This window comes from Dipodomys merriami, unplaced genomic scaffold (genome assembly GCF_024711535.1).
Source record: "Dipodomys merriami isolate MVZ:Mamm:240054 unplaced genomic scaffold, mDipMer1.0.p SCAF_345, whole genome shotgun sequence".
In the NCBI taxonomy this organism is placed as follows: Eukaryota; Metazoa; Chordata; class Mammalia; order Rodentia; family Heteromyidae; genus Dipodomys; species Dipodomys merriami.
In genome coordinates, this window is record NW_027204993.1 from 452,708 (window position 1) to 524,796 (window position 72,089).

A 72,089-nucleotide genomic window follows, 5' to 3' on the forward strand; every position below is an offset into this window, starting at 1 on the left:
TTGCTCTTTCAGCACTCTGCTGGCTGAGTAGAGGTGACAGTCTCACAGGAACCTTTTTCTGCCCGGGCTGGCTTTGAACCAGTTTCAGATCAATGAGTCTTATAAAAGGCCATTTTACTCCAATTAAAAGCAACAAGGAGGTCACCATAGAAGTAGCTTTTAAGCATGCTCTTACCTAAAACTTATTAAGAGTCAAAGTTACAAAGTTACATCTGACAAACTTTTAAGAATCCTCTGTGCTTTGCTCTGGACTTTGCTGGAAACTTAAAAAACAACCTATAAGAGCAAACTGGAATAGCAATCATTTTGATAATCCTAATTTTTTCTCTGTGCACATTGAGGCCAATGTTAAGAACAATTTCATTTTGAAACTAGGTACCTTTGTTGGGCTTTATTTTCCCAGAGCTTGCTTGTCTAGCAAGGCAATTCACTAATTAGTCTTTTGAATCCCTTCTGTTGGAGGAGGGCTGGGGCAGGGGGCCAATTTAAACTGGCCAGATTTTTTCTCCAATTTCAGACAAGAGCACTTTACAAATTGTTACATTGTCAGGACTAGCTGAAAAAGTCCAAACCAGGCACACAGCCTTCTACACCCTCCCTGCTGGCAGCCTCCACAAGGAGAAAATGCAGCCTGAGGCTAGAAGGGAACCAAACTAGCCCAGTAACCTTCCATGCCTCACAGGAAGGTGGGCATAGCAGGTCTGTGACAGAGCCCCGCTGGAACTTTTATTCCCCCAGAGATGTTCAATTAAATAACAAAAACACAGATAAACACAAAAACCAAGAATCCACATTTAAAACTGGTACCAATTCTAAAACAGAACTAGACAAGAACTGAAGGCTGAGTTGGGGACTAATGCGCCCCAATTTATCCCTACCGGAACTCTGTGCTGCTCCCACTCAGCAAGCTGAATCCAGAGTCTGCTGAGTGAGCCTGCCACACTCACCCAGAAAACATAAAACAAACACACACTAAAGTAAACAAGACAAACAAGGGGCCACAAAGACAAAATCAGGTCTCAGTGAATGGGGCCACATCTCACCACCATTCACTTACCAGGGTGCTCAACCCCCCCACTCACCTCCGGAGGATTTTTCTCTTAGATTCCTGCAGACGTTGACCCAGGGGCCTTACAAGGCGGAGGAGAATTCCCAGGCATGTTGGGGCAAGGGACAAAAGTCCCTAGCGGCCGTCCCCTCAGACTGACAGGTTCTCCCCCACTCTCAGACACCCCCCCCCAGCCAAGGCCCAAGGCTGAGATCTAACTGGGGCCACTTGCAGGTGGTCAGTGGCAGTTTCATAATTGACAAACAAGCAAGTTACAAAAGCAAACGAACTAGGACAAGGTCTCGGGTGTCCTAGGAGTGGACTTACTTGTTGTCCCATCTCTATAGAGAATACAAAACACTCATTAAAAATGAGTAACACTAAACAGAGACAGACAAAACCAGACGCCGCGTGGCAACCGAGTGCAGATGAGGAAGGAATTACAGATGGGAGTGGCTGGCCTCGCCTTAACTCCCCAGAACAGAGACACTCGGATCTCCTCCTTCCTCCAGACGACCCTGGAGCAGGACTCCAGGGTGGGACCAGGGTACTTGGCACGTCTGCTTTTCCTTCTGGCCCAAATACAGATTCAGACGACCCTGGAGCAGGGCTCCAGGGCGGGACTAGGGTACTGGGCACGTCTGCTTTTCCCTCTAGTCCAAAGAGATTTGGATCCCAGAATGCCAAACGAAAGTGACAAACACAGAAGACACGAGATACAAGAGCTCTATCTTACCTCCTACTGGTCCTGGAATTTGGGGTCTGGGGAGCCTGGATCCCGGACGAGCCCCCAACTGAAAGAATTCAGACTCACTGGGATGCTTTCTTCAACGGGAGGGCACCCCAAGAACCAAGACTCCAAACCAGCAGATGCAACAAGCAAGAGGATTTTATTAGGCATTTGCGCAAACGGGCTCCCTGTCCAAGGCAGACTGGAAGCCCCAAGCAGCGGTTACAGGCACTTTTAAAGACTTTTTGTCTTTAAAAGTGGTTTGTGGTTTTTCCACAGGATTAGCATAAGACCCCAGGCTCCCCAGGATTGGCTCAGCTCTGCTCGGGAAGTTTTGTAACACTTGTTGAAAATTGATTGGCTCTCTAGGGGGAAGCTTCCCTGGAGGGGAGTCCACATAGTTACAGGCTCATGATTGGTGGACATTTGACCCTAGTTTGCTGGGCTCGCCAGATGGTCTTTATTTTGAGCCCCTTTGCTGAGTTTCTAAACAGGAATTTAGAAGAACTTACTCTTTTATTCTTTATCTATGTTTGCAGACCTTGTCCCTGGGCCGGCCTGCATCTGGACTTTGTAACTTTTTAACTTATTTCTGGGAGGGGAAGAGTCAGTGTTAGTGCAAGCAGGTTTACAGAAGCAGAATTAGCAGTTAGCATATTGTAAAATGGACATAGCCCATATTGTAAAATGGACATAGCCCCAATTTCAATCTTTCAGAGTCACATCTTGCCCGTGAAAACAAACACATTTTCAATGTTAAAGGCTGGAACAAAATCTACCAAGCAAACGGCCCCCATAAACAGGCGGGAGTTGCAATCCTAATATCAGATAAAATAGACTTCAAATTAAAATTCGTGAGAAGAGATAAAGAAGGTTGCTACATACTAATTAAAGGATCTCTCCTTCAGGAGGATATTACAATTCTAAATATCTATTCGCCAAACAATGGAGCACCCAAATTTATCCAAGAAACACTACTTTCCCTCAAATCCCATATAGATCCAAAGACATTAATTGTTGGGGATTTTAACACACCACTCTCCCCACTAGATAGATCAACTCGGCAAAAACTCAACAGAGATACTGAAGATCTAAACAGCTGCATAGATCAACTAGACTTAAGAGACATCTACCGAACATTTCACCCAGCAGCATCAGAATACACGTTTTTCTCAGCAGCACATGGAACGTTTTCTAAAATAGACCGCATTTTAGGCCACAAAGCAAACTTGTCTAAATTCAGAAACATTGAAGTTATACCTTGCATTCTCTCTGACCACAAGGGAATAAAATTAGAACTCAACACCAAAAGCTACCAAAGAAAGTCCGGTATCACATGGAGGCAGAAAAACACACTGTTGAATCATGAGTGGGTCATGGAAGAGATTAGAAAGGAAATTCAGATGTTCATGCTATTCAACAAAAATGAACACACAAATTACCAGCTCCTCTGGGACACAGCAAAGGCAGTAGTCAGAGGCAAGCTTATAGCTCTGAGCTCCTACATCAACAAATTGGAGAGATCTGAAACTAACAATTTAATGACACATCTAAACCTCCTTGAAAAAGAGCAGCAAAATAAACCCCAATCCAGTAGATGGAAAGAAATAATCAACATTAAATCAGAATTAAATGAATTAGAATCCAAAAAAACTATAGAAAGAATCAACAAAACAAAGAGTTGGTTCTTCAAAAAACTTAACAAAATTGACAGACCCTTAGCAAATCTTATCAGAAAAAGAAGAGAACACACCCAAATTAATAAACTCAGAGATGAGAATGGAAACATCACCACGGAAACAACCAAGATTCAGAACATTATAAGGGAATACTTCTCAAAACTTTATGCTAATAAGTTTGAAAACTTGACAGAAATGGACCTTTTCCTAGCAAATATTGACATGCCAAAACTAAACCAAGATGAGTTAAACTATCTTAACAGGCCCATATCAAGCATTGAAATAGAAACAGCAATAAGAGACCTCCCAGCTAAGAAAAGTCCAGGACCAGATGGTTTTACAGCAGAATTTTACAAGGCCTTCAAAGCAGAGCTCACATCAATACTCCACCAACTCTTCAATGAAATAGAAAGAGAAAGCTCACTACCAAACACAGTCTATGAAGCCATCATAACCCTCATCCCAAAACTGGGCAGGGACTCATCAAAGAAAGAGAACTATAGACACATTTCTTTGATGAACATTGATGCAAAACTTCTCAACAAAATTTTGGCCAATCGACTTCAACAATTCATCCAAAAAATTATACACCACGATCAAACAGGATTCATTTCAGGGATGCAAAGCTGGTTCACTATACGCAAATCAATTAATATAATTCTGGGAAGTGATGTGAAGGGTAAACAAATGAGGAGGCTGCAATGCTTGGTAAGAAACATACCCATTATCCTGCCCATGCAATTGTAACCCCTCTGTACAGTATGTTCACAAATTAAATTAAATTAAAAAAAAAACCCCTTCAGCACAACAAAGGAATCAATAGAGTGAATAGATTGCCTACAGAGTTGGACTGCTAAACATCTGGCAAGTGATTAATAAGCAGATATACAGGAAACTCAGAAAACTACTCTTAAGCAATCAACATGTCACATTGACAAATATGGTTAAGGATTGTTCTCAAATCCAGAAGTATAATTGGCTAATAAAAATCCCTGAAAATTCTTGGCATTAAGAAAATGCAAAGCCAAAGGACATTAAATTTTATCACATTCCAGTGACAAGGTCAATCTTCAAGAACACCAATAACAAATTATGGCAAGAATGAAGTGAAAGGGAGCACATACTCATGGCAATATCATTTCATGCAACCACTACAGAATGTATGTGATTTCCTCAAGAAACTATTAATAGATTTATGACATGAACCATTGCCACTTTTTGTGAGACTGAGTTTCACTCTACACATACATGTACAAGTATAAATAAAGCCTCAGTGGAGCTAACATATAGTACCAAGAATTTTAAAATATACAAGTAAAAAATCCACTGGAAACCTCATGAGAAAGGTTTTTTCCTCCTGCTTGTTAAAGTACATATTCAGCTTCATTTATACTGTGATGTGTATGTGTATGAAACACGGCAGCCTTGTGCAGAGTGTGCTCACCACTCTGAAGTAGCTGTGCTATTGAGGTCTCTGCATGGAATTTGGGTCTAACATTATGACAAGTAGAAAACAGACAGATGGTTTCATATTGACTTATACTTGACATAGCAAGAATTTCCTGTATTACCACGTGTCAATGTCTGGTGCGCTGGGGTCCCTGGGTAAAGGTCATGAAATCACCAGGACACAGGGGATGCAGAGTGCAAACAGCAATTGCCACTGGATGCTGTGCTTTATTGTTAGTGGGTATTTAAAGACCAGCAAGCATAATCTTTGCCAAGATTTGGTCAGAAGACATTCACACAAAAATTTCAACAGATACATTTTTACTTAACCTATGAGACAATGTCTAGGTATATTATTATCTAAACTATTTTAGAGCAAGCTCAAACCACTTCTCCAATCTCAGGAAAATGCTTGACCAGCTGTTCATCTATGCTTAAGCAAGCAGAAGAGCCACTTCCTCAGCTCCCAGGAGTCTGTGACATGTGTTTTGAGATAGGGAGAGAGAACATTTTCCCTCTCCAGCCTGGCGTTGCAAGAGCTTTCCTAATCCCAAACACAGTCCTCAGATAATCCTGAGGCTGGAGCCTGCATCATTCTGCCCCCGTAACATAGACCTCGAGTCTTAACAACCTTCACAATCACGTTTTCTCAGAGAAGTACATCATTAAAAATAATAACTTAGCCTGGTGCTGCTGGCTCACGCCTGTAATCCTAGCTGTCCAGGAGACTGAGATTTGAGGATCGTGGTTCAAAGCCACCCCGAGCAGGAAAGACCATGAGAAGCTTATCTCCAATAAACCACTAGAAAACTGGAAGTGGCACTGTGGCTCAAGCTGTAGAGCACTTGCCTTGAGCTGAAAAGTGCCCAAGCCCAGAGTTCAAGCCCACGACCAACAAAAAAAAATCTTGATCCTGTTTAGTAAAAGTTAGCTATGTGAAGATGAAATATCAGAATGTAAATGTAAAACTCAATTTGGGCATTGAACTTGACTTATTGAGGCTATTTAATTGAGGCTATTTTTGATGAACTGATCTGTGAATTTGTCAAAATACATAAGAAGCAATTTTTTCGCAGAGCCTTCAATATGAGGCTGCTGCTTTCACCAGCAGCACTGCTTCCCAGGGAATAGTAAGTAGGTACATTTGCAGAGGACTGTGCACATGGAATTCTCATGGAAACCTGCCTGGATCAAGAAGCAATGTTCTGTGGCTGTTCTGGATCTTGAGTTTGCGAACTGACCCACTGTGTGTGATGTCCTAATAGCTTTTGTTATCCCAGTGGCATACATTTTTTTCTGGCCATTTCACCATGCACCTGATTAGGCATCCTCTGATGCAATCCAGTTGCATCATCCTAAATGGCTTTCATGCAAATAGTTTCTTGTCACAGATGTTGGACCAAATATATCAAAGTTAACTTTATCCCTAGAGACTCACTATTTGTGGTCTTGAAGGAAATCTTAGAAACTGGGTTGAATAAGGGGAATCTGAAACATGTTTTCCATGTTTTCTGTAAACATGTTTTCCAACTTATGTTTTCCTTCTCAATGCAGGGTCTCAGATGCAGAGCCCCATGGAGGAGTTTTACCCTTTCTGCCTGGGGACTTGCAAGAGCTTTCCAAGAACTGGGGGCTATGTATTCATCTCTGTCAATAAAAAGACACATATACATATATACGAAAATACATGAATGTATATATACCTGAAACTGTTGGCCTCACTGCCAGTCAGGGTTTCAGCTTGGCAGATACTTCAGGAATGTCTCTTTTGACTTTCATATTCTTTCTCCTTCAGCTTCTGCTCCTTGTCAGGTGCTTGCCTAGCACGAACTGCTTTTCTACATTGAAGAAGCGAGCACACACGAATGGAGATGTGATGATTGCTGGGTTTTTCCCCCTCTACACTTTAGGAACGGATCTCAGTAGCAGTGATGTTTCTGGACAAGAAGAGAATAAGCCGTAAGTAACTCATCAGTTAATTTTTATTTACGGTTTTGTTGTCAGGATAGGCAACTGCTGAGGGAACTCCTGGTTACTGCTGAGTGTACTGTCTCTTTTCTACCCTGAAAAACCATCCTTACTGCACCAGAAACTGCTCAGTTTCATTATTTCATCTTCTATCTACGGTTGAGTAAATTTCTACATGCTGGTAGAAAATGTATCTGGTTTCTTCCATGTAACTCCTGTTTCCTGGGGAAACAGCATTTCACTTTACTCCTGTATTTATTCCATGCCAGATCTCACTGAAGATGATGAATTGATATTATTACAAACAAATTGAGTCAGTTTCATGGGTTCTGTGCTAAAAGACTAAAGACACATTTCCTTTCCCATAGGCAAATCGTCTCAGACGTTTTGTTTAGGTATCACTTTAATATTGAGGTCTCTGAAACACATTCTTATTGTGGACTGCTGGCTCATGGGGGTAATACTATCTATTCAGGAGGCTGAAAGTTGAGGATCAATGTTTGAAGTCAGCCCAGGCATGGAAACATATGACAGATTTATCTCCATTTAATCAGCCAAACCTGGAAGTGGTGATGTCATTCAAGTGACAGAGTGGTAGTGTTGAGCAAAAAAACTCAAGGACTGTGTCCAGTGTCTGATTTCAGTTCCTTAGAGACATACACACACACACTCTCTCTCTCTCTCTCTCTCTTGCTATCTTTCACTTTAGACAAACAGTGACTTTCAAACTAAGCACTATTTCACTATTTCATGTCACATCGAGGTATTAGAAAACATTATCAAAGGTCCCTTATAGGAGAACTTTATCTATATAAGATGAGAACACCTTTACTTGTGCACATCCATATCATTGGCTATTTGTCTCTATCTGAAGATATCACTAATAAATGGCTGTGAAAGAAAAGGAAAAAGGAAAGAAAAATAATTCTATAACACTCAAAGGAACTCTAGCAGTCTATTTGATACCTACTCCATGAGGAAATGCTATTGCCTCTATCATGTGTACTCCTCTCCAAATCCTGGTATGAGAAATAAAGTCTGAGATACCTGCTCACCCATGGGAGCAGAGATGGCAGCAATAGGAATTACTCTCTTCCTTACTATAGAATATATCTGTCCTTATTTTCTATGCCACTAGTATGTTTCATTATCATTTTTTATTCTGTACTTGTCCTAGGCACTAATGGCCTGTGCACTGTCACTGAGCTTCTTTGTTCAAGCTAGCTACACTTCTGGAACTTTCTGGTTATTAATTAGAGATAAGAGGCTGGCTTCAAAACATGATCCCGAAATCTCAGGCTCCTAAGTGCCTAAGACTGCAGGCATGAGGCACCAATTTTTACCTCATTATTTACCCATGGTTAGCTGATTTTCCTTCTCTTCATTTCCCAAAACATGTTTGGCTACTTTTGCTACTTTGCTAATATAGTTTCATAGCTATCTACAGACATAAAGATAATTACAGTCTGGTTTAGTAAAGTATTATGCATGATATTGACAATAGATAGTAATATTTATTCATGAAGTATTTATTGTAGATAAGTAGACCACTGCCATTAGATATCAGGCTGTGATATCTGATGTTACCATGAAGTTTCTCACTGGTTCATATTGTAGTTCCACCCTGAATATCATAAAATTAGATTATGGTCACTCACTCTATTTTTAACCAATTTTATACCTTCTCTGATGTCCTTTGTCCTTTCCCATATTTATCATTTCTTCTGTTCATTTTCAGCTTCCTGAAAATGCTAGGAATTCAGGAATGAGGCACTGGTATTTGGCTTGCTTTGCACCCTTGATGGGCTTTCTCTAGAACTCTGGAAATCTGAACTCACCACTTCTGTCTTTTTGTTGCTTAAGGGGCGATAAATGTGCCATGGATTTATCTGCCCAAGTTGTCTTTCACTCAGGATCCATGGGTCTCAAACTCCTGATTGGCTAGAATTTCAGGATTGAACAACTAGCACAGGCAATTTTAATTCAGAGCTATCTTCAACCTTTGATTTCTCTACATTATTACCAACAATGCAATTTTAGGGAATTTTTAGAAAAAATACTTTGTTTATGAATATGTACAAACCATATTATGATGGGTTCCATTGTGATAGTTCCATATACATAGTACATTTGAAATATAAAAAATACTTCCTTCTTTTGGTTTTTCTACTAAAGAAATTCAGGAATAATTTTCAGAAACTATTTCTGTGTTCCAGACTATCTCTGTGAAGAAATAGCTTGTTTGTTTTGTACAACGGTAGATCCGGGTACAAATGTGCATGAAGGAAAAATAGAAATATAAATTATCCACATGACTACATTTGAAAAGTCATCACCAAAATGAGAAAGCCTCTAGTTCCCAAGGCATTATGAAAACATAACTGAGACAGTAATAAGCACTGAAAATATGAACTCATTCTATCACAATAGAACACTTTAAGGCACTAATATGCAGGTGCTTGCCTCACAGAATGTTTTTTTCTACTGTATCTTGCAGATATTTAATTAATTAACAAATTAGCATATATGACATAGCTCCTTCTTAACTTCTGCCACAGAGGAGCAACATTTAAATACTATGTATTTCTAACATGTATCTCCAGCTCACACCTCATTACTGAGGTACTATATCTTGATACCATGATTTAAAAATGCATATTCCTTCTGCCCACACTGCCATCTTCCAATTCAACTTAAACTTCTCTGGACCTAAATGTTCAGTTTAATATTTTACATTCCCTCATTGCACACATACATTTTAGCTCAATTGAAACTGCAATTTTTGTCTGGCTTGATGGGTAACTCATTTTATCTTTTAGTTTTACTGTTCTGATTGCTCAAATAGTTTAACTTTTTTTTCAGTAATGGATTTCCCTTTGTAATTTTTAAATTTTAATGTGTCTGCTCATCTGCTTGTTCCTTAACTGCATTTTTCCTACTGGTATTTAAAATTTAGAGTTGTTTTATGCTATGCTATTAATCCTCTGTGATATGAATAGGTACCAGTAATTTCAACCATTCATTTGGATATCCCACTGTTTCATCCATTGTGCTGAAATTTTCAATTTGATGCAACCACAGCTACTTTGTTTTGTAGTGTGGAATATGGGGACTTGTGAATGAAAAGCTTTCTTCCACTCAGTGAAATTTAGAGCTTATTCTTGCTATTATTTTATGAGCAGTTTGACTTCTATTAAAGTTATGTTGTCTCTCAGTTTCTCTATTACTTGTAAAGTTCTAATCCCTTATTAATAAGTGATCAACTTGTGAGTTGAAGAAAAGTACAGATTGAAGAATAGGGTCAAATTTCACCGTTGGACAAATGGACACCCAGTTTTACAGTGCCATGCCTTTCTTAGGGTCCCATTCCCAGGCCAGACATTTTTTGTGAACCTCTCAAATAATCAGGTAACTGTATTTGATTACAACTATTTCTGGGCCTTATATTTCATTGATATATTGCCGGTTTTCAACACAGTAATTTTTCTGCTATTTGTCTCAGTATAAAATAAACATAGTGATACTGCAGTATTGTTCTTGTGCCTTAAGATAGGTCTAGATAATTGACAATTTCCTTTTTCATAAAATTTAGTCTTGACTCTTCTGTTTCTGCGATGGAAATGATAGGAAATGGGATGAAGGTTGTACTAAAACTGTAGATGGTTTTCTGTAGCATGACTTTTTTTTTAACCATACTGATTCAGCTCATCCAGAATCCTGGGAGATATGTGTCTATATGGGTGATTGTGGTTATTTCTGCTATGATTGTTCATGACTTTTACTTCAGTCTTGTCAACCTTTTGTTTTTGTACAAGCTGATTTCGATTCATTGCTTATTGCTACTATTTTTATTCTCTATTTATTTTTCTGTTTGATTTTATTCCTTGTACTAATTTGGGGGTTGGATATCTAGTTCCTTGAGTTGCAGGATAAATTGTTCTTCCACAATATTCTCTCTTGATTTAAGCAGGGTTGTTATATTCTTTTCTTTCATCCATTTTCTATATCCATAGATTTATTGTAAGCTCTTGTTATTTTCATTTGTTCTAAGGATCATTTTATTTCTTATATTTTGTCTTAAAAAACAGTTCACTTGGTGATTTTATTGTTATTAATGGTCCAAATAGAGAGTTTAGTCCATAAAGAGAGTTCATTTGAACTCCCAATTTGCTACCAAGTGAGACAATCTATTTAAAACTGCATTATGATTGAGTGGTTACCATTGAGAAAAATTATTAGGATACTTCAACATACAAAATGAAGAACTCATTGGTTTAAATTTCTGCCAACAGGTCTTGTGAGCTCTTTAAAACTAGTGCTAAGTTGTCATGGTGATAGCAAAAGTTAATAGTGGGTTGGATGGGAATTCTGACCTTGCTCTAGAAAGCAGTTAACAGTTACTCTGCCACAGAATTGAACCTAAATTTTAGAGTTTTATATATACATGTACATACACACATATAGTTTTTAATATTATGAACCTAAAGATGAAGAATCTCTTTGGTCTTTCTGAAAATGGTGACTTGTCTTTTGCTCACCACCTTGAATACTTTGGCACTAATTATTTGAGTATTAGTATTTGTAGTATTTTTTTGGATGAGGATGGAGTTTTCTCTCAGTCTTTGAAGGACTTACTTATTCTAATGTTTCATCATGTAATAAAATACAAGTTTTAATTCTATTTTCTTCCTTTTAAAATCCTGAAATTTTTATACAAGCACTATAAATATGTTTATGATTGAATAATTATTTTCTTTCTTCTACTTACTCTGATCTTGTCTTATATAAAAATAAAAAAACTCATAAAACAAGAAAAAAAAACAGTTCACTTGGGCTGGGAAGCTGGTTCAGTGGTAGAGCGCTTGCCTCGAATTATGAGGCCCTGGGTTCAATTCCTCTACACCACATAAGCAGAAAAACAGCTGGAAGTGGTTCTGTGGCTCAAGTGGTAGGCCACTAGCCTTGAGCTGAAGAGCTGAAGGACAGCGTCCAGGCCAGAGTTCAGCCCCCATGACCAAAAAACATAAAGTTCACTTTATCACACATTAATCTTTAGTTAATTACATTTAATACTTTAATTATTATTTAAGTATTTTATAATTGTTGGAAAATAAAGTCCTTTGGTTTTATGTTTGGGCATATTTTGCTTGTTAAATTCTCTCATTACTATAGTATGACCTGCACGTGTGTTAAATATATTTTCAATAAATTAAAACTTGGCAGTGTTTAATCCTGGCATATCATCTCTTCTGGAGAATGATCTACTGATCATTCAATATTATTCAATAGAGGTTGGCTGAAATATTCTTTTGGTGTATATGGTGCTCATTTTACCAAGGGTGAAATTTAATTCTCATGCCTCCCTAATTTTGCCTGGAAGATGTCTCCATGAAATCTTCAGCTCTTGTTGTATTGAGGACTAACTCACAGTCTGATTTTATAGCTTAGTGCTCTGGTAGTGTAAAATAAACACTTAGGATTATTTCATATTGCTAATTTGATCTCTTTATCATGATGTAAACTTTTTGTCACTTTTTGATTCTTTCATTGAAGTCTATCTTATGTGTTGTGTTATAGATACTGCTGTTTTTTATTTCATTTGCATGGATTGCCTCATTACACTTCTTTTTTTTTCAATTTTTAATTGTTGTAGTAAAGGTGATATACAGAGGGACTACAGTTACCTAAGTCAGTTAATGAGTAAATTTCTTTTTGAATAGTGCCACCTCTTTCCTCATTTTCTCTCAGTACCCTAACATCCCCTCCACAATAAGTTGTATATTTGTTTCAACCAAGTTTCTGTTTAACTGCTGCAATATTTCCCCCTTCAACTACCATGTCTGTGCTCCCCCTTACACTCAGTAAAATAGGGAATCTTACACACAATAACGAAATAAAAAGAGCGACAAAGGAGAAAACAAAGAAACAAAACAAAAAGCAAAATGACAAAAATCTCATTTCCAATTCTATGGAGTGCATTTTAATAAACTTTTTTAAGATCATATAAATATAGCTATTTAGCATATGTGATCATTTCTTAGATTATCCACATTTGGTCTCACCATGTGAGTGTTTAAAATCCTGTAAAATTTGTCATGTCCAAGTGTAAGTTTTTGTCTTTTACCATCCAGTGTGGATATATATATATATATATATATATATATATATACACATATATATACATATATACATGTATATACATATATGTATACATATATATTTATACATATACATACACATATATACATATATATACACATATATATGTACATATATACATACATATATATGTATATAAATACATATATATGTATATAGTGTGTGTGTATATATATATATATAAAATAGACTTATTTTATTTATAACAATGAGGTAAACCATGTAAACTATAGTTTGGGTCTGGCTTACTTCACTTAATATTATCTTTTCAAGTATTTCCATTTCTTTATCTAGTTAGCCATACATTCTTTCACATGAAAAAATATAATGATATTTGGTATATATACACCATACTCTCACATTCTCTTAATACATTCCACCACTGACAGGCATGTAGTTTGAATCCATATCATAGCTATTGTAAACAATGTTTAATAAACCTGATTGGGTTGATAGCTTTCCTGTAACTTCGTTTTTGTTCTACTGGCTGAATGTCTAGGAGTGCAATTCCTGGGTCATAGGGAAGCTTTATGTTTACTCTTTTGAGCAACATTCATACTGCTTCAAGAGTGATTGAACAAGTTTACATTCCCACCAGGAGTGTGGTAGTGCTCCCTTTTTGACACAATTGTTAGTTTTCTTGCTAATGGACATTCTCATAGGGTTGTGGTGGACTCTCGGTAAGTTTTTGATTTGTATTCCTTTTATTCCCAGAAACTTTCAATATCTCTTCATATATTGACTGGCAATTCTTATTTGTTCTTTGGAGAAATCTCTCTTTATGTCTTTAGACCATTGATGAATAGAGTTGTTGTTTCTTTGAGGATTTGTTTATTGAGGGTATTTTTTTTTAATTTTGACCTTTGAGTAGATTTTATGTATGACGTTTTCTAACATCAGACATTAAATCATACATGTTAGAAAGTCTTTCTCCCATTTTCTCAAGTATGTATCTTGATAAGTATGTTCTTGGCCATGCAGAAATATTTTTTGGGCTGAATGCAATTTACCTAGATTTTAACTTGATTTGTTGTGATTCTGGAACTTGACTAAGATGTTTCAATCTGTGATATCCATCACATAACCTTTGTTTCACAATCTCTTCCTGTAATACCTTTAGTGAATCTGGCCTTACATTGAGATCACTGATCCATCTGGAAATGATTCTAGTAGTTTTCTGCTCATGTATACAAAATTCTGCCAGCACCATTCATTGAAGAGGCTTCTTTCTTCCATTTTGTGTTTTGTGTTTCCTTATGAGATAGTAGATAGCTATAGATATGCAGGTTTATTTCTGGGTCTTCTATTCCATTGGTTCTCAGGCCTTTTCATGGGTCACTACCAAATATCTTTTCTTACTAAGGCTTTGTTTCAGAGTTTGAAGATAGATATTGTTATTCCCCTAGTACTGTTCTTGATGTTAAAGACCATTTTTGCTCTTTGTCACGATTTTCTGTCCATAAAAATTTGCATATTTCTTCTATATCTCTCAAGAATGTTGTTGGGATTTCAATGGGCATTGCATTGAATGTGTAGAATAACTGGGCAGTGCTGCCATGTTCACGATGATAATCCTTCCCATTCAGGAGCATCAAAGGTATTCCATTAAGCTTGGCGTCAATGGCTCACACCTGTAATCCTAGCTACTCAGCAGGCTGAGATGTGAGGATCACGAATCAAAGCCAGCCTGGGCAGAAACTCTGTGAGACTCTTATCTCCAATAAACCACTAGAAAATCGGAAGTGGTGCTGTGGCTCAAGCGGTAGAGTGCTTGCCTTGAGCTGAAGAGCGCAGGGACAGTGCCCAAACCCAGAGTTCAAGCCCCACAACCGACGGGGGAAGAAAAAGGTATTCCATTTACTTATAAATGCTTTAATTTTTTCAGACAGTTAAAGTTTTCTTCAGGTTTTGTTCACATCCTTGGTTAAGATAATTCCTGGGTCTTTTCAATTTTTTTGAGTCTATTACAAAAAAGTGGTTTACCTGAATTTAGTCACAAACTTCTCGTTGTTGGCACACCAGAAATCTACTGATTTTAATGGGTTAATTTTGATTCTGTATTTTCGAAAGTTTTGGATTAGTTTGGGGGAAGGAAGCTATAGGTATCTTCCAATACTGGGTTATGCCATCTGTAAACACCTCAATGTAACACAGACATCCTGAAAGTATTGCAGGAGAGAATATGGGAAACACTAGGGCTCTGTGGCAGAAGAGGGGCTTCTTGGGGAAGAAGTTTCTAGTACCAAGTGTTAACTGACAGCCATGAAGGTTTGGCTGACTAATAACTGCCTTGGTCCCCTGAAAAAAATTGCAAATAGGGATTGCAAATAGGGAATTTTTCACCACTGAATGTAATGCTGTCTATAATTTTGTGTGTTCTTTTCCTTTTGTGTTCAGATTTGCTAAGGGTCTCTCAATTTTTTAATTTATTCAAAGAACCAATCTGTTCATTTTTTATGCGTTCTATGGTATTTTCTTCTCTATTTTGTTTACTTCTTGTTTTAATTTATTTGTCGGCCGTAGGGCCTGAACTCTGGGCCTGGGCACTGATGTTCAGCTCTTCAGCTCAAGGCCAGCTCTCCACCACTTGACCCACATGGCCACTACCAGATTTTTCTACTTATGTGGTGCTGAGGAATCAAACCCAGGATCTCATGCATACAAGGCAAGCACTGTACCACAGAGCAACCTTCCCAGGTTTTAATATTATAGTTTCCATTTAGTGGTTTTGAATTGGTCATGTTCCTTTTGCACAAGAAACTTAATGCTTATCATTAAATTATTAATTTGTGATTTCTACAATTTGTTTCTGTAGGCATTTAGAGGTATAGATTTTCTTCTGACTACTGCCTTCATTGTGTCCCAAAGTAGCTGATTTTTTTTTTAGTATTCATATCTGTTGCTTCATAAAAACTAGAATCAACCTTCTAATCTTATCAATAACCTTCTGGTCATTCCGCAATATGTTGTTCAGTCACCAGTTTCAAAGGATTTTCTGTAATAGCTTTGCCTGCTGAATTGTAATTTTCTTCCATTATGATCTGTCAGGATATAGGAAATCATGACTTTTTTTGAATTTGCACAGATGTGCCTTTTGAGTTACAGGATGATCTAGTTTGGAGAATGTTATTTGAGTGGCTGAAAAGAATGTATATTCGGATGCTCCTGGGTTAATTATTTGCTAGCTATATGGTAATTCTATTTTATCAATGCAGTTGTTTAGGTATGATGGTCTTATGCAGAATTTTTGCCTGGATGATCTATCCAGCTACAACAGAGAAATGTTGATGTCACCAGCAATTAATGTGTTTGCATCTATTTTTTAGATAAGTTTTAGATTAATAATTATTTGTTTAATGAAGTTGGGTGTCCAGTATTTAGTGCATGGATATTTGGAATTGTTATATGCTCTTGAGGGAGAGTTGTATTTATTTTTCTGCAGTGCCCTCCTTTGTTTATTACCATTACTTTTAATTTTAAATCTATTTCATCTGATATTAGTATTGCTACGCCACCCTATTTATGGGAGCATTTGCTTGAAATATATTATTCCAGGCATTCAATTAGAAAATGTTCATTTTTGTTGGCATGATGGGTCTCTTGTGGACAGCACATACATGGGTCTTGCTATTTGATCCAACTCCCTAATCTGTTCCAATTATTTGGAGATTTAAGGCCATTAATGCTGAGAATTGAGAAGTGATAGGTAACTCCTGACATGTTATCCACCTGCTTGGTGTTTGTGCCTCATCTTTTCCTATAATGTTTAGCTGGCTCTCTAATAAGGAATATTCTTTCCATCACTATGGCATTCTGATTGATCATCTATATGTATTTCCTTAGCTATTTTTCTATTGCTGGATTGGTGAGGACAATTATTTCAGTTATTCTTGTTATGCAATTTTATATTTGTTCACTAGTTATGAAGGAATATTTTGCTGGATACACTGTTTTTGGTTGGTAGATGTTTGCCTATAAACTGTGGCATACATCATTTCAGGCATTCTTCCTTTCACTATCTCATGTGAGAAAGTTGTATTTATTCTGACAGCTTTTCCTTCATAAATAATCAATTATTCCTCTCTAATATCTTCCAGTACCCTTTCCATGGGCAATAGCATGCTCTTTTCTGGTCTGGACTGTTTGGGCTTCTAATACTCTTTGTTACTGAATGTGTCTTTATTTTTGCGTGCTCAGAAGTTTTTCTAATAAAATTCCATTAGATATATTTTCTATCTTTTTTATTGCTTGCTCTCCTCCTTCATGAATATGTAATCATAAAGTAGGGCTTTTGGTTGATTCCTAAATTTCTTTTTTTTTAGTTGCTTTTTTTTATTGTGAATATACTCTACAGAGGGGTTACAATTACATGGACAATGTAATGAATGCATTTCTTATCAAGCATTGTTGCCTCCTCCTTTGTTTCCCCTCACCATTCCTTCCCATCCCCCCGTTCCAACCCCGCCCCCTCCCACCCGGCTCCCATGAGTTCTTGCATGCTCCTTTACTTTTCTTTCCCCAGTGTCTTATATCTTTTTGCCAGGAGAAGACACTTTCATTTCATCTGTACTATTAGTTTCCTTTTCATCTGCGATATAGATTTACCTTTATCTTTATAGATGCCATGAATTCTTCTAATAATTCTAGTCTCATAATGCTCAGGAATTGTCCTGTGTACATTTTCTTTCTTTTCATATTTTAATCAACCTGTTCTTAAAGCATTTTAGAACTATATTCTAGGTCCTTCATTGTCTGACCCATAGCCTGGACACTTTCTCTAAGAATTAAACTTGCTTTATTTGCCATTTTTCTTGTATATTCATGGATTATTTCTCTCCATTTTGAATCATTTGTATTTTCATGTTGTTTCCATTGTGTCCTTCTTTGAACAATGTACATTGATTTCATTATATTAATTTTTTATGTTCTCACAACAGATTTAACATTGCACATACATATCACAAAAGAGAAAGGAAAGCATTTTTATCCTCTTTACAACTTTATGTTTTTTCCTTTTCTATATCTCAAGATAAATACACTAGCAAATGTATTAAGTATTAGTGTAATTCCTCATGGTGGATTTTGATGGTGGATTTCAATGTAAAGATTTTTCACAATTCTTTACTCATAACCTACATTGGAGGCTCCTTTCCCCATATTCAGTACCTTAGAGTTGGTTGTCTACCTATGTTTTCATTACATAAATAACAGTTAAATTACCTCACCAGTTATTAAGCTTTTGTTGTGGTTGATATTGCATGAAGAACTGTTGATTTCGTTGGGTATGTGAGCAAAGCTTTCTATGCAATCTTGATTAAATAATGCTTTCCTTCTGAAAGATGCTATTAAGTTGAAGAATTGTTAGTTAGCTCAACCTGCAATATAAGCACTTAACAGCAGCTGGGCGACTGAACCAGAAGGCTTTTCACACAGGTCTCCACCTGTTTCACCATATTTACCCAAGGTGAAGGCAACAGAATATTTTGTGTCTCATCACAACTTACTCCATGCCTAATGGAAAAATTTTGCATGTATATGGTAGTGGAGATAAAGCAAGCTCTTGGCTTAACTAAGTTTCTGAATGTAATTCATGACAAATTCCTTTCATATATTTACATAACCCTATATTCAAGCACAAGACATTGTATTCATATTCCATCCTAATTGGGCATAATATTTTCCCATACTTATTAGCAGAAACGCAAGCATTCCTTCCATAAAAGCCATAATTTTGAAATACTCCTGCTGAATTTCTATGCTCATTATGCAGGTTTTCCTTCAAGAACTACAAGTGTGTTTTGGCCTTGGCTTTTGCTATAGAAGAGATCAACAAAAACCCTGATCTTTTACATAACTTAACTCTGGGATTTAGTATCTATGATGTTCAATATGGATCAAGGACATCATTTAAAAATCCCTTCGTTTGCCTTTTTGGGAAATATGACTTTCCAAACTATAATTGTATGAGAGACAATCAGTCTATAGCAGTACTTACAGGACCTTCAGGAGCATTATCTTCACAGATTGGGACACTGCTGGACCTCTATAGTTTTCCACAGGTGAGAGTGTGAGGGGTGGGAGATATTAAGAATGCCTAATTTAGTGCCATCTCAGGTGTTAGAAGAGGACAAAAGGAAGAGACTTGATTTATTGAGGGGAAGGTAAATAACAAAATGCTTAAATAAGGATACAAGTTGATCCATTGCAACAATGAGAAGTATAAGACACTTTGGTGAAAATGAACTTTACAACTTAGGCAGAGAGGAAGGTGGACGGGAGGAGTGTGGGAGGTGGAGACGGAAAGGATGGTAAGGGGAAAACAGAGGAGGAGGTAACAATGCTCAATTGGAAATGTACTCATTACCTTACTCATGTAACTGTACCCCCTATGTACAGTATTTATTTACAATAAAAAGCATATTTTAAAATGTAGAGTAAAAAAAGAGTATGTCCTCAAAGATAATGTGATATTTCTAGTCCTGTTGGTTTCAAAAAGGGGATGAAAACATTATAGACAAAAGGTATTATTTTGGAATTTTAAACCTTATAATTGATGTCGATTCTTTAAGAAATTAGGAAATGGAAAATGACTTTAAAATGTCAAGATATGTTGAGCATGATGCTGATGGACCACATCTCTAATCCTAGTGACTCAGAAATCATTTCTAATTAATTAGAAAAAATAATGCAGTAATGTGTGGTTCAAGTGGTAGAGTGCTACTTTGGGGGGGAAAGATAAGAACTACATAAGGCCCTGAGTTCCTGGCCCTTCACTAACACACACACACACACACACACACTCACACACACTCACACACATATATGCAGGCTCATGTGTAAGATACAATGAATGCAATATGTCGGACTTAGAAAGAGAAAGGAGTATATGATCTCTCAAATGTAATATTTTGTCTAAATAAGGAAAATGAAATATTAAAAATATCTGAACCACACTCAGATATATAGATATATGCATATATATATATATATATATATATATATATATATGATCAATCTGACTAAATTATGGTACATATCAGGGTAGAATTGAATGATGTAACCGCTCAGAGAAAGAGACTGTACATAAAAATACCAGGCAACTGAAGCATATCTTCAATGAGGGTAGCTTTTTAGGTGTTCAGGGAATATGGAAGAGGAGAAAGGAGAGATGGGTAGTAGAAAATAATATAATACTCAATGTACATATATGTGAAAATGGAACTAGGAAAGTCAGTAATATGTGGGGTGGATATCAATTACAGGAATTGATGGAAAGAGTGACAACGATTAAGAGATTTTGTAAAAACCAATTAATACATTGTCAAATAATTTAAAATTTTTAAATTTATTTCTTCCAAAATTAAATGAAAAACCTACCTTCCAACTATTGCACACAGTTATATGATATATATATATATATCATGACTGGAATTAGGATGGATGGAAATCTTCTCATTTTTGCAGCATCCTGTTCTCATTCCCTTTAGCTGACCTCTGGGCCTTTCGATCATGCTCTGAGTGACAATAACATGTTTCCTGGTCTCTATCAAATGGCACCAAAGGACACTTCAATAGCCAATGGCATGGTCTTATTATTACTTCACTTCAGCTGGAATTGGGTGGGACTGGTAACCTTACAAGATGAGAATGGTTTGTGGATTCTTCCTGCATTCAAAGAAGAGATGGCCAAGAACAGAGTTTGTCTAGCCTTTGAGATATCATTACCAAATTATTCCATGTCGAATATTTTCAAAATTATGGCACATTATAACCAGATAAATAAATCTTCAGCAAATATCTTCATTGTGTATGCTGATAATGAGTTCCTACGACATTTATTTATATGTGTTGAACAATTTTTAATAAAAGGCAAAGTTTTTATTATGAACTCAGAATGGGATGTAACCATGAGAAAGAGATATTTCATTCTAGGCTCATTCCTTGTACCTCTTGTTTTTTCACACCATCACCCAGATGTTTCTGGATTCACAGATTTTCTCAAATCAGTTAACCCTTGCAAATACCCAGAAGACTTTTTTCTTGCTAGGTTATGGTTTCTCTCTTTTAATTGCTCAGATTCTGAGTCTGGCTGTGTGAGGTGGGAGAACTGTCCTCACGATGCCTCCTTGGATTGGTTGCCTAGGCATATATTTGACATGAGTATGTCTGGAGACAGTTACAGTGTGTACAATGCTGTGTATGCTGTGGCCCAGGCTCTCCATGATATGCTGCTTTATCAAACAGAAACACAAACAATGGGAAATAGAAATGGGATAGTGTCTTCCCCTGCACAGGTAAGGCCTTCTGTGTTGTACATCACACATTAGGAAGAAAGTTACTTTTTAGAGAGGTTCTTACTCTATGAAATTAAATAATTTTGGGATTCTCTCAAACCCCAAGATACTATACTTCTTCAATTGTGTGTGAGATTCTCTAGGAATGTTTTTAAGTACTCTTCAAGAAAAGCAGGATGAAAAAGGACATTTCTAAAAATGCTTTTATTTAAAAATATACCAACATGTTTTTAACCAATATTTTGAAGACTTCAAAATCACCATTGAAATCTGCATTTCTTAAGTAAGTGTAAATGATGACCTCCTGCACATAATTATGCATATTTTTCATAAGAGATCATTTTATTCTATTTTATCTATTAAAATTTTACCAAGCTCATACTACAGATGATCACAAAACTAGTGGATGTAGAAAGCTACAGTAAGCAAATGAAAACTTTCTCACTAATGACTATTTACATGAAATTGGTTTCTCTTGAAGAGAGGCCTTCTATTTCCTTGCTGAGTGACCAGGACTCCGAAAGAATATTTTTATTCTCTGATAGGTTTTCTTCTATGCAACTCACTAGGTACCTCTACTATTCTTGAATTCGGAATAAAAATTTAAGGCAATCAAGAGCCTTTCTTGGTTCAGGTTTTCCTTCTTAACTCTGGGATATATTTCACCATATATTTCTCTTTTAGCTGCATCCTTTTCTGAAGAACATCCAGTTTCACAATCCTGCTGGAGATCAAGTGATTTTAGATGAGAAAAAGAAATTGGGGGCAGAGTATGATATTGTGAACATTTGGAATTTTCCCGAAGGTCTTCAACTTGAGATGAAAGTAGGAAAATTTTCTCCATATACTCTTCATGGTCATCAACTGACTTTATCTGAAGATCTAGTAGAGTGGAACATAGGAAATACAGAGGTTGGTTGGATTTAACAGTAATGATTTTAAGGATATATAAGTAAAGAAATTTCACCCTTAAAATTTATACCTGGTTGTGTGCCAGTATCTTACTCCTATAATACTAGGTATTTAGCAGGCTGAGATATGAATATCATGTTTAAAAAAACAGTGTTACAGGAAATGCTTTGAGACGAATCTCAAATTAACCATCAATATAGCTGAAGTGGTGCTGTGGATTAGGCATTAAAGTGTTCACATTAAGCAACAAAGCTCAGATACCCATCCCAGACTCTCATTGTAAGATTTAGTTCTGGCACACACACACACACACACACACACAAACACACACACACACATACAAACAGACAGACAGACACATGCATGCACGCACACATAAATATATACCCTATGTGCTTACTAAAAACCAAGCAGTGGACATTTAAAATATTTCCCACTTAAGAAATTGGAATGACTGATTGTTGGCTATAAAAGGAATAGAATACATTAACAGTACTTGCTTCTAATTATATCTACCCAGGTAGATGACTACCTCAGATCTAAGATGGTAGTTTTGTTTAAAGCTCAACTGGGTAGAATATTCTATGAGACTTTTTTCCTTTTTATTATAAAAATAGTATACAGAGGGGTTACAGTTACATGAGTAAGGTAATGAATACATTTCCTATCGAGCATTGTTACATTCTACTTTGTTTTTCCCCTACTATCCATTCCTTCTCCACCTTCCCAACTCCCCCATCACCCACCAAGTTGTAAAGTTCATTTTCAACATAGTGTCTTGTACGTTTCATTGTCACAATGGGTCAAATTGTATACCTATTTGAACTTTTTGTTTTTTACCTTCCACTCCCCAAATTAGAAAAATGTACATACAAGACCCAGGTCATCAAAATTATATACAGTGAAAACAGGAGCTATACCATGGGGGAGGAACATAACAAAGAAACCAAAAATCATATAGCACATTATAAATACATTAAAAACAATAGCAAGAAACAAAAAACCACTTGTGTCCCCATCTTTGGGTTCATTTCGCTTAACATCATCTTATATGCTCATATCTCAATTAACAATAAAAAATCTCAAGTGGAGATTTGGCTCAAGTAATAAAATGCTAATCTTCAGCACAAAAACCTCAAGGTCAGTGCCCATACTACGAGTTCAAGTCCCAGGATCATTTCCAAAAAAAGTTAACAGAGTGTTTCTAAAAGTTTATAAGGAATATTAAATTGCATTTTTCTTAGCAAGTTTCTACATTGTGACAAAGTATCAGAGCAACCACGTTATATATTTTAAGGGTTTATTTGCTCCCATTTGTGGAAGTTCCATTCAATGATTACTTGCCTACTGCTTAGGTATCTTTGGTGAGATGAATCAGTGAAAGAGCCTGAGCAAAAAGATTCTCACCTCATGGCCACTGTATAAATGTGACAGTCTTTGTATTCAAATAACCTTAAAACAGAAGGCCTATGCAATATCTTACAGCACACTTTTCAAGCTTCAAAGAAATTTGTTTTTCTTTACTCCTCATCATTCACAAATAGTGGGAAATAACAAATTATGACATGAATTCAAGGAAATTCCATAGCTCTGGACAATAGGACTTACTTTCTCACCATTAATCCACTTTTAAAGGTCTCACACTTCTCAAGAGTTCAATAGGCTAGAAAGAGATCAAGCTGATAGAACATAAGTTGTTTGTGGTGTGATGTGGAATCTATACCAACGTTGAATTAACTGACCAGATTTATGTGCATAAAATGCTACATTTAATAATCCTATTCTTTAAAAAAATGAAATTTTTGGAGTGTCAGGTAAAAGTCTGAGCAGTTACTGACACAGATCTGATTTTCTTCAGCCTCCGCACTCTGTCTGCAGTGAAAGTTGTGTTCCAGGATTCCGGAAAACCCCTCAGGAAGAAAAGGCTGCTTGTTGCTATGATTGTACCCCTTGCTCAGAGAATGAGATAGCTAATGGGACAGGTAAGTTCATGACTTGGGGAGAAATTTATATTCTCTAGTAGTGTCCCCCAAACCATGTAATGCAAAAGTTGTGTATTAGGATTGCAGCACCAATGTCTTCCATTTTGCTCATAAATGAATTGTGACTGTAGAGGTTCTTGCTTCTTGAAAAAGATCACAGGTTGTCAATTATGTATAGAACTAATTTTTTTACTCTCGCATAAGAATGTTTGTTCAAGTAATCACTAATGTAAGTTTAATGCCCATCATATTAAGTGCAAAGCTACTTAAAGGATGAGGTCTCCGGTTTTTTTTTTCAAAATTGACTTCAGAAAATAAAGAAAAAAGAGATCTTGCACATCTTTATTTCCTAGTGCCCAGAAATATTGTTGCTGCACAGCAAGTGATGTGACTGTTTTCTGTATAAGAAGCAATCAAAAGGGTTGTGTACAGCATGACTTTAGAGCTTGAAAGTGTGATTTGATTTTATGGTGCCCCCTGCATTACAAGCTAGTGGGACAGACAATATGACAACTTCAAGGAAGGGATATAGGGCTTTTATTTATATTGTCCAGAGACATGGAGGGAAGTACAAACCCTGTGATGCACACTTTTTGATGAAGTGTTTGAGTGGTGAACACAAGGCTGAGAAGAGCTATGGCAACATGAAGAGGTCTGGAAAAATTTAGGGATAATCGTAATGATAAGGGATAATACGTGTTATAGACACGTAAAGATAAAGTTATTGTGAATGTAGATTAGACATAGAGAGATTGTCTAGCATGCATGAAGTCCTGGGTTCAATTCCACAGTATCACAGAAATAGAAAGAGCCAGAAGGGGCACTGTGGCTCAAGTGACAGAGTGCTAGCCTTGAGCAAAGAAAGCTCAGGGACAGTTTGCAGGCCATCAAAGCAAGTCCTAGGACTGGATAAAAGAAGAGAAAGTGGGAAAGTATATGGGAATATGGTGAAGATATAATATGATACTGAACATATCTGGTAATACTTGGGAATTTTTGTTCTTATGCCAATTAGTATTGACATGTTATAATTTTCTCTATGTAGGGATTTTCTAATTTGCTTTTAAGTACTGTAAAGATTATTTGAATTCCTCACCAGATGTGGAGCATTGTATGAAGTGCGCAGATCATCAGTATGCCAACACAGAGAGAAACCAGTGCCTCCAAAGAGCTGTAAGTTTCCTGGCTTATGGAGAGCCCTTGGGGATTGCCTTGGCCTGCATGGCTCTATGTTTATGTACACTCACAGCAGTTGTTCTTGGAGTCTTTGTGAAACATCAGAACACCCCCATTGTTAAAGCTAATAACCAAGTTCTCAGCTACATCCTGCTCATCTCCCTCTTCTTCTGTTTTCTCTGTTCCTTGCTCTTTATTGGCCATCCAAACACAGCCACCTGCATTCTACAGCAAACCACATTTGGAGTTGTATTCACAGTAGCTGTTTCTGCTGTCTTAGCCAAAACTGCAACTGTGGTTCTGGCCTTCAAGGTCACCTATCCAGGGAGAAGAATGAGGTGGTTACTGCTCTCAGGGGCTCCTAACTTCATCATTCCCATCTGTACTCTGATTCAGGTGACCTTCTGTGTACTTTGACTGGGGACTTCACCTCCCTTCATTGACACAGATGTACACTCTGAACATGGCCACATTATCATCCTGTGTAACAAGGGCTCCCTCACTGCTTTCTACTGTGTCTTAGGATACCTGTTTTTTCTGGCCCTGGCCAGCTTCATTGGGGCTTTCCTGGCCAGGAACCTTCCTGACACGTTCAATGAAGCCAAGTTCCTGACCTTCAGCATGCTGGTGTTCTGTAGTATCTGGTTCACTTTCCTGCCTGTCTACCACAGTGCCAAAGGAAAAGTCATGGTGGCTACAGAGGTTTTCTCCATCTTGGCTTCCAGTGCAGGGCTGCTGGGCTGCATTTTTGCTCCCAAGTGCTACATCATATTGTTAAGGCCAGATAGAAATTTTCTGCATGGATTTCGGGACAACACATGTGCCAGGGGAAATAAACCCTCAGATGAAACTTACATGTATGATTAAATACATAGGAGGCCAAGTAAATCCTACATTTCTTTTTCCATCAGATATTAATTTATATTGTTAGAATCAATTTGATGAATAAGTGAGTCTCACTCATTTCTCATGTGATAGTACAGTCCCAATTTTTAGCCACCTACATTTTAATTTTGTTCCAATATCTTTGGATTTTCATGCTTACACTGCACTTATCCAATCATCTCCACTATTATATTTTAACTGCTACTTGTTTTTGAATTGTGCTTTCTTAATCATTTGCCTAAAAATTTATTTTATGTTGCTAATCCTGAGTCTTGATCTTAAAGCCTGGTTACTCTCGCTTAGTTAGTTACTTAGTTAGTTAGTTTATTCATTCATTCATTTGGTCAAGTCTAGTGCTTTACACTTGAGCCACAGCTCCTCTTTTGGCTCTGTAATGGTTAACTGGAAATGTTATTCTCTTAATGTTCCTTCCCAGGTTACTTTTAAGCCATGATCACTAGATGTTATCCTGTGCAGCTGAATTAATGGACTTTTTTTTTACTTTTAAAGTACATTATCTTCCTACCTGTAACTATTCTTCTTTATCATGACTCATTAATATTTTCCTGTTCCAAAAGTTCCATGTTTTATATACTCAATAGTGTTTATTTTGCTTCATACTTGTATATTTTAACTCACACATCTTTCTTTATCCTTATTCCTCAATTGATTTTGGTGAAATAATCTCCCTCATTCTCTCTGATTTCATTCCCTCTCTCTTCCCTTTCCTTCCTCTCTTCTTTCTCCCCCCTCTCTGCTTTCTCTTTTTTTCTGCTATCTCTATATTGTTTTATAATTTTAAGAATTGGTTTATTAAGCTACAAAATACAACTCAGTTGTATTGTCTTTATGAAGTAACAGCTAAGGAATGTAGAGAATCATAATAGGTTGCTTATCCATGGCTGGATATAATTTTCAAGTTATTATTGTGTAATTCCTTTACAAATATTGTGAAGGCTATCTGAGTTGACCAAGTTGTGGAAAACAGAAGCTGCTAAGAACAATGAGCCACAGAATTCTAAATTCCAAGTTTGTTCCTTGATGATTTCAGTTATAATTATGCAATGATAATTTGATGGCAACATGTTACTCAACAGAAAGCAATAAATGGGGACCAATAATATATCACATATATCATATAATATATATATTATACATGTATCATGTATATATAGCACATTATATATATAATATATAACATATATATATGAGTATGTAACACCTTTTTTCTCACCTAATAATTGAGTGTCAAATCTTTGATTCCTAGTCCATCTTAAATAGTACTTAAATTACTGAGTATCTGTGTATCAGTTTGTACTTGTGAGACAGAGAAAGGTGACAAAGGGAAATGTTGGTCACACTGGCTTGTTGGACATTAATGAAATTTATCTCTGGAACTAGATGGGAGAGAATGAGGGAAGAGATGACTCTATGTGAAAGGAATTGCACTCATTTCTGGATATATGTAAAGGTAAACCACACCTCTAACATAACAATAATGAAATTGTGTGTTGGGGAAGAATTAAAGAAAACAGTGATTGTAAGTCCAAAAAGTTTCCATACCAATTGTAAACCTATACCAAATAGTGTGTTAGACAAAAAATTATCTCTGAATTTTTTCTAGAGTAAGAAACCTTATACACTCGTGATTTTCTGGGTTTTCATTCCTTTATTTTTATTGTAATTTTGTGGTTTGGGCTTGGTTTATTTGAGATGGGTTAGGGACAATGTAACTATGTACACCATGCTCATCTCCAGCCTTAGGAGTGGTAGGATTACAGATGGAGCCCTCCATATCCAGCATGCTTATGTTAAATATATCTAAATACTGTCTTTCAACGAAGTTGCCTCTGGAAGCTACTTACTCTAGTGATGAAACCTATGTTCATAAACAATTTTGGAAGTGTTTTAAAGTCAAATAAATAAAACAACGGAGGAAAACATCTTTTGGATTCCCTATATTCATTTTTAGCCACATAGGTAGTTAGCTTTGATCACATTTTATTCACTAGGATTCATTTTAGATAACAATGACAATTGTTGAAATCCATATTCAACTCCCTGTTTAGCATCATGAGAGCAGTTCCAAAGAATGTGTCATGAATAAAAAGGTCAATTAGAAGAAATTGGTGATGAACAGCTTTGAGGAAATCAGGTATAAAATCTGGATCCATGTAATTTTGCTGGCAATTTGGGGGATAAAATTTACACAAAGGTGTTTCCATAGCTTCCATTACTTCTACAAAGCTCTCTTTCCTTGACTGGCCATTGAAATGCAAAATAATTTGTCCACTTAGTCAAATTATTAGAAAATTCCATTAATTCTAACACTAGCATATCCTTTAAAAAATACTTATAGCTGACTTTTTCTCTTGGTAATCCACTCAAACCTTTCCCAGAAGGTCAGAAAAATGATCAAGTAGGTTTTTCATTAATTTAAGATACAAGGGATCCTTGCGTTATCTAATGGTAGTAATGGATAAATGCATGTTTTAAAGTAGTAAATACTGGCCATAATGACAACTAAAGTACAAGGATTAGCTATGTGATTCAGAGTAGGGGGTTGGAAGAAATGGAGAAAGAGAAAGTAAAGGGGTATTTTTTTTCTTTTTTGCCAGTTTTGGGGCCTGAACTCTGGGCCTAGGTGCTGTCCCTCAGCTCTTCAGCTCAAGGCTAGTGCTTCACCATTTGGGGAACAGTGCCATTTCTTGCCTTTTCTGCTTATGTGGTGCTGAGGAATCGAGCCCAGAGCCTCACGCATGCAAGGAAAGCAATCGACCACTGAGCCACCTCCCGGCCCAAAGGGGTTGTTTTGTTTTCAATTTTTTTCTGACACAATTTCTGGAACAACAGGTTCAGAAAGACAAAGAAAGTCTATTTTCTCTCATATGTGGAAGTTTGATTGAAAATACAAACATTAAGCATGAAATACACAAGAAACAATGTATGTAGTCATGGGCATAGAAAGACATACTGAATAAAGTACGGAGTGCATTTCAGTTATGTGTCATCTATGAATAATGAACATGAGATACTGTTTTAAAAAATGATACTTAAACATGTTCTTCAGAAGAAGATAATGATTAAATGCAGGGCAACGAGGATTGTAGGGTATAGAGGGAGGCAAGTGCAGTCAAAATAATTATGAATGTAATTAGAAATAGAGCCTGGAAACTTGAGGGGATGGTACTTTTTATATGTGGGGATAATGATGGGAATAGTGACACTAATAAAGATGAATTGCGAGAATTTCACATATTGAATTCTACCTCTTTGTACAACTATTGAAAGAAAAATTAAGAGAAAGCTCATCTCCAATTAATTCAGAAAATGCTCAGAGGCCAGGTTCTGAGCTAAAGCACTACATCTGACAAAAAAAAAAGACTCCCACTCAAAAATGATGTAAAGTATGTAAACATTCTTCTGTCTTTCCAGTAATTTTTAAAATGAATACACAACAAGCTTCCACGCCTGTGCTGGTAAGTCAATAAACATAGAAGACAGGAACTTGTACTAGAGATTCCTTGGTTTTACTTTTGTCACATTGCAATTTGAAGTACTCCAGGATCATGGAGTTTTGACTGCAACATTATAAGCTCATATTTTCTCAGCTAATATATCGGGAACACACCATTTTAGCATGTCACTGTTATATTTTTTGTGTCTTAATGCAGTCTGTTGTGGAGCCACTTTGCCAAAGGAGTAACAAGACAGTACTTAAGGAAGAGCACTGAGTAATAGGAAGGGGGTTATTAAAAGCTTTCAGACCCAAGGGGATAGGCGAGTAAGACTAAAACCCAGCACCCTTGACCAGCCAAACTTCTTGATCACTCATTCAAACTCTGGTCTGTTTAAGTAATTGCTTAACTTATGTCATACCCCTTCTTCCTCTGCACCACTTATTGCATTTTTAAAGTAACTTTCCACTTCCTGAGAGCTGTCCAGAACATTATCAAAAATTCTTATACTTCTGTTACAACCTTTCAGATTTTCCAATAAAAATAAATGAAATTAAAGTACCCATAAAAGGCTTCCAAACTGTTCACTAGTGACTTACATCTGTAACCCTAGTAACTCAGGAGACTGGTATCTGAGAATCACAATTTGAAGCTAGTCCAGGGTAAAAAACTCATGAGACTCTTATCTCAATAAACCCTTCAAAACCAGAATTGAAGCTGCAACACAAATTACAGAGCACTAATCTTGAGCACTGAAACTCAGTGATAAGGGTCTGAGTTCAAAACCCTAGGACCAGAAGAGTAAAAATATTCCATCAAAGGAAAATATAACAAAATGTGGCTTCACCATTGAATTGTTCAAAAAAAATTACACATTTGCTAATTCTCTGTAAGTTGTTCCTGAAAAAAGACCTGTAGAAGAATTTCTTAGAGCACATCTTGCAAGGCTAACCTTATCCTGAAACTAAATTCAGAGAAGGAAATAAAAAAAAGAATGAAAACTATATTCAATACCTATAGGAAATGGTAACAAATATCCATATCAAAACACTAAAAGTGGGGTTCCAGAAGATGGCAGAGGAGAAGCTAGAGGCTAAACAAGTTCTTACAAAGAAAGCAGTTTTAGTGTTCCAGTGAACAGCCTTAGGCCAGAGAATTACACCAAGTATGCCATCACAGTACAGAGAGTTTGGCCAGAGAGGGAAAGTCCAGGCAAGGAGACAGATCTGAGCACTTGCTGGTAGCTGCAGCTGTGGCTGCAGTGGCAGCGGTGGTCATAGCCACCATACCTACATCAGAGAGTCTGGGACAAAGGAACCAGACACAGCAGGTGAGCGGATTATGCTCAACACCAGCAAGAACTGACAAGCAGATATATTCATCCTGCACATCGCAGACCAGAGACAACCCAGGAACCAAGATTCTGGCATGAGTAGAACCCTGACATCCATACTCCTTATCAGGGAGCAGAGGAGGGAAAGCCACCCCCACCACCACCAGAGATTTCCATCTTTGATACTGACAAAGGCCCAGGCGAGGAACTAGCTCCAAATAAGGCCTTGGAAGAAAACAAAAGAGTCATTTAGCAGGTCACAGGAACTAACTGACCTGCCAGGCTCAGCTCCATCCAGGGGAAAGTCACCCAGGAAAGGCAGCAGAAGCTCCACCACCGGAGGAGTGACATTCTTCACTGGGTAAACAGCTCCAGAGGCTGCACCTCCCTTCAGCAGCCTACACAATCAATTGAAATTCAGTAAGAGAATGGCTCCTGGCTGGGCTCTGTGAGTGTGTCATAAGCTAGCCCCTCAGAGAAAAGCTAGCTGAAAGGCCTCAACTCTATCCAGAACCTAGCCTCATCACAGTATCTCCAAACTAGAGGAAACAGCCATCTCCCTCTTTTGTGATACTCAAAACAGATCTTCCTCCTACTGAACTAGCCTGGGAGGGTGATCACAAAATCCTGAGTAAAACAGAGCATTTTTCTGCCTGCTAAAACAAACTGACATAAGAAACCAATCGAGCCACAAGAAAACCAACACCACAAGCAGATAAGAGACTCCACCAAGAGACTGGTTAGGAAACAAGTGAGATACAGGATCTTCCTATCCACTCCCCCCAAAAACAAGAAAATCAAAAAACTTTTTTGTACCTTTTATTAATTTTTAATTTTTAAAAAAAATTCTTTCCAAGTCATCTTTTCTTTTCATCTTATAATTTTTAATTTAGGTGTATGTGTGTGCTTTTGTAAAATCTCTATTGACCATTTGGTCATTTTTTTCTCTTTTTTTCTTCATTCTTTTCATTTTTTTCTTCTCTTTTGTTCTTTTTTGCATGACTTAATTGCTTTTCTGCTCATCCTCAGATATATACCCATCGTTGAGTATTAGACCTTATCCCCCTTTGTGTACATTCATGATCCACAAATTTATTACTCAATTCACAGCCTCTTAGGCTTAAATTCCTTAATAGCAATATTACTTCTTTATACCTATATAATTTTTTAAGAATTTGTATTTTTATTTTTTCATGTCTCCTTTCTATCCTTCCCTTCTCTCATCCTATCCCTTTCTTCTCTCAATTTCACCTTTAAAATTAGATAATTTTTAAGTTTCGTTTTTTAAATTTAAATGTTTGTTTTTCCATTTTTTTCTTCTCTCTTTTTTTTCTCTCTCCTATCATTCTGTCCAATCCATTTCCCTCTTTGAGATTAGGACTTGGTTAATTTCACTCTCCTTTTTCCTCTCTACATCCCTTTAATCCTATTTTTCTCCACGTTACTTCCTAAGCCTAATAATTCCTGGTTTGCTAAATTCTTTTTTCCTGTTCTTAGTCTATAGTTGTTTGATGTTGAATAGACTGTATCTGTTGATCTAGATTGTATCTGCAGACTTTTGACTGTGCAATGACAGGCGTTTGTTGGATCTTTGCCTTAAAATAGCGTTCTAGCACAAAACTGGTGTTACTTTTATACCAAATGGGAGAACAAGCCAGAAAAACACAAGAAAAATGGCAAGTCCGGGTGTCTCAACTCCCACCCATGATAATCAGGGGACAGAACAGATAATGAATAATCCAGAGGAGAGTTTCCAAAAAGCTCTAGAGACACTACTGGTAAACATGGTGAGTGAAAAAATTAAAACCTCCAAAGGACTCAGTGGGACTGTGATATGGAAAGAGAGGAGGCAAACCAAAGATCAATACAGGAATATCATGATTGTGAAGAAGCTATTCAAAGATTGATACAGGAATTGCATGAGCAGGTTGAGAACACTCAAAGAGAAATAAAGGAATTGGGTGAGCAGGCTGAAAACAGTCAAAGAGAAAGATAGTAATTGTGAGAGCAGGCTGAGAACAGACAAAGAGAAAGTCAGGAATGGCGTGAGCAGGCTGAGAACAGTCAAAGAGAACTGCAGGAATTGTGTGAATGTGAGGAAGCTAATCAAAGAGTAACAGAGGATTAGAACAAACAAAGATCAATAGAGGCATTCATAGAATCCATAAACAGATGCTGAAAGAATTCAGGGAGAACACAAAGGGAATGCTGAATGGAACCCAACAGAAGGAATGGGAGTCCAAGGAAACCATAACCAATCAACTAAGTGATTTGAGAATAAACACTAAACACCAAAATAAGGAAATAAAGAAGATCATACAAGATCTAAAACAAAGTTCCAACAAAGTATTTGAAGCCATCAACGCCGACCAATTAGAAGGAAAAGAAATAAAAACAAAGTAGAAAGTCTTGATAGTAGGTTAGACCATGTGGAAGATCGAATCTTGGGGATTGAAGACAGCCTAGATATTATACAAATCCAAGAAATATGATAGATCTATTCAGCATTTGGAAGACACCATCAGCAGGCCTAATCTGAGGATAATGGGTATAGAGGAGCACCTAGACACAGAAGTTAATGGTCTAGGAAATTTGATTAACAGGATCCTGGCAGAGAACTTCCCAAACATGCAAAAAGATAGGCCTATTCAGATACAAGAAGCTTTTAGAACCCTAAATAGACCAGACGAGAACAGGATATCCCATCATCACATTATAATCCGCACAGGATCAACTCAGACCAAGGAAAAGATCCTTAAAGCTGTCAAGCAGAAAAGATCAATCAGCTATAAAGGGAAACCAATTAGAATCACCTCAGAGACAATTAAAGTAAGAAGAGCTTGGAATGATGTATGCTTGCCTTAAAGACAAACAACTATCAACCAAGAATACTGTACCCAGCTAAACTCTCCTTCATAACTGAAGGTCAAATAAAAATGTTCATAGCAAAGAAAAACTGAAACAATATTTCTCCACCAAACCAGCTCTACAAAAGATACTTAAAGATATCCTGCACATAGAAAACTAACAAGACCACAATACAGGCCAAGAAACCTCAACAAAACTGAGAATCCAAGAAACATAGAAGAACTCAGTTGCCACAGAACCCACGAATTTGGGGAAATGGCAAAAAATTCCAATACCTCTCAGTCCTATCTCTCAACATTAATGGAGTTAACTCTCCAATTAAGCAACACAGACTGTCTAGCTGGATTAAAAAACAAGATCCTTCTGTCTGCTGCCTTCAGGAGTAACACTTTGCCTATTAAAAAAACACTTTTTGAAAGTGAAAGGCTGGAACAAAATCGACCAAGCAAATGGCCCCCATAAACAAGCAGGAGTTGCAATCCTAATGTCAGATAAAATAGACTTCAAATTAAAATTAATTAGAAGAGATAAAGAAGGTTGTGACATACTAATTACAGGATATCTCCTTAAGGAGGATATTACAATTCTAAATATCTATTTACCAAACAACAGAGCACCCAAATTTATCCAAGTAACACTACTTTCCTGCAAATCTCCTAGATCCAAAGACATAAATTGTTGGGTATTTTAACACATCACTATCTCACTAGATTGATCAACTCAGTAAAAACTCAACAGAGAAACCACAGATCTAAACAACTGCATAGATCAAATAGATCTAACAGACAGCTACTGAATATTTCACCCAGCACCATCAGAATACACGTTTTTCTCAGCAGCACATGGAACATTTTCAAAAATAGACCACATTTTAGGTCACAAAGCAAACACATATCCAAATTCAGAAACATTGAAATTATACCTTGCATTCTCTCAGACCACAAGGGAATAAAATTAGAACTCAACACCAAAAGCCACCAAAGGAAGTCCTGTATCACATGGAGGCTGAACAACACACTGTTGTATAGTTTCCCTCAGTTGGTCATGGAAGAGATTGGAAATGTAAATCAACTGTTCATGATATTCAACAAAATGAACATACATATTACCAGCTCCTATGGGACACAGCAAAGGCAGTACTCAGAGGCAAGTTTATAGCTTTGAGTTCCTATATCAAAGAATTGGAGAGATCTGAAACCAACAATTTAATGAGACATCTGAACCTCCTTGGAAAAGAGCAGGAAGACAAACTACAATCCATTAGATGGAAAGAAATAATTAAAATTAAATCAGAATTAAATGAATTAGAATCCAAGAAAAAAAAACAAAGAATCAACAAAACAAAGAGTTGGTTCTTCGAAAAAATTAACAGAATTCACAGTCCCTTGGAAAATCTTATCAGAAAAAGAAGAGAACACACCCAAATAAATCAACTCAGAGATGAGAATGGAAACATCACCACAGAAACAACCAAGATTCAGAACATTATAAGGGAATAATTCTCAAACCTTTTGCTAATAAGTTTGAGAACGTGGCAGAAATGAACATTTTCCTAGCAAATATTTACATGCCAAAACTAAACCAAGATGAGTTAAACCATCTTAACAGGCTCATATCAAGCATTGAAATAGAAAAAGCAATAAGAGACCTCCCATATAAGAAAAGTCCAGGACCAGATGGATTTACGGCAGAATTCTACAATGCCTTCAAAGCAGAGCTCACACCAATACTCGACCAACTTTTCAATGAAATTGAAAGAGAAAGATCCCTACCGAATTCATCCTATGAAGCAACCATAATGCACATCCCAAAACCAGGCAGGGACTCATCAAAGAAAGAGGAATACAGACCCATTTCTTTGATGAACATTGATGCAAAACTTCTCAACAAAATTTTGGCCAATCGACTTCAAGAATTAATCCAAAAAATCATACATCATGACCAAACAGGATTTATTTCAGGGATGCAAACTGGTTCAATATACCCAAATCAATTAGTATAATTTATCACATCAGCAAAAGTAAAGATAAGAACCACATGGTTATCTCAATAGATGCAGAAAAAGCATTCGACAAGATCCAACACCCCTTTATGATTAAGGTTCTGGCAAAACTAGGAATCCAGGTAATATTCCTCAATACAAAAAAGGCTGTATATGACAAACCTACAGCCAGCATTATACTTAATGGTAAAAAACTAAAGTCATTTCTTCTTAACTCAGGAACGAGACAAGGATGTCCATTCTCTCCACTTCTCTTCATTCTAGTATTAGAATGCCTAGCTACAGCAATAAAACAAGATGCAAACATAAAGGGGATCCAAATAGGGAAAAATGAAGTAAAACTCTCGCTCTTTGCAGATGACATGATCTTGTACTTAAAGAATCCCACAGACTCAACTCCCAAATTACTCAAGCTGATTCAAAACTTTGGCAAAGTAGCAGGGTATAAAATTAACCCTCAAAAATCAATGGCTTTGGGCTGGGAAGGTGGCTCAGTGGTAGAGCGCTTGCCTTGCATGCCTGAGGCCTTGAGTTCGATTCCTCAGCACCACATAAGCAAAAAGAAAAAAGCCGGAAGTGGCGCTGTGGCTCAAGTGGTAGAGCGCTAGCCTTGAGCTGAAGAGCTGAGGGACAGCGCCCAGGCCCAGAGTTCAGGCCCCACGACCAGACACACAAAAAAAAAAAAATCAATGGCTTTTCTGTATGCCAACAATGAGAAAAGTGTGGCTGAAATGAGGAAAGCAACTCCGTTTGTAACAGCCCCACAAAAATAAAATACCTAGGAATTAACTTAACCAAAGAAGTGAAGGACCTCTATGATGAAAACTTTAAAAACCTGAAAAAGGAAATCAAAACAGAACTTAGAAAGTGGCAAAACCTCCCATTCTCCTGGATTGGAAGGATCAACATCATGAAAATGGCATACTTCCCATACACATTCAATGCGATACCTATCAATATTCCAACTCATTCTTCAAAGAAATTGAAGAGGCAACCCAAAAATTCATATGGAACAATAAAAGCCCATGAATAGAAAAACAATCCTGAACAGAAAGAACAGTGCTGGAGGAATATCAATATCAAATTTCAAACTCTATAACAAAGCCATAGTAATCAAAACAGCTTGGTACTGGCCCAAGAACAGACCTCAGGACCAATAAAATAGAATTGAAAACCCAGAAATGAACCTACAGACCTATAGCCATGTAATCTTTGATAAGGGAGCCAAAAAAATAGAATGGAAGAAAGACAGCCTCTTCAGTAAATGGTGCTGGCAAAATAGGTTAATCATTTGTAGAAAACTAAAGCTAGATCCTTATATATCACCCTGCACCTGAATCAACTACAAATGGATCAAATACCTTGGAGTCAAAGAAGACACTCTGAAAACATTAGAGGATGGAATAGAAGAAACATAATTTCTCCTTGGCACAGCCAAAATTTTCTTAATAAACCCTCAGAAACACAACAAATCAAAGAAAGGCTGGACAAATGGGGTAGCTACCAAGATCCATACAAACCCCATGGATTGGGAGAAAATCTTCACTAGCCATACAATGGATGAGGGTCTCATATCTACAGTATATCTGGAACTCAGAATATTAACTACCCCAACAACAAAACCTCAAACAACTGGCCTAAAGTCTGAAAGTGACCTGGCATGGTTGAAGGCCTACTGGTTATTGGGGGAGCTTCAGGCAGACCGTACACCAGAGTCCCCAAGGTCGAATCCCGTTCAGCCCCCTACGATGAGGGAATGGCAAGATATCCTGAGATACTCGTTTCCTAACCTAGGAAGGGTCATGGAATGCAATCGATCTCATCCTTCAATGAGTAGTTCCTGCAGGATGCCAGGAGGAATTGAAAGGCTTGATTCACGGGGTATTGATTAGTTTTAATGAAGAGTTAATGAAGCGTGACCATAATCATCACAGTAGTGAATGCAGGCATCGGGGAAGATCCAAGAATCAGTAATCACAAGGTGGATTGGAGGCCATCACAGGTCGATATATCTCTCCTATTCTATACAAATAGGTACTTATTTGCATACTACCTTCAGCTCATGAAGGGATGACTATTGTGCTCCCCCTCCCCCATCCATGACCAAGACACACAATAAAAAGAACTACAATGAATGCATGATGTATTCCACACCTGTATGTAAATAGAGATCCTATGCATAAAATAGTTGGGCATATGATTTTTGCCAGTGCCAGGGCTTCAATTCAGACTCTGGGACCAAACCTGACCTTGTAGTCTTCAAGGATGGTAACCTTCCCCTTCCCTCACAGTGCAACGGGTTTACCCAGACATGAGTTCGAATCCCAGCACTGACTAAAGATTCATCCTGATGTCAGAAGCCAGGCATTGTGCCTTTTTTGCTCTCCTGTGGGTCATTGGTCTCAGCTATGATGGAGAATGAATTCATAGGCAACCCTAGAACCATGGGAACAATTCGTTATCCATGTCAGCACAGTTATACCTGTCACCATACTCAGTAAAATGCACAATACCTCCATGAATTAGAAAACAATGAAAGAGAAAGAGTGCCCCAAAGGCAAGAAGCTGTCTACACACATATGTTAATACAGATACTCTGTTGAAATTATGAATTGATGACTATCCTGGCCCTCCCTGGGGCTCGATGTCAGGTCCTGGGAAGGTCCTACCTCCTTAGGTGTTCACAGGCCTGTGTCCTCACCTTAACCCTTTAGCCAATTGGACCTGCTAGGCTCTGAGTTCAAATCCCAACCCTGCCCAAAGAATCATCCTGATGTGAGGCCATGCATGGATCCACCAGTTTACCTGTCCTGTGAAAGTCCTGGTTCTCAGCATGGATGGAGAAGGCATAGGCAACTCTATAGAAATGGGAAGAGGTTAACATTTCTGTCAGCACAGTTATAGCTGTCACCTTATGAATAAAAGACAAAATGCATCCATGACTGAGACACACAATAAAAAGAAGAACTACACAGAATGCAGGATGCATTCCACACCTGTATGTAAATAGAGATCTTTTTGCCAGTGCTGGGGCTTCAGGTCAGGTCCTAGGACCAGGCCCGACATTGTGGTTTCAAGGATGTTGAGCTTCCCCTTCCCCCACAGTGCAACAAAGTTACCAAGACCTGAGTTCTAATCCAGGATTTGGCAGTAAAATGGCACAAATTCTGAGCTAGGGTGCTTCCTTCATATATATATATAATTTTTTTTTTTACCAGACCTGGTGCTTGAACTCAAGTCGTGGCAACTCTGCCTCAGCTCTGATCATCCTAGGCTGCAGCCTCTGGACCCACAGCCCATCCTCGGATCCTAGGAATTCGGGGCTTGCAGGAAAACAAAAAAACAAAAAACAAAAAACAAAAACTGCGAGGGGGAAAAAAAGCAGCGGGATGGGGAAAAAAAGCAGGGAGAAGTTCCACCTGGTGCTTTTACGTTTCTTTTTTTTTAATTTGTGAACATACTGTACAGAGGGATTACAATTACATGGGCAGGATAATGCGTACATTTCTTACCAAGCATAACAGCCTCCTCCTTTGTTTATCCTTCACATCCCTTCCCAGCCTCCCGCCTCCCCCCCCAGTCCCAATCCTTCTTCCCCCCCCACCCCCCACCCCGCACAGACATTGTAAAGCTCATTTTGGACATGACAACTTGTACTTCTCATTATTGCAACAGGTCCACCTGTATCCTTAAACGACTTGGTTTTCCCCATCTCCTCCACAAGTTATACTGACATCAAATATAGTGAAAGTGGGGGGAGGGATATACAAAGCAACAGAGAAATAATCTTATAAATGAATTAGAAACACATGCATGAAAGAAAAAACACATTAAAATACATATCTAAGGGTTCATTTTCCTAACATCACATTATCTGACCTTTTCCACTTGACTCATACATATACTAGATATTGCAAATAAGGGAAACCATGGGGCCTATGTTTCTTTGGGCCTGGCTTACTTCGCTTAATATACATTTTTCCAAGTCTTTCCATTTCCTAACAAATGGGGAAATGTCATTCTTTCTGATGGAGGCATAGAATTCCATTGTGTATATATACCACATTTTCTTGATCCATTCATCTACTGAGGGGCATCTGGGTTGGTTCCAGATCTTACCTATGGTGAATAATGCTGCAATAAACATAGTTGTGCTGGTAGCTTTAGTGTGGTCTTGTTTGTAAACATTTGGGTAAATGCCCAAAAGTGGAACTGCTGGGCCATAGGGGATTTCTATGTGGAGTCTTTTGAGGAACCTCCATACTACTTTCCAAAGTGGTTGAACAAGTTTACATTCCCACCAACAATGCAGTAAGGTTCCCTTCTGTCCACATCCCCTCCAGCATCTGTTGTTGTTGTTAGAGTTCTTGATTTTTGCCATTCTAACTGGAGTGAGGTGATATCTCAATGTTGTTTTGATTTGCATTTCTTTTATGGCTAGGGAGGTTGAGCATTTCTTCATGTGTCTATTAGCCATCCTTCTTTCTTCTTCAGAGAAGTTTCTCTTTAAGTCTTTCGCCCACTTATTTATTGAGCAGTAATTTCTTTGAGGATTTGTTGTTGGGGAGTTTAATTTTTTGAGTTCCAAGTATATTTTAGATATGAAACCCTTGTCCGTTGTATGGCTAGTAAAGATCTTCTCCCAATCCGTGGGCTTTCTATTGATCTTGCTAGCTATGTCCTTTGCCATGCAGAAGCTCTGCAACTTTATGTGATCCCATTTGTCCAACCTTTCTTTGATTTGTTGTGTTTCCGGGTCTCTATTCAGAAAATTTCGGCCTGAGCCAAGGAGACCTAGGGTTTCTCCTATTCCATCATGTAATGTTTTCAGAATGTCTGCTTTGACTTCGAGGTCTTTGATCCATTTGGAGTTGATTCTGGTGCAGGGTGATATATAAGGATCTAGCTTTAGTTTTCTACAAGTAGTTAACCAATTTTGCCAGCACCATTTACTGAAGAGGCTGTCTTTCTTCCATTCTATTGTTTTAGCTCCCTTATCGAAAAATTAGATGGCTATAGGTCTGTAGGTTCATTTCTGGGTTTTCAATTCTATTCCATTGGTCCTGAGGTCTGTTCTTATGCCAATACCAAGCTGTTTTGATTACTATGGCTTTATAGTAGAGTTTGAAATTTGGTATTGATATTCCTCCAGCAGTGTTCTTTCCGTTGAGGAGCGTTTTTGCTATTCGGGGTCTTTTATTGTTCCATATGAATTTTTGGATTGTCTCTTCTATTTCCTTGAAGAATGAGCTTGGATTTGTAGATAGCCTTGGGAAGTATTGCCATTTTCACGATGTTAATCTTTCCAATCCAGGAGCATGGGAGGGTTTGCCATTTTTTAAGTTCTGTGTTGATTTCCTTTTTCAATATTTTAAAGTTTTCATCATAGAGGTCCTTCACTTCTTTGGTTAAGTTAATTCCTAGGTATTTTATTTTTTGTGGGGCTGTTACAAATGGAGTTGCTTTCCTCATTTCAGCCACACTTTTCTCATTGTTGGCATATAGAAAGGCCATTGATTTTTGAGGGTTAATTTTATACCCTGCTACTTTGCCAAAGTTTTGAATCAGTTTGAGTAATTTGGGAGTGTAGTCTATGGGATTCTGAAATACAAGATCATGCCATCTGCAAATTGGGCGAGTTTTATTTCTTCTTTCTTTCCCTATTTGGATCCCCTTTATGTCTGCATCTTGTTGCTTTTACGTTTCTTTTCTTTTGCACGGTGCCAGGTCCAAACCAGGCGGCCTGCAGAGTGAAGGTGACCTGGCAAGGCTGAAGGCCTGCTGGCTCTCCAGGGAGCCTCAGGTCGACCGGCAACTGAGGCCCCTAAGGTTAATACTGGTCAGTCCCCTTTGATGAGGGAATGGCGGGAAATCCTGAGATACTTGTTTCGTGACCTAGGAAGGGTCCTGGAATGCAATCTTTCTCATCCTTGAATGAGCACTTCCTGCAGGATGCCGCTAGAAAATGGTAGGCAAGACTCATGGGGTATGGATTCGTTTTAATGAAGAGTTAATGAAGCGTTACCATAATCATCACAGTTGAGAAATGAAGGCATGGGGAAGATCTAAGAATCGATAGTCAACAGGTAGTTGGATGGCATCACAGGTCTATCTCTCCTGCTCTATAGAAATATGTACTTATTTGCATACTACCTCAGCTTATGAATGGATGACTATTGTGCTCCCCCATCCCCTTTACCTATTGGGCCTGCTAAGCCCCGTGTTCAGATCCCAGCACTGCCAAATATTCACCCTGATGTAAGAAGCCAATCTTTGAACCATTTTTCCCCCATGCTGTGGAAGTCCTGGGTCTCAGCTAGGATGGAGTATGCTATATAGCCAACTCTATAACCATAATAACAGGTTGCCAACCATGTCAGCACAGTTATACCTGTCACCATATTCAATAAAATACACAAAACATCCATGAAGAAGACTCAAACTAGAAAAATTAACAACATTGAATGCAAGATGCATACCACACATGTATGTCAATAGAGATCCTATGTTTAAAAGAGGTGAGCTTGTTAATTTGTCCAATGGTGGGGCTTCAAATCAGGCCCAGACCTGGCCTGACATTCTAGTCTTCAAGGATGGTGAGCTTCCCCTCCCCCACAGTGCAATGGGGTTAGCCAGACCTGAGTTCAAATCCCAGAACTGACCCAAGATTCATCCTGATGTCAGAAGCCAGATGTTGTTCCTCTTCTGCTCTCCTGTGGAAGCCCTGGGTCTCACCTAGGATGGAGAATGAATGCATAGGTAACGCTAGAACCATGGGAACTGGTGGTCATCCATGTCAGCACAGTTATACCTCCCTGCATACTCAGTAAAATACACAATACCTCCATGAATTAGACACAAAGCTTGGAGAAGGAGTGCACCGAACGCAAGATGCTGTCCACACATGGATGTCAATATAGATCTTATGGTGAAATTATGAATTGATGACTCTTCTGGCCCTCCCTGAGGCTGGGTGTCAGGTCATGGGCATGGCCTAGCCCCTTACTGGCTCTCAGACTGTGGTGCTAACCTTAAACCATTCACCAATTGGGCCTGCTAGGCCCTGGAATCATCCTGATGAGAGAAGCCAATCTTTGCACCTCTTTTCCCGTGTTGTGCATGTCTCACCTAGGATGAAGTATGCTACATAATCAACTCTATTACCATGGGAACAGGTTGCCATCCATGTCATCACAGTTATACCTGTAACCATGCTCAATAATATACACAAAACATCCATGATGAAGACTCAAAATAAAAAAAACTACATTAAATGCAAGATGCATACCACTCCTCTATGTAAATAGAGATCCTAGTTTTAAAAGTGGTGGGCTTTTTGTTTTGTCCAGTGCTGGGATTTCAAATCAGGTCCTGGACCTGGCCTGACATTCTAGTTTTCAAGGATGGTGAGCTTCTCCTTCCCCCACAGTGCTGCATATTTACCCAGACCTTGAGTTCAAGTCGCAGGCCTTGTAGAAAAAACTGCATGAATTGCAAACCAGGTAGCTAAATAATTTTTTAAAATTGAGTGCTACTGGGGAAGCCATAGTCCCGCAAGGCAATGTTGTAGCTCTACATTTCCAATCCCAGTCATGCCACTTTCAGATGGCCAGAAATCCTGAAAGACTATTTCACATCCACAGGAATAAGTATGGAGAGTGGGCAGTTCTTGAATGATTCTAGGATAAAAATATACACAATTATATTCTAGGACACCGATCGATTTTAATGAATACTTTATGAAGCATTGAGTCAATCACGTTCGTTAAATGGAGGCAGAATGAAATACCTAACAATTGGGAGTCACATAGTCTAGAAACATTTTTTCTGCCAGGACTGGGATTGGAACTCATGGTCTGGCTAACTCTGTTGCACTGTGCGGGAAGGGGAAGCTCACCTCCTTGAAGTCAAGAAATTCAAGTCTGTTCCTTAGGACTGAAATCGATCCTCAGCACAAGAAAGCATCCTATTCATGGACATTTTAAATATATGATATATGTATATTTACATACATAGGTTGACTCCATATTGCGTTCAGTGTAGTTATTCATTTTATTTTTTGCTTTATTCATGTCTTGACCGTTTATTTTATTGACTATTAGGGCACATAGAATATTGATTACATTAATTACATAGGATATAGATCTGCATATGTATTCCACTTCATACCTGACACCCACGACTTTCACAGAAAAGGAAGACATGTGTCACCATCCATTTCTTACTCCACGATTCATTGCTTGGGAGTGCTGGCATCTGAACTCACAGCCTACAGGGCCAAATTCATGAATGGGTGAGATTCAGCATGCCATCCTGGGGCAAACTGAGCTGACAGGCAGTTCCCAGGACCTGAGATCGAGCCCCAGGGGTTGACAAAACAAGAACACGCAGATGGTAGCATGTTAATAAATAAATAAATAAATATTTATATATATATACATATATATACATATATATATATATATATATATCTTCATAGGGTGCCAGAGATGTCCATCCATTATTCAGTTATATAGACTGGGATCTTCCTCCTTGTAGCCCTCTGGTCCAACCATGGCCATCTTGACCCAAAGCCTGAGTCCTTCGTGAGGTGTGATGTGCTGAGTCATTCACGGGGTGTATTCTCTCATCTGGTCCTTGTAAGAGCTCCACAAGTAAGATGAGTGTGCAAATGAGAAAGCTGAGGCTCATATATGTCACCATGTCAGGGCCAAAATGATGTATGTACTGAACAGTAGTGAGTGGTCTCCTGCAGACAAATGTTTTGGCTTCTTTTTCACCATTGTAAACCTTCTTGAACTCAGGGCCTAGGCACTGACCCTTCCCTGTTGATCTCATGGCTAGCGCCCTACCACGTGGAGCCAAGGACCCCATTACTGAAAGACCCCAGGCCCCCTGGGGTGCTTTCTTCAATGGGAGGGCACCCCAAGAACCAAGACACCAAACCAGCAGCTGCAATAAGCAAGAGGAGTTTATTTGGCGTTTGCGCAAACGGGCTCTCGTCCAGGGCAGACAAGAAGCAAGCAGCAGTTACAGGCACTTTTAAAAACAAAAGCCACAGGATTAGCATAAGACCCAAGGTTCCCCAGGATTGGCTCAGTTTACTACATGGGGAAGTTTATAACACTCTTTATAATAAAACAATTGGCGCGGATGATCAAATGGAGATAGTCACTCTGGGAGATAAGGGTTAGGGAGTTTACAGAGTTACAGACTTGTGATTAATTAACATTTAGCCTAATTTGTTGGGCTCACCAGATGGTCCTTATCTTGAGCCCCCTAAACCGAGAATTTTTTACACAGGAATGCGGAGGAACATACTCTTTGTTCCTTATCTTGGGTCCCATTTGGCCACCTGGGGAATTTACTTGTTAGTTCTTTATTTACATCTACAGAGCTTGTCCCAGGGCCGACATCTAGGCTCCCAAACTTTTTTATTTATTTCCAGGGAGGGTAAGGGTCAGTGCTAGCGCAAGCAAGTTTACAGAAGCAAAACCAGCAGTTAGCAATTGTAAAATGTAACTCTAATTTTTAATCTTTCATTCCCCCGTTTTTCTTTGGGCTAATTTTAATCTTAAAATTTAGGGGCTATTATCTCATTTGCAGGTGTGTCACTTGCCTGTAACACTTGGTATTGTTGAGTTAGTATCATGGCTTGTATGGCGGACAGCCTTTTATGAATGAAGTGCAATAGCTTGTTAATGATGCAAGGACCAAAGGTAAGAAGCAACAATAAAATAATGACAGGTCCTGCTACCACCGACAGCAGCATAGTGAGCCAGAGGGATTTAGACCACCAACTCTCAAACCAGCTACCTTGCTCAATCTTGTCCCAATTTCGCGCATCTAAACACTTTTGGAGTTCGGCCATGGAGTCGCGCGCTATCCCAGTATGATCAGTATAAAAACAGCATTTTTCTTTTAAGGCTGCACACACCCCACTATCCCTGAGAAAGACTAAGTCTAAACCTCTACGGTTTTGAAGCACTACCTCTGATAGGGAGGTGAGGGAGTCTGTTACTGCTGTGACCGATTTTTGTACATTTTTTAAGTCCTGGTTTATGGCAGCTTTTAGCTGTCTTAGGCTGTGTTGGCCTTCCACATATGCGGCCACCCCTACTCCTACTCCCGTAATACCTGCGGCGGTCCCAAATCCCAAGAGGACAGCTAACGTCATGCTGATGGGTTCTCTTTTGAAGGATCGGGAGTCATGGTGTATAACCCAGGGGTTGAGGTGCAAGACATACTCATACCATTTGCTACATACTTAAACTTTCTGAGGTTTGTCTTAAAGACAATCCTTACTCTTCAAATCCTTTCTAATCCAAAGGGGATACCAATTTTTCCCCAATTCCTTTCCAAGGCTTTCTTTACTACCCCCCTCTCCTTGTCAGTTTATTACTTCCATTGATAACACACTCAGGTTATTACCATACCAGAGCCAAACTAGGCTGTGACCATAGAGAGGATTTCCACTCACTATGCACTGAAGTGCCTAAGACAAGCAAGCCAGTGATATTCTTGTCCCCAATACCCACTGTGGGAAGAGGGGGTTTCTGGATATCACCCAAAAGAATGTCCCACAAGATCTTAGATTTAGCAGCAGTCAACCAGGAAGCAGACTCAGGTGATGGAATCAGGCAGGAGTTCCTCCAGGTGGCTGTCAGGCCTTCGTTGAACTTTACCCATTAGGGTATACAGCAGCAGCAGCAGCAGCAACATCAGGGTCTCTCAGTGGCTCCAAGGGACTATCACACCTCATGCTGGGCTGTAAATTCCTACACAGACTAGTTAAAGATACATTGCATAGGCTTGGCAGGCTTTGATCCTGCTGGTTTTTAAGATCTTTAAATAATAGCCAAATTACCAAAATCACAACTTTTTTACTAACCAGATATTTTTGTAAAATAGACACAGAAGGCTCAGAAGGCTTAGTACAGATGCAGTCTTCACACCTTGCACACCGACAACTGTTAACACTATTTTTATGCCTTTTTTTTAATCTATTTTGCCTCATTTCTCCAAAATTTCTGACTCTGGACCCTTGATCTTAAAAATGGATGTAAAAGGGCGAAGGTCCATCTTCTGTAACTTCTTCAAGCTGACTTTAGGGGCATTGATCTTACCTAGCCAGGAACCTATAACTTTAGCCTATTTTACAAAGAGGCTATCAGGGTTAGATGTCATAAAGAACAATATTTAACTTTTGACAACTGCACAGACTTTTTTTCTGGCTACAGCAGTGTAGCTTGTTTAGCACTCTGGTTTGCAAAAGCATCTTCCTAGATGGCTTAGGGATGTGATCTCTAATGATCCCAACAATGCCTAAATTACCTTTGCAGGCCTTGAGACAGATATTAATAGAAACACTCTCTCAGGTTTACAAACTTTTTCCTGAGCAGATGAATTTCATGTAACTAGTGTCAGCTCAATTAGAGCTGCCAATTAGAGCTTTTGGCACATAAAGGGGTTGAGATTTAAACTATCCACCACATTTTATAACATTAGCTTTTTACTATCACAGAGAACTGGCAAGATCCTGTCCCTTACAAGGTAGATAGTCATGGACATTTGGCATGCTTACAAACTCTTTTTATGACCTCCGGGCTCTGACCAGTTTTGAAGGGCCATGTACAAATGACTCTAAGATCTGACATTTTTGCCATCCAAGCAGTGGCTTACTGCCTCTGGATGCTCCTCCATTGCTTTTGTCCCAGGAGTGTCTTCTCCGCATTGGGATAAATGCCTCATTGGCATTTCCCTTTAGCTGGTTGCTGGACTCGAACTCGGGGCCTGAGCACTGTCCCTCAGCTCTACAGCTCAAGGCTAGCACTCTGCCACTTTGAGTCCCAAAGCATCTCTGCTTGCTCTTTCAGCACTCTGCTGGCTGAGTAGAGGTGACAGTCTCACAGGGACCTTTTGTGCCCGGGCTGGCTTTGAACCAGTTTGTAGATCAATGAGTCTTATAAAAGGCCACTTTACTCCAATTAAAAGCAACAAGGTGGTCAACATAGAAATAGCTTTTAAGCATGCTCTTACCTGAAACTAATTAAGAGTCAAAGTTACATCTGACAAACTTGTAAGAATCCTCTGAGCATTGCTCTGGGCTTGCTGGAAACTTAAAAAAAAAAAAACCTACAAGAGCAAACTAGAATAGCAATTATTTTGGTAATCCTAATTTTTCCTTTGTGCACATTGAAGCCAATGTTAAGAACAATTTTACATTTAAACTTTATATCCAAAAATCTATTTTTTAATTTTTTAAAGTCTCCCACTAATCTTCTTTTTAATATTGTATACTTTAGTTTTCATTTGCGTTTTGAAAAGATCCCTTGAAATCTTGAGGCCAAGTGTCACTCATTGCCTCTTGGCTGTTTGTTTTAAAACAGACACACATTAAGATTTTTAAACTCAAATGACAATTTTTTTCTTAATGAGAAAATAACAATCATCATAACTGAAGCAAAAAGCTAGACTTAGCGTCTTTATGACTTTTAAAAACATCCTAATTGTGAGAGCGGACCAAGATGGTGATAGTGCAGTAGGGAAACGCCACAGCTCTCTCCAACCAAAAAGAGAGTTCAAGTTCAAACGCTTAATCTCCCAAAGAGACTGACAACAACAAAAAGACGAACACTCAGAGAAAAACCAGAGGCGGAGAATAACAAAAAAAGAAAGAGAGGAAAAGAAGAATTTCAGAACAGAGAAAAGCGAAGACCCCTCCCCCAACCTTTACTGGCCGCGCGGCAGTGCGCCAAGCCGCCAGCCAGCCGGCCTGGCGGGGGCTGCAGGAGCCCCAGAGACACAGGGGGCCGCTTGCAGATCACCAGGTACCGGTTTGCAGAACAGCGGATCACCAGGAACAGAGAAACCTACCAGCCGGGAGTCTCCACGTGGATCCCACCCCCACCCCTCACTCTCCACCCGAGCAGAGAGGCTCCATCCCGCCAAAGCTGCTCGGCACCAGCAGGGCGACAAAGAGACCTGTCGGCAGACCACCCGCCCGATCGCGATCGCAATGACCCGGCGGGGCTGCCCGGGCCCCAGAGGCACCGCGAAGAAGCTGCCTGGACGTGGACACTTTTGAACCCACAGCTTCGACAGAGGCAGAGACAGAAAAGAATCACACAGAGCCACCACCGCCCAACCCAGCCCGCAACCACCCCAACTGAACTCGGATTGCAACAACAACTGATGACCTACACCACACAGAAACAACCAGCTCCAGGGTGAGTACCCCACAGGGGAAGTGTATCCCTCAAGGGAGACCAGAGCTGGAGGGAATCCCCAGACCCTGACCTAGACTCCCTACCCCAATACCCGTACCACAGGACCCACTAAAACTTGGAACTGTTTGAGAGCTCCACCAGCCTGTGGAGCACACTCAGCGGGCCAGGCTAGAGCAAGAGCGCCCCTGGAAGGGAGCTTAAATGCCCAAGCCAGGAACAGCGCGCGTGGGTCAAGACTACCAACAGTAGAAGAAATTTGAACTGTGTCCCCCAGGCTGTATAACCTAGGTGGTATACACATCAGCACAGGCCTAATGAGTGCGCTCCAGGCTGCATAACCTAGGTGGAATACACATCAGCACAGGCCTAACGAGCACACTCCAGGCCTGGGCCAGAACCAGGCCCGGGGATCCGGCGCCTGAACAACACGACCAACTCCTTCCAACTGAAGTAAAAAGCTGAGCATACACCTCAACAGAGGGGAGAAAACCAGGAAACAACACTCCGCGGGAAGCATGCCTGTGACAACAAATGACCTGGAGGCACAGGACAAGAGAAGCCCAAACATCACCAAAACTCCACCCATATACCCTAGACTGGGAATTGGGCAACACAGGCTGCCAGCACCTGATAGTAAGCAGGAGCTCAGACTGTTAAGGTGGCTCAGCAATAGAGTGATAGTCTTGGATGTATGAGGCCCTGCATCTGATTCCTCAGCATCACAAAAGCAAAAAGGGTCAGAAGTGGTGCTGTGGCTCAAATGGTAGGGTGCCAGCCTTGAGCTGAAGAGCTGAGGGACAGCACCCAAACCTAGAGTTCAAGCCCACAACCAGCCCAAAACAAACAAAACAAAAACACATCAGGAACCCATAGCAGACTCCAGTATTTGGGAGAGTGCATCCAGAGCATCTGTTCTTCACAAGAGCACCCGTAGGAGCAAACACAAGCAGTCTAGGCTGCTCAACCCTTCCAAAGGCGGAAACTGCCAGCAATCTACAGCAGAGAGCTGAGAATCCTAAGTAAGTCAGAATAGCAGCTGGAAATAGGCTCCCAACAGAACCCAGATCAGGCACAGACTCTCTCTACCAATACAGAATCAGCAACCAAGCAAAGACAGACACACCAAAACAAAATTGAAGAACAGTCTCCTGAACCTCCATGCGAAAATCACAGAGAAAAATCACAAGGATTACCATCACCCAGGACAGCAAGCTCACCTCAAAAGCCAGCAGCCATGCAGGGGAGAGCCCCAGTGGGAGCAAAGCAGGAATGGAAGACAAAAGCTACATCCAAGGGTTGCTGGAGGCAATGACTCAAGAAATAAAGTGAGAAATTGAACAGAAATTGAAAGAGCACAAGGATGATCTATCAAAAGAGATACAAGGTATCAAACAAGAGATGCATGCAAAAATAGAAGCTGCACAAACCTCAGTAAGAAGTGAGATAAATGCCAAATTAGAGGTAATGCATACCTCATTGAGAGGTGAGATCAGTACTCTGAGAACCAACATTGAATCCATAAAGGGATTCATTTCCTCCATGCAAACCACAATAGAAGCCACTGTCAACAGAGTGAATGAAATGGAAGGTACAGTGTCAGATACAGAAGACAGAATACACCAACTGGACCAAAAAGTGACAGATATGGAAAAATCACTCAAATTAAACCAAAGGGAAATTCAAGAGCAAGCAGATAATGCTAAAAAATTTAACCTTTGCATAATCGGAGTGGACGAAGGTGAGGAATTCCAGAGCAAGGGAATGCAACACCTATTTAACAAGATAATCAATGAAATTTTTCCCCACCTCAAAAACGACCATCTTAACTACATCACAAAAGCTTATCGAACACCCAACAAGCAAGACCCCAGGAGAAACACTTCTAGACACATTATAGTAAAAATGATAGATCTGAATAATAAGGAAACAATCCTGCACGTAGCAAAAATGAAGAAGGAGCTATACTACAACGGGAAAAAAATTAGAATCACTGCAGATCTCTCCACACAAACAATGAATGCAAGAAAAGCCTGGGAAAGCACCATACGAGCCCTGAGAGCCAATAACTGCCAACCCAGACTAATATACCCGGCAAAGCTAGCATTCACATTCGATGGAGAACTGAAAATTTTAATAGCAAAGAAAAACTAAATGAATACATAAACATTAAGCCAGCATTACAAAGAATTCTAAGAGGGGGGACACAACCTGAAGAAAGCAACCAGGAACTGGGGCCTGCCCCAAACAGGCGTTACTCAAAGTCTAACTGAGCAAGCACAGGAGGAAAGGAAAGAAGAAAAACTTAGGAAAACGGAAGGGCAGGGACAACAATGCATCTCTCTATACTTTCTCTTAATATAAATGGGCTGAATTCGCCAATTAAAAGAAAACGAACTGAGGACTGGATCAGAAAACAAGACCCATCCATCTGTTGCCTTCAGGAGACCCACCTCTCAGCCAAACATACAAACAAACTCAGAGTGAAGGGGTGGAAAAGGATCTACCAATCAAACGCCCCCAGTAAGAAAGCAGGTGTAGCTATCCTGATATCTGACAAAATAAACTTTTCATTAAAATCAGTACAGAAAGACAAGGACGGACACTACATATTAATAAAGGGAACAATCCAAGAGGAGGATATAACCATCATCAACTTATATGCCCCAAATATTGGTGCACCCAGATATGTCAAACAAATGCTCTCAAACTTACAGAATAAAATAGATCCCAATACGATAATACTAGGAGACTTTAACACACCACTCTCACCAAAGGACAGGTCTACCAACCAGAGGATTGGCAAAGAAGCCACGGAATTAAGAGAGGCCATACTCCAAGCGGAATTAACTGACATCTACCGAGTATTTCACCCTAAAACAACACAGTACACATTCTTCTCAGCAGCTCACGGAATTTTCTCCAAAATAGACCATATCATAGTTCATGCAAGGAACTTAAGCAAATACAAATGGATCAACATAATCCCCTGTATCCTATCTGACCAGTGGAATCAAGCTAGCTCTCAATAACAAAGCATACCGCAGAAATTTCTCTAATACATGGAAATTGAACAGCACACTCCTTAACAAGGCCTGGATAACAGAAGAGATCAGAGAAGAAATAAAGCATTTCCTACAACTCAATGAAAATGAAAACACCTCACAAAGAAACTTGTGGGACACAGCAAAAGCAGTCCTGAGGGGAAAATTTATTGCCCTCAGTGCCTACATCAAGAGAATGGAGACAGACCAAGTAAATAATCTCATGTTGCAATTAAAACAGCTAGAAAAACAAGAAAAAAATGGGACCTAAAGCTACTAGACGAAGCCAGATAACCAAATTAAAAGCAGAGATTAACCAATTAGAAAATCAGAAAACCATAACCAAAATAAACCAAACAAAAAGCTGGCTCTTTGAAAAAAATAAACAAAATTGATGGCCCATTGGCTAGATTAATTAAAAAAAGAAGAGAGGAAACCCATATTAATAGGATTAGGGATGCCACGGGAAACATCACAACACGTACCCAAGATATCCAAACAATTCTAACAAATCAAACAATTCTAACTTTCAAAAGCTATACTCTCTAAAGGAAGAAAATCGGGCAGAAATGGATGCATTTTTAGAGAAATACAAGTTGCCCAAACTGAGCAAAGAAGAAGTTAACCAATTAAATAAGCCAATATCCTATAATGAGATACAGGAAGCTATCAAAAGTCTTCCAACAAAAAAACGCCCAGGACCAGATGGATTCACAGCAGAATTCTATAAGACCTTTAAACAAGAACTAATACCCATACTCCTCAAGCTCTTCAGAGAAATAGAGAAGGAGGGAGCTATCCCAAACTCATTCTACGAAGCCAATATCACACTCATCCCCAAACCAGGCAAAGACCTAACCAAAAAGGAGAATTACAGGCCAATCTCCTTGAACACAGATGCAAAGATCCTTAACAAGATTCTAGCTAACAGAATCCAGAAACACATAAAAAAAATAATTCACTATGACCAGGTAGGCTTCATTCCAGAGACACAGGGATGGTTTAACATACGTAAGTCAATAAATGTAATTCAACATATCAACAGAGCCAAGGTCAAGAATCACATGATTATCGACACAGATGCAGAAAAGACCTTTGACAAAATTCAACATTCATTCATGCTAAAAGCTCTGGAGAAAATAGGAATAGAAGGAACATTTCTAAAAACAATAAAAGCCATTTATGACAGACCAATAGCCAATATTATACTTAATGGGGAAAAGCTACAACCAATTCTCCTAAAATCAGGAACAAGGCAAGGATGCCCACTGTCTCCACTCCTCTTCAATATAGTCCTGGAATCCTTAGCCAGGGCAATAAGGCAAGTAAAAGACATTAAAGGGATCCGCATAGGGAAAAAAGAAGTTAAACTATCCCTTTTTGCAGATGACATGATACTATACCTCCACGATCCCAAAAACTCCATCCCCAAACTCTTAGAAATCATAAATCACTTCGGCAAAATAGCAGGATACAAAATAAACCCACAAAAATCAGTTGCCTTCCTGTACACTGATAATGTACAGGAAGAGAGGGAAATAAAGGGAGCAACCCCATTCACAATAACCTCCCAAAAAATAAAATATTTAGGAATTAACCTAACCAAAGATGTAAAAGAACCATTTAATGAGAACTATAAAAAGTTAAAGAAAGAAATTGCAGAAGACACTAGGAAATGGAAAGACCTCCCATGCTCCTGGATAGGCCGACTTAATATAGTAAAGATGGTAATACTTCCAAAACTAATATACAAATTCAACGCAATTCCTATTAAAATCCCAATGACGTACATCACTGAAATACAGAAAACAGTCCAAAAATTCATATGGAACAACAAAAGACCTAGAATAGCCAAAACAATTCTAGGGGATAAAGACAATATGGGAGGGCTATCCATGCCGAACTTCAAACTCTACTACAGAGCTATAATAACAAAGACAGCATGGTACTGGCACAAAAACAGACCCGAAGACCAATGGAACAGAATAGAAGATCCAGAAATAAATCCACAGGCCTACAGCCAGCTGATATTCGACAAAGGAGCCAAAGACATACAATGAAACACAGCCTCTTCAACCGCTGGTGCTGGGAAAACTGGGCAGCCACATGCAGAAAACTAAAAGTGGACCCCAGCCTATCACCATGCACCAACATCAACTCAAAATGGATTAAAGACCTTAACATTAAACCTGAATCTCTGAAACTACTGCAGGACAGAGTAGGAGAGACACTTGAACTAATAGGCACAGGAAGGAATTCCTGAACAGAGTCCCAGGGTCACAACAAGTTGGAAAGAGACTCGACAAATGGGACTACCTTAAAATAAAAAGCTTCTGCACAGATAAAGCTATCGCAACCAAGCTAGAAAGACAATCAATTAGACAACTAATTGGGAAAAAATATTTACCAGCAATATATCAGACAAGGGGTTAACATCCTGTATATACAGGGAACTCAAGAAACTAATCCCTCCCAAACCTAACAAACCAATTACTAAATGGGCAAGGGAACTAAAGAGGGACTTCTCAAATGAAGAAACAAAAATGGCAAAGAAACACATGAGGAAATGTTCATCATCCCTGGTGGTGAAGGAAATCCAAATAAAGACAACCCTGAGATACCACCTTACCCCAGTCAGAATGTCCCACATCCACAAATCAGCCAACGAGGGGATGTGGAGAACGAGGAACGCTATTACACTGCTGGTGGGAATGTACACTTATACAACCACTTTGGAAAGCAGTCTGGAGGGTCCCTTACGACCCAGTCATACCACTTCTAGGCATCTACCCTGAACAACAGGAACCAATATACAAGGACACGTGCACCTCCATGTTTATTGCAGCACTGTTCGCAATAACTAGGATATGGAAACAACCTAGATGCCCCACCACAGATGAATGGATCCAAAAATTGTGGTATCTATACACAATGGAATATTATGCAGCCATTAGAAATGACAAAATAATGGCATTTGCAGGGAAATGGATGGAGCTAGAAGGAATCATGTTGAGCGAGGTAAGCCAAGAACGAAGAGACAAACAGTACATGGTCTCCCTGATAAGTGGATGCTAAATCCAAAACGTTAGGTGATATGACAAAACTAACAGGACTTAAGAAACAAAGAACTCCCACTCATCTGGTTGAACCACTACCAAATTTCCTCATGCTGCTGATCACATATATGGTATATAACATGTGAGCACCGTTATATATTACAGACTGTGATAGAAAATTTGCTCCAGGAAAGTTAGAATGAACTTGTGACATTAAATGAGCATCATTATTCCACAATTCTGTGAATTTCCAGAAATTATGTAATCACTTAATCACAATAAAAAAAAAAGAACCACGGGGAAGGGAGGGAGGGAGGGGATGGTAGGGGAAAAACAATGGAGGGGGTAACAATGTTCAAGAGGAAGTGTACTCATTACCTCACTCATGTAACTGTAACCCTCTGTATAGTATCTTTACAATTAAAAAAATACAAAAAAAAAGAAATGCAAATCAAAACAGCATTGAGATACCACCTCACCCCAGTTAGAATGGCTAAAATCAAGAACTCTAATAACAACAGATGCTGGAGGAGATGTGGGCAGAAGGGAACCTTACTGCATTGTTGGTGGGAATGTAAACTTGTTCAAACACTTTGGAAAGCAGTATGGAGGTTCCTCAAAAGACTCCACATAGAGCTCCCCTATGACCCAACAATCCCACTTTTGGGCATTTATCTAAATGTTTACAAACAAGACCACACTAAAACTACCACCATGACTATGTTTATTGCAGCTTTATTCACTAGAGCTAAGATATGGAACCAACCCAGATGTCCCTCAGTAGATGAATGGATCAAGAAAATGTGGTATATATATACAATGGAATTCTATGCCTCCATCAGAAAGAATGACATTACCCCATTTGGTAGGAAATGGAAAGACTTGGAAAAAATTATATTAAGTGAAGTAAGCCAGGCCCAAAAAAACATAGGTCCCATGGTTTCCTTTATTTGCAATAACTAGTATATGTCTGAGTCAAGCAGAAAAGGTCAGATAAGTTGATGTTAGGGAAATGAACCCTAAGATATGTATTCAAATGTTTTTTCTTTCTTGCGGTTGTTTCTAACACATTTATAAGATTATTTCTTTGTTTCTTTGTATGTCCTTCCCCCACAGTATAACCCCTGTTTTCATTGTATTTGATGTCGGTATAATTTGTGGAGGGAAAGAGGAAAAACAAATCTTTAACTAGGGATAGAGGTGGACCCATTGCAACAATGAAATGTATAAGTCGTTATGTTGAAAATGAACTTTACAACTTTGGGGAGGAGGGTTGGGTGGGGGGGTGGGGGGGAGGATTGGAAGGGATGGGAAGGGGAAACAAAGGAGGAGGCTACAATGCTTGATAAGAAATATACTTATTATCTTGCCCATGTAATTGTAACCCCTCTGTACAATATTTTCACAATAAAAAATGTAATTTAAAAAATTATTACATTTTTCTTGTCGTCCAAGCAGGCTAAAATCCATTCAATTTAACAATTTTTCATAAACACCGTTTTATAGGCCCCCCACAGGGCTTATAGAAAGATCGAAGACAGGCAACAATAAAATTTAGTTGGGAAACTCGGATATAAATACATGATTTCAAGTTAAAATCAGATATTGCTTAATGGTGGACTCTATATCCACTTCTTAAATACTTTCGTTGAAAACATACAATTAAAGTTTCTGCAGGCACTGATGGCTCCCGCCTGTCATCCCAGCTCCTCAGGAGGCTGAGATGTGAGGATCACAGTTCAAAGCGAGCCAGAGCAGGGAAATCCGGGAGACTCTGATCTCCAATGAACCAGCAAAAAGCTGGAAGTGGCGCTGTGGCTCAAGTGGTAAAGCACTAGCCGGGAGCCAAAGAGGCTCAGGGATAGTGCCCAGGCCCTGAGTTCTAGCCCCAGCACCGGCTGGCACCAAAATAAATAAATAAGTAAAGTCTCTCACCCCATAGTTGGTGCTGTGAGTCCTGAGTGTGAATCTTACCTTTGTACGTCCAGTTGCACAGGCAGTGGTGTGAATATTTCCTGGGCCACTGCATGGGGGACAGATGGTCACCCTGCGCTTTGCCCACCCTCTAGTACACAGACCTCTACTACACAGAGTAGTCCATGGTTCAACGATGTAGAGACAGAGCTGGCATTAGAGAAAAGTATTCAGCTGGGGCGTGGAACAAGCTCACAGCTCTAAGCACAGAGGAAGTGGCCACAGAAGTACAAGGAGCTTCCTTTTTTTGTTTTAAGTGTGTGTGTGTGTGTGTGTGTGTGTGTGTGTGTGTGTGTGTGTGTGTGTGTGTGTGTGTGTGTGTGTACTGGGACTGGGACTTGAAATCAGGGCCTGGGCACTGTCCCTGAGCTTTTTCACTCAAGGTTGGTTCTCTACCTCTCGAGCCACAGCACCACTTCCAGTTTGCTGGTGGTTCATTGGAGATAAGAGTTTCAGGGACTTTCCTGCCCAGGCTGGCCTCAAACCATGATCCTCTGATCTCAGCCTCCTGAGTAGCTGGGATAACAGGCATGAACCACTGGCCGGCTACAGTGATGTAGCTAAGAATAATCAAGGAGACAAAAGAAATATTGAAGTTTACCTCAAGACCCATTCTGTAGCTGTAATTATGTGGAATTTTTATTTTATTGATGCCAGTTAGTTGTATAAGGAGATGTCAAATTGGGTGCCAGTGGCATAGATATTTATCTATCTATAGCTATAGACAAATAGATGACAGACAGACAGACAGATGTGTCTGAGAGCAATACACACTGTCTACATACACACGATGCATATGCACACTGTATATATCTGTATGCAATTATGTATATTGCATGGATGTGCTCAGATAGACTATGCAAATGTGCATTGTGTACAATATGTATCCAAATCTGTATGTGTTTACTTATATGTTTCTATTTCAGATGGCAAACTTGTACTTTCTGGCCAGACCTTCTATTTAAATAGAGACAGGGATGGCTATTTCTTTTATATAAATTATTTATTCATATGCTAAAAGTGATGGACAGAGGGGTGACAGACATTAGTTGGTCATGAGTACATTTCTACCATGTCCCCCCTTCCCTCGCTCTCTCCCCATTTTTCCCTCCCATCCCCACCCACAAGTTATAGAGTTCATTGTGAGGGCCAAGGCTGCCTTTGTCCACTCTCTGTCCCCCCATTTCTGTGCCCCGTTCATCCTCTCAGAGACAGAGAAACCAACAAGCCAGACAACAAGAAAAAGAAACAGAAATCACAACAAAGAAAACAAACCTCTTGTTTCCATTTCCTGGAGTTCGTGTTGATAAATATTATTTCCTATGCTCACAGGTGCCTTCCTGTTCCTCTCCTAAGAGTAAAGTCTGGGGCTGGGAAGGTGGCTCAGTGGTAGAGCGCTGACCTAGTATGCATGAAGCCCTGGCTTTGATTCCTCAGTACCCCACATAGAGAAAAAGCCAAAAGTGGCACTGTGGTTCAAGTGGTAGAGTGCTAGCCATGAGCAAAAGCTCAGGAACAGTGCCTAGGCCCTGAGTTCAAGCCCCAGGACTAGATAGATAGATGATAGATAGATAGATAGATAGATAGATAGATAGATAGATAGATAGATAGATAGATAGACAGATAGATAGACAGATAGATAGATAGATAGATAGATAGACAGACAGATAGACAGATAGATAGACAGATAGATAGACAGATAGATAGACAGATAGACAGATAGATAGATAGATAGATAGATAGATAGATAGATAGATAGATAGATAGATAGATAGATAGATAGATAGATAGATAGATAGATAGATAGATGGATGGATAGATAGATAGATAGATAGATAGATAGATAGATAGATAGATAGATAGATAGATAGATAGATAGACAGAGAGACAGACTGTAAACTGGCTATTTGTAATGACTCCAAATATTCTTTAGTAGTGCTCATGTCATGAAGTGGTTTGTTTTGTTTTGTTTTGTTTGTTTGCTGGTCCTGGGGCTTGATCTCAGAGCCTGCGGTCTCCAAACTTTGGTGATGAAGGCTGGCTTTGAACCATGATCCTCAGATCTCAGCCTCCTGAGGAGCTGGGATGACAGGCGTGCACACCATCGCCCGGCTTCAGGAAGTTGTATTTAAACCGGGATCTCGTGCAGTGTAAGCCATGTGATGCCCCTGACTTGCATTCATTCCTCTTGTTAGCTGACTTGTACATTTCCGCTTTGTCCCCTTCTCCTGGAAGCCCCATTTCTTTGAGATGAAAGGATTTTCCAAACATAAAAGAAGAACATCGTCAGAGCCAACTTAAAAGACACTGTTGCTGGGTCCTGGAGATGAACTCAACACCCCTCGACCTTGCATTGCACCCTGCAATCTCGTGTGGCAGGCAAACCACACCTCACACGGGCCATGCCCTCTTCAGAGCATCTCAAAGAGAACAGCCCAAACTCAGGAGCTCACCTCGCTCCTGTTCATTCCTGGGAATCAAGGACAGCAATCCTCCAGATCTCCAAGGACTAAGACTGCGCTCAAGGTCAACTAGGCCTCATCTGGGGCTCAGCACTGTGGTCACTCTGCACACCTTTTCCTCCCCTGCCCACTCCCGATTCTCTCTATTTAAGTCGAAGCCTGTGTCTGCACCCCTGAAGATGCAGAAGATGTCCTCAGGTGCTGTCTGCCCCTGGATGCCCTGGAATCTGACTCCTTTCTTTGCCCTTCTCCAGTTCTCATTATTTGTCCTAAGGGGAAGAGTGGCTGGAACTAATGTAGGACTCTCCTAGACTGGGCCTGGGGTCTAAAATCCCAGTTTCAATAGTTCTTTCCTATTAAACTTTCTTATCAATTCCACGGTGGTTGAGTGTTGTTTGAATTTTTCTCCTGCCAGCCATGAGGAGAGAAGCTTGGTTCTCAAGGGTCTGAGGATCTGTGTGAAAACTGCCAGGCTCCCATCCATCTTCCCATGAGCACATGGCCACTCAAAACATTTGCTATATTTCTGTAAAAAATCCAGATCTAAGCTGCAAAGGTGGCGCAGCGGTAGAGCGCTTGCCTTGCATGCATGAGGCCCTGGGTTTGATTCCTCAGCACCACATAAGCAGAAAAAGCTGGAAGTGGTGCTGTGGCTCAAGTGGTAGAGTGCCAGCCTTGAGCTGAAGGCTTGAGAGACAGTGCCCAGGCCCAGATTTTAGGCCCCATGACTGACAAAAAGAAAAAAAGAAAAAGAAAAAAAATCCAAATCCACTTCTCTTACATAAATAGAATTACTCATTTTTGTTGTTGTTGTTTTTCCTTTTCCCTTTCCTGGGGCTTGAACTCCGGCCTGAGCACTGTCCTGAGCTTCTTTGGCTCAAGGCTAGCACTCTACCACTTGAGCCACAGCACTACTTCTGACTTTTTCTGAGTAGTTTATTGGAGATAAGAATCTTACACACTTTCCTGCCCAAGGTAGCTTTGAACTGGCTTTGAATTATTGGTGTAAGCTACTAGGGCCAGACTAAACTTACTGTGTTAAATTAGTGATCTAAGCCTAAAGTTCATAAAATTCTTCTAGGTGAGTAAAGCACAGGTGGCGCTCACGCCCATTATCCCAGCTACTCAGGAGGCTGAGGTCTGAGGATCTCAGTTTGAGGGTAGGAAAAGCACAGAGAGGAAGTCACAGAGTGAAACCCAAATTGTGGTGACAGGAAGACAGGGTGTCTAGCTGGCATGCCATGGGCTGGTGTTCTTGCCCGGCCCTGAGAGTTTGGCCACAGCTGTGGAGTGTTTGGTCACACACTGACCCCTGTGAGCCATAGCGTCCTCTGTTTAAGCATGCTGTTAATTTTGCTACTCACAGTCGGGTCCTGTGTTGTAAACCGGCTAGTGATGTTTGTTAGAGAACGCATTAACACTGTACAACTGATGATCTTAAAGGCTCAATATCAACTGGTTCCCAATAGAGAAAGAATGTGCCCGGAAGGACCATGATTGGCCCTTGGAGGGACATGTCTGAAAGGGGGGAATGAAGAGTCTGAGGCCTGAGTACCTCCATCTTGAGCTAGCTGTCATCTTCTGAAGTATGAGATATGCAGCTGACCATGAGCCTGGCCTGGGAATGGACAGAAGAAGCAATTCCTGGGCGACTGGGTACATAAACAATCCTTGAGATAATCGTGAGCAGGCAGGTGCTGCAGGGCTTGGTGACCCCCTCCATCAGGCCAAAGGTGGTGTTTAAGAAAGGAGCCCTGCAGTTTAGCACTTATCTCCTTGAGACTCCCTGTGGTGCAAGCCAACCAGTTTAAAGTATGTCAGGCCTCTGATCTAACCAACAACCTGTTTCTGCTCTGAGTGCGCCAATCATACTATAGAATTGTATTCAGATTTTCCTGTGATGTATACAAAGTCCCTGCCTTCCCTAACAAGTGTATAAAAAGTACTATAACCTGGACTCGGAACCTCTTAGCATCACCAATTACCTGGTGCGCGGAGGACCAAGCTCGAGCTTGCAATAAAGACACTTTTGCTTTTACATTGGTGAGAGTCTCTGGTGGTCTTTTGGATAAGGATTTCCAAATTTGGCTTTACATGTGTGTGTGTGTGTGTGTGTGTGTGTGTGTGTGTGTGTAAATGATGAGTTCTTAAAATTCTTCCATTTCCTGCCTCAGTGGAGAGCAAGTTAGACATTTGATAAAAATGTCTGATGTTTTTAAAGATAATGAAAAGAGGGAAATGACAGGAGAGTTTCCCAGCTTTTATGCAGGCCTGCAAGCCATCCCACAAAGAGTAACATCCCCCCCACACACACTCTCCAGACTGGGAAGGAGCTTTCTGTGCACTCCTGTAGCCCCAGCTAAAAACCCACATATCAGCTCCAGCCACTTACTCTTGTAGAAAGAAAGAGAGCTGAGCTGGCCACTGTGGCTTATGCCTGTCATCCCAGCAACTCAGAAGGCAGAGATCTGAGGATTGAGGATCAAAGCCAGCCCAGGCAGGAAAGTCCATGAGACTTTTATCTCCAATGAACCAGCAAAAAGCTGGAGGTGTGGCTCAAGTGGTAGAGCACCAGCCTTGAGAGGAAAAGCTCAGGGATAGCGCCCAGGCCCTGAGTTCAAGTAGTGGCCGCACTCACTTTAGGTGAGGTGGTGGTTCCTGTGACTTGGTCAGGCAGGCTGGCTGTTTCCTGGCTCTGTAGAATTTTCCTTGCTGTTATTGGCTGCAGGAACTCAAGCCCAATCCTAGCTTTCATGAGAGGCAAGTTTCAGGACATGGTGGATCAAGGCCAGCCTGGACATAAAGAAGTTTAGAAGACTCCTTCCCAGCCAATGGCCTTGCATATGGCTGATATTACAAAACCACACTACAGCACATGGCTTTTCTATTGAGATTAGGTCTCGCTAACCTTTTCCCCATGCTGTCCTTGAATAGACTTCTTTCTTACATCCACCCTGTAAGTAGCTGGGACTGCAGGAAAGAACCACTGCACCCAACCAAACTCCCGGCAGTTTAATAAAAACCAGCTTCATCCCCCCTGATGCTTGTGTTTTCATTCTGAACAAAATATCTACAGCCTCCACAGCCCAACTAATTTAAACACCAGCAATTTATGGACTTCTTTTTCTGATCAGTTCTTGAATTATCCAAACTTCCCGAGGCTGATGGGACTCGAACCCATGATCGGCAAAAGGAGTCACCAACACCTCAAGTCAATCCTTTGAATGGGGAGGGGAAGGAGAAAGGATAGGAGAGAGGTAGAGGGGGAAGAAGGGGAAGGATAAGTGGGGGAGGAAGAGGAAGGGGAAGTGGGGGAGGAAGAGGAAGGGGAGGGGGAGGAAAGAAGTAGGGGAGAGGGGAAAGAGGAGCAAAAGAGAGGAGCAGGGGGAAGAGGAGGAATGGGAAGGGGAGGAAGAGGGAGAGGAAAGGGGAGGGGAGGGAGAGGGGAAGGGGTAGGAGGAGGAGAGGAGGGGAGGAGGGGGAAGGGGAGAGGGGGGTGTGGAAACAGTAGGAAGGGGAGGAGGTGGAGGAATGGGAAGGGAAGGGAGAGGAAGTGGGGGAAAGGGGGAGGGGAAGGGAATGAAGGGAGAGGATAGAGGAGGAAAAAGAAGTCAGGAAGTGTGGAAGGTGAGCAAAGTGTGTCTGAGCTCCTTTGAAGGAGGCAGGAAGGCCGGGCTGGGGTTCCTGGTCCCCGCCCCCTGCCCCAGGGGAGACCTGGGAAGAACATCTAGAGTCTTCTCCTGTTCCCACTACGTTCCTCTGGTTCCTCTTTAGTTTGATGGGTGAAGCAGTGTCACCCGCTGCCCAAAGGCTCCTCTGATTGGCTCCTATCTGTTTGGGCCCCGCCCACCCTGTGCAGGAGTGGGCGGGACTTCCTCCGGGGCCTGCACCCTCTGCAGCCCTGCGCTGGCAGAGGGAAAAGCTTCCCGCCCGGCCATGGCGGCCTCTGTGCAGTGCACCTCCTCAGCCCTCCGCCTCTGCCGTGCACAGACACACCGCACACGTGTGCGGGAAGTGTGCCTCACACTGCACGGAGGCAAGGAGTGGGATTTTCTGTGAGTGGCACACTGAGCCATTTTCTCCTGGGGGTGGAAGGTTCTGGAGTTTATTCTCGTCCTCTGTTGGCCTGGTAGGCTGCCAGGCCTCATTTGATGTTGTGTGGGAGAGAGGGGTCTTGAACTTGGGGCCTGGGCTCTGTCCCTGAGCTTCTTTTGCCCGAGGTTGTTGCTCTACCACTTGAGCCACAGAGCCACCTCTGACTTTTTGCTGCTTCACTGACTTTCCTGACTCTGGCTGGCTTTGAACCCGTGATCCTCAGATCTCAGCTTCCTGGGTAGCCAGGATGAAAGGCCGGAGCTACCTGACACCCAGTAATGCTTTTCATTTTTGTTTTTCTAATTAATCAGGTTATCATCTTGATGAAGCAGTCTGTTCCCTCAGCTGGAGAGAGTTCTGGAAATCCTTCTCAGCCTCTTACAACGACCAGAGACTCTTCAAGCTGGGCCCGTCCCCTACCTATCACCTGTGAGGCCTTGGTGTTTTTGGTGTGTTTTGCTTTTATTTATTTATTTATTTTGCCTCACCTGGTCTATGTGAACTCACCAGCGCTGGCCGCCAGGGGGCGAGCACCTCTCACAGAAACATCTAGGTGATGTTACATTTCCTTTAACTTTAAAAAATTATATATATATATATTTATATATATATATATATATATATATATGGGTAGGTATACACATATATATATATAGTGGGGTATGTGTGCTTATATATAATAGTCATTTCATCCTTATATTCAACCTTTAAGAATTTTCTACCTTAAGAATTTGGGGATTCACTGGACATCAGAATATAACACACTGAACTCTTTGTGTTCTTTTGTTTTGTTTTTTTCTTTTTGGTAAGTCCTTGGGCTTGAACTAAGGGCCCGAGCCTCTTTTGCTCAAGGCTAGTGTTCTATTGAAAGATTAAAAATTAGAGTTATATTTTACAATTGCTAACTGCTGATTTTGCTTTTGTAAACTTGCTCGCCCTAGCACTAACCCCCCATTTTCTGGAAATAAAGAATTGAGTAAAGAGTCTTGGAGCCCAGATGCCGGCCCAGGGACAAGGTCTATGGTCATAAATAAAGAACAAACAAGTAAATTCCCCAAGTGGTCAAATGGGACCCAAGAATGGGACTCAAGAATGGGACCCAAGATAAGGACCACCTGGCAAGTCCAGCAAACTAGGCCAAGTGTTAATCAATCACAAGCTTGTAACTATGTAAACTCCCCTCCAGGGTGACCGCTCCCCCTAGACTTGCCCTGAGTCAACTGTTTTACAAAGAGTGTTATAAACTTCCCCACATAGTAAAAATGATTGCTGGAGTGTATAGTGACTTTTAAATGGGCCAATCCTGGGGACACTTGGTGTTATATGTTAATCTTGTGGTTTTTGCCTTTAAGAATGCCTGTAACCACGGTTTGGGGCTCCCGCCTTGCCGGGGCAGAGAGACCGTTTGCGCAAACGTCAAATAAACTCCTCTTGCTTGTTGTATCTACTGGTTTGGAGTCTTGGCTTCTGGGGCTCCCTCCTGTTGAAGAAAGTATCCCAGAAGTCTGGGGTCTTTCACTATCACTTGAGTCACAGCACTACTTCTAGCTTTTTCTGGGTATGTGGTACTGAGGAATCGAACCCCGGGCTTCATGCATGCTAGGTGAGCACTCTACCACGGAACCACCTTCCCAGCCCTCTCACACACTTTTGTGTCCAAGCTGACTTTGAACCTCATCCTCAGATCTCAGCATCCAGTATAGCTGGGATTGCAGGCACACAGCGTGGGGAAATTTGTTTGGTTTTGTTTTGTATCCTGAGAAATTTTTAAACAAGTAAGGTACTTGAAAAATGATCAAGACAAAAAGTGACTCAGGAATATTGAGATTCATGCTCCCAAGTCTGGGAAAATAACCACGGCAACTGGGTGTGAGGCTGTTTCCCTAGGCAACTGCTAAACCTTCCAGCTTTCTTATATGACAAGGGGTGGCTGGTCTGGGAGAGGAGAACTATACACCACAGAACAAGAGACCCTTGGCATGGCTTTAGAAGTCAGGAGTGTAACCAGAGATTTTACTTCCTTGTGGGAAGAAAGTAAAGATGAGGAGTCAAGTCACTAGGTAAAAACACACAGTTCTACTGCAGATTAAACTGTAGCTATCTCTCCCTTGTTCGCATTCTTTTTGGGGGAAGAAAGTGCTTTCAGTAGTCTGTAGAGGAAGAGGAGGAGGAAGGTTGGCTTCTGAGGACTGGAAACTCCAGATCTTTGCTCACAGCTCTAGGAAACCAGTTCACTTTATGATCTAGCTCTGGACAAGGAGGATTTGACATGGTCATGTATTTAGCTCATCTTGTGGTTCATTGAAGGTAAGAACCCCATGGTCTTTCCTGTTATCTTCAAATCTCAGCCTTCTAGGGAAGTATGGAGGCTGAGTTTTAAGCAATTTCTCTCACAGCCATCCTGGTGCCTTTTGCTGAGTAAAGGGAATTCTCCACCCAGTGCTGAAAAGCCTGGAGGTGCCAGAGGCCATTCATTGAATGCAGATTTCTTGCTCAAGCTGAGCTAGGAGGGCTGTGCTTAGGAGACATGCAGATGAGTGCCCTGAACTTGCATTGATTAACTCCCCAAATGGCTTGAATCACCATCCTCTAAGCAGACCCTAAATAGAAGGTTAAGTCCTGCTAATACCTGAATATGTCCAATGAAGGTCTGGCATCTTGTCTTCATGGTAGGGGTGGGGGAGAGGGTGAAGCCCACCCCCCTCAAGTGATGGGCATGCCTGGCTCCCTGGAGATAGGGGTGGGCACTTGGCTGATAGGGTACTGAACCTGTCAGTCCTGTCAGTCCAGTGCCTGGGACTGGGAGTGTCCTGTGACCACGCCCCCTGTTTGACCCTATTTAGGCTCCAGTCATCATAAAGTGGGCTGCACAAAGACACGGATGCTTAAGTTTATTGGCTTGACTGACTGGGGCTGAACTCAACTTCCGGGTGAGCAGCCTCAATCTCAGATAGCGCAGGTGCAAGCAAGCTGTGTACAGAAGCAGAACTGAGCAGTTAATAATTTTTTTTCTAGTTTACTGTTCTGATTCTCTACTTTTCTCTTGTTCTGTACACTACCTTCTGTAGGGCTGTCTTGAAAATTATAACTAGGATCTTAAAGGAGCCTTGTTTATCAGATCACCAGTGTGATGGGGGAAAGAGTCCACCACTCAGTGACACCCTCGTGTAAAAAGATGACTTTCTTGGGGAAGTGGAGAGCTGACCGGCCAGGGATGCAGCACAGACTCCGGAGCTGAAAATATGACCCAGAACGACCCACAAGCTAGAGTTTTTAGAGGCAAAAGCCACGTGGTCCAGACTGATCACATGCAGGTGGCCAACGGGGTTGTAACACACACACAAAGATTGCGTATTTATATCAGTAGCCCATAGGGCTACAGTCCATCACCTAGTCACTGTTTCAATGAACCTATCATTTTGGTTTGAAATGGTGTACGAATTTGGGGGTCCCCACACAGAGCAGGCTGATATTCTTAATCATGGGGGGAGGGGCAGAGATAAGGCTGCTCCTTCCTGGAAGGGCAAAGGTGGCTGGGCTGTTTCACTATTGATAACCAAACTGGGCTGCAGATCACACAACCTTATCACAATTATCTGCATGGCTTCCACATTTGCTGGGGTCTCAACAAACAGCCTATTTCCTGACCCTAGGGGCTGGTGACAAACCAGTATTTTTATTCTGGGTAGGGGGAATTTCTGGTATATTAAAAACGGAGTTAGTTTTGGGTCCCCTTACCACTAGCAGATCCTTTCCCCTACAACCAGTTTCACTCTCTCTGCACACATTTGTGTTTTTCATCAATCCTTCCTTTTTACAAGCTCACAGCTTGGGTCCTCCTACATTGTGCGCCTTTTAAAATAGATGTATAGCTATTATTGTCTGCATTTGTCTATAAAATATGTATAGAGAGAAAGAGAGACAGAAGTTTCAAATTACACCAAAAAAGAAAAAAAAAAGAAAAGAAATAATCAACCTTTAGGAGTTAGAGGTGTGGCTCCGCTGTTGGAGCGCTTGCCAAGTACCAAGTTCAATTCCTGGTCTTGAACTTAAAATTTAAAAAAAAAGAAAAAAAAGAAATGATACTAGAAATGTGACAATTCTGACTTTCTTGCCCTTGCTGGCTTTGAACCTGAATCCTCAGCTCCCAGCCTCCTGAATAGCTGGGTTTACAGGCGTGAGCACCAGTACTGGGTCTAATCTCCTGATTAATAGATGAAACTTTGTCATATTCCCTGTATGGAATTTGGCAGGAAAATACAAAAATAACTTTTAAATACTTTCAATAACTTTTAAGAGTTCTAGGGAAGTTGAGTTAAAAAAAAAACACATCTCCCAAATCTTCTTTCTCTCCAGGCTCTCTGGGGGTGACTTCCGGCCTCCTCCTGAAGCCAGAGGCACCATCCTTGAGCCCAGGGTGGCTTTGTCCAACAGAAATGGTGCTGGAGGGTGTATATGTGAGTGTAGATCCTTCTCTGTGTCTGAGCAACCTAGGGTCATGGGACAGGGAATGAGAAGCCCTCACAACCAACAGTGATGGAGTCCAGAGTCAGAGGTCATGCTGCCAGAGTGTCTTGTGAACTGTCACGTGACTCACAGATGTGTGCGTCAGCTGGCAAGCACAAATATCACTGGTGAGATCATTGAGCTAGCCTCATCTCATGAACAAAGCTTAATCATACTTGTGGAGGGAGCGCTGGGAGGGGGAATACTTGTCCTGGGGTTCAAACTCAGGGCCTGGGTGCTGTCCCTTAGCTTTTCACTCTAGGCTGGTGCTCTACCACTTGAGCTACACCTGCACTTCTGGCTTACTGGAGGTTTATTGGTGATAAGAATCTCACACACTTCCTGGTCTGCACTGGCCTCAAAATAGGATTCTCAGATCTCAGCCTCCTGAGCAGATTGGATTGCAAGCGTGAGCCACTGGTGTCTGGATGAGATTGTGTGTGTGTGTGTGTGTGCGTGTGTGTGTGTGTGTGTGTGTGTGTGTGTGTGTGTGTGTGTCCCTGAAATGCTTTCCCTGAGTGGATCAGAGCCTTTGTGGAAATCAGATTGGGAGGAAGGCAGCTCTAAGCTGGAGAATGGAGGACATGTCTGTTATTTGCTCGTGGTTTGTGAGCTCATGGTCCGCTTCAGTTTCTTGTAAAGCAGAAATTGTTCAGCCATGAGAAACAATATCTCCTAAGCTGTAGTAGCCCTGTTGTCCACACTAGTATCTAAATTAAACTCAGACATAATCTCTCTCTCCCTGCAAAAGATATCCCTCTCAGCCCCATGAATGCCATGACATATTTTAGACTAGTCATAAATATATCTGGATTAGAGCAAGTAATACTGAAAGACATGCCACCAGGATTTCATTGTAAAGGGGAAATTTGTCCTGCTGCTTGTGTGGAAATTTCCACATGATGAATTTCCACTCACCCAGATTCATGTTCTATCTTGACAATCACAATGAAATGAGAAAATCATATAGAAGGGACCAGCCAGACACACCTGCCCCTTTCGCATACATAGAGCAATCAGCTTGTGAGAAATAAAGCCCATGCTGGAAATAGTGCGAGTCATACTTCCCCACGCCCATCCTCACCCCCTAGCACATAAGTAAAGAGTGTCACCAAGGGAACTTTGGGTAGAGATTTATTTTAGGATAACAAGGTAAAATGGGGAGACACAGAGAAGAGTTAACTAAGCCTTTCAGATTCCCTACCCACGAAGGGAGTTTGGGGGACTCATAATGGGGTTCTCACCCCTAAGTTTCTGAGCAGGGAGGATGGATGGACAGGGTCCTGATGCCCAGAGACTTTCCCTGCCACCCCACAGAGCTCCCCAGAGGCCAAGCTGGTGAGGTGTACCCCAAATGTAAGCTTTTATAAGATTTGCAATGTACTCTTTCTGTCTCTTTAGCTGGGCTTGGAGACGTGTTAGCGCTTTCACCATATTAAAAAGGCAGAGGTAAATTGCCTATGAATCCAATTCTTTTTATTTTCTTTCTGTGTCAGTCCTGGGGCTTGAACTTGGGGCCTGAGCACTGTCCCTGAGGTTTTGTGCTCAAGGCTGGTGCTCTACCACTTGAGACACAGCACCACGTCTGGGTTTTTGGTGGTTCATTGGAGATATGAGTGTTGCGGACTTTCCTGCTGGCTTTGAACCATGATCCTCACATCACAGTGTCCTGAGTGGCTGGGATTCCAGGAGTGATACATAGTCACCAGCTGGATCTCTTTATACAGGGGCAGCATCACTGCTTTTTGAGATTCACTACCCAGCTTCTGATTTCTCAGACTTTCAGCCTCTTGGGAAGACGGTGTTCTTTGTTGTGTGTCTTGTCAGGTGTGTTGTCTTTGGTGTGGTTCTATTGTAGGGCAAGTCTTCCTTACCGTAAGGAAAAATCCATCATCCCTCACTTTATTGTTTTGTGACTCTGTGTCTCACTCCTGGGGCTTGAACTAGAGGCCTCGGCACTGTCCCTCACCTTTTTCAGTCAAGGCTGGCACTCTACCCCTTGAGCCACAGCTCCACCTCTGACTTTTTGTTGGTTCACTGGAGATAACAGCTTCACGGAGTTTCTTTTCCGGGCTGGCTTCGAACTGTGACTCTCATATCTAAATTTCTTGAGTAGCTGGGATTAAAGGCATGAGCCGCTGGTGCCTGGCACTTTTTATTTAGGTGTCAAATTTGGAAGGAAGGGATCAGAAGGAGAATGACAGAAAGAAAAGCTGTGACTTGAAGTGACATTGATTAGTTTCCATGTCTGATGGTAGACAGCAAATTAGAAATCAGTGCAAAGCTTTAATGTATAAATTATCTGGTCTAGTTTGAATCAGAATGGTTGCTTGTTGCTAGATGAAGAATTGAAAAGAGCGAAAAAAGCAGAAAAGATGACACTGATCAAGATACATTGTACTATCATGACAGACACTAGCACTCACACCTGTAGTCCCAGCGACTCAGTAGGCTGAGCTCTGAGAATCAGTGTTGGAAGCCAGCCTAGGCAGCCAAATCCATATACCTCTCATCTCCAATGAACCAGCAACAAGCCAGAGGTGGGGTTGGGTCTCAAGTGGTAGAGCACCAAACAACCTTGAGAGAAATACTAAGGGACAGCACCCAGGCCCTGAGTTCAAGTCCCAGTACCAACACACACACACACACAGAAACAATGTGTTATATTCCTAAATTGACATTGTGGGTCGAAATCCCTTTTTATAGCTATTTGAAACTAAAAGCATTTTGAAATTAAGGACATAAGGAAAGAGGCAACTGGAATGAACTTTAGGTGGAAGGGGTAATTCCCCATGACTAAGAGAAGTTTCATGTAATGATACTATGCAGGGGACCTGGAACTCTAGTTCATCTCACCCACATGTGTGTTTTTGAATGACTCATTGCAGTGATTTCCATTGTGTTCTGAAACTCGGCAGGAGAAGAGCAACTTCTCCCTCTGGTAGCAATGCAACAGCTGCTGTTAATTTTAATTTTTCCTATAGGCAGGTACCCAAGGGCAAAGCTTTGACCTCTGCTTCACAGATTCTTAGCCAGCTGCTTATCAGAGTGAGAATGCATAGACATCCTCTTGTCAATCAATATCACACCTAAGCCACTGAAAATGACAGAGTTTTGTGTGGTGTTGGTTTTGTGCCAGTTGTGAGGCTTGAACTCAGGGCCTGGGCATTGTCTCTGAGCTTTTCTGTTCAAGGCCAACATGCTAGTGCTTGAGCCACAGCTGCACTTCTGGTTTGGGGGAGGGAGGGACAGGTTTACAAGGCTGTTGATCTGTTGAGTTCACTTCCTGCCCTTTCTTAATTCTGATACCCTCAGGACTCCATCTCCTTGCAGAGTTTATGGTAGCTAAGAGTCTCATGGATGAGCTAGGAAGGTGGCTTAGTGGTAGAATGCTTGCCTAGCATGCATGAAGCCCTGGATTCAATTCCTCACTACTACGTGCACAGAAAAAGCCGGGAATGGTGCAGAGACTCAAGTGGTAGAGTGCCTCAGCATGTACAGGGGCTCCCAAGGGGCAAGGGGGTAGATGGAGGAGATGGAGAGGAGGATGAAGGCACAGCTCTGTTTATTCTAGCAAAAGCCTCAGCTAGGTACACTTTCTACATTTCTCAGAAGCTTGTAGCACATGGTTCCAAGACCCACCGCACCAACAAGCCCAGATGGTACATATTCTTCCTCATTCTACTTCAAACGATCTTTGTCTGCCATCCTCCCTCAGATAAGCTCCCAGGCCCAAAGCCAAGACAAACACTTCCTTAAATGAAAGGGCAAACACCTGCAGCC

The 72,089-nt window shown here is 40.4% G+C and overlaps 1 protein-coding gene across 1 annotated transcript; it reads left to right on the top strand.

Moving 5' to 3' along the window:
- Positions 1 to 1,476: 1,476 nt before the first annotated feature.
- LOC138803677 (vomeronasal type-2 receptor 116-like) lies at positions 1,477 to 26,264 on the top strand. Its single transcript, XM_069987739.1, is given in 8 exon segments — positions 1,477 to 1,927; positions 6,461 to 6,543; positions 6,702 to 6,865; positions 18,804 to 19,092; positions 20,521 to 21,327; positions 22,012 to 22,239; positions 24,098 to 24,221; positions 25,321 to 26,264. Coding segments are annotated over 8 exon segments (3,090 nt in total).
- The last annotated feature ends 45,825 nt before the right edge of the window (positions 26,265 to 72,089 follow it).